The 72,089-nt window shown below is 44.3% G+C and overlaps 2 protein-coding genes across 2 annotated transcripts; one reads left to right on the forward strand and one right to left on the reverse strand.

The window, feature by feature from the left end:
* Positions 1–2,833: 2,833 nt before the first annotated feature.
* LOC147452315 (putative E3 ubiquitin-protein ligase LUL2) lies at positions 2,834–51,158 on the reverse strand. The gene is made up of 4 exons (XM_086518059.1): positions 51,032–51,158; positions 4,533–4,997; positions 3,937–4,456; positions 2,834–3,126 (listed from the first exon to the last, which is right to left on the reverse strand). The coding sequence occupies exons 2-4, from the start codon at positions 4,931–4,933 to the stop codon at positions 3,004–3,006; spliced, it is 1,044 nt and encodes a 347-aa protein (XP_086374185.1). The 5' UTR covers positions 4,934–4,997; positions 51,032–51,158; the 3' UTR covers positions 2,834–3,003.
* On the forward strand, positions 22,249–24,299 carry LOC147452316 (uncharacterized). The gene is made up of 5 exons (XM_086519235.1): positions 22,249–23,087; positions 23,180–23,208; positions 23,353–23,522; positions 23,857–23,940; positions 24,030–24,299. Exons 1-5 carry the CDS (start codon positions 22,249–22,251, stop codon positions 24,297–24,299), a joined length of 1,392 nt encoding a protein of 463 aa, XP_086375361.1.
* Positions 51,159–72,089: the final 20,931 nt, after the last annotated feature.

Consider the following 72,089-nt stretch of genomic DNA (forward strand, 5'->3'; position numbering starts at 1 on the left):
GTTTTCTCACCCCAACATTCTTCCACAAATTTAGAACATCCTTTGTGTCTACACACTTATTGTCATCCAAGTTCTAATACACAAAGACAATGATTGACACAAATATTGATAATCTACTCTGTTTGCTTGTAATGTTAAGTTTCAAAAAAAAAAAAGATTTCATATAAATCTTACACTTCTAGCTTTCACTTGTGCTCTAGCTTGAATGCGACCACTCTACACTCCTAATGTTAGGTAATGTAAGATTGGAATCACTTCTCTGTTCCTTGAAAGAGGCTAGTAGAACATAGAAGTGATCGTAGAAAAATATCCAATTTTCTACAAGAGACCCATGCGTTCTCCCTTTGTAGAGCACTTCTCCAATGGAACCATACTAAACATTTAAAATGTCAATAACACACTCCACCTATTACCATTCTTCTATGTTTCACATCTATCAGAAGCATAGTAGCAAAACCGAAATGCAAGAGCCAAAAAAAGTCTAAAAACAAGTTAGAACAACCAATAAACTAATGCAAATAAATTAATCATTTATTATTTTCTTTGTATAGAGAAAGATTAGAGCTCTCAGAATGGAGGTAAAGCTCTTTGTGTATATAGATATATTGCACAAAAACTTCAATGATTGTTTTCCTACCTCTTGAAGGCCTAAAATCCTTTAGCTTTTTTTCCTGCATAATAGAAATTGATTTTTGGAAGGAGCTTTTCTCTTACTCTTGATGTAGGGATATCCAGTTCTTGTTAGTGATTGATACTAAGATCCCCTACTATATTTGTTTAACATGCCATAGATGGTGATGGAATCAATACATATGATAGACCATTTCAATGGGATGGATTCCATGGATTGAGAAGATGACACACAGAAGAAAGAGAAAAGTCAAAATAGGACGAAAGAAGGGGAATTGGGAAGAGGATAGAAAAGAGGGAGGTGGAAAGAGGACAGTGAGAAGATTCAAAATCCTTTTTTGTCGGTGAAAGAGATTTTCTTGAAGTAATAGCATCACATAATTGAAACTTGCCTCAGACTATCTCTAAAACAAATTTTGTTTCAAAAATTCAAAAGCACTTTCTAAAGTGAAGGTTTTGTAACGGAAGGTTCTCTAAACGCTAAAAGGTTTTAAAAGAAAGACCTCAAACTTATATACATTATATATATATATATATATATATGTTTCCTAATGTAAAGAATAGTTTGTTATAAATGTAAGCATTATACAGATTCCTTGTCCTTGTCTAAGTTTCAAGTTTACTACACTTATACACTTTCATTGTCCTAGTGTAACTGTCTAGGTTTGTTTATAAACCTATTATATATGGATGTTTATGGGACAAAGGATTGCTCAATTATTTCCAACATTTCTCTCTATTGTCCAGAAGATTTATTGCATGCAAGAGAAGAAATTGCCTTCCAACACTCTTTGCAGTTGATGGAGATGTACCATCAGTTTAGGTTTATTTCAAAAATCAGACTCGCATACCTTTTCTTCGAATTTGTAATTTAGAGAATACAAAGACTATTGATTCACTTTTATGGTGTCGTGAAGACCATATGGCTAGGAGAGTAGAGTGGGATTATATGCTTCTCCAAAGGTTTCCATATACATGTGTATACTGATTGCATGTACATACTTGGGGATAACCCATAGTAGGCCTCTCATGCTATGCCATACTTCGACGTCATGGAGATCGGACAACTATAATTGATACATCTTCTTCAATGGCCATCAAGCAACACCTTCTGTCCTACTACCATGTGAGTTCATTGTGTGAACCACCGTTTAAAGAGGCTGACTACTTGAAAAGCCAAGTGTCATCTAAAAGAAAACTCATGCAATTACAAGATACGAGATTTCTTACCTCTTCTTGCTCATGAGATCTTTCTCCAAACACATTTACAATTAATATAACACGAGGGCAAGACCAGGTAGACATGTAAAGCATACAAACCCCTGAATAAGTGTCTTACCTTCGAATTAAAAACTCTAGATTTAAGGCAGAACCCCACACTTGCAAAACATGACATAGTTGAGGCATACTTCTTCCTAAAGGCTTGTTTTAACAAGCCGAAAAAATGTCAAATGCCAAGTGAACTGCACCAGAGCTGTGGGCCAGAGCATAAGCTCAAAACAAGGGATAATTAGAGAAGCTACCAAAATATAACTAATTTTTTTGTAATGCTGGATGCCGCAAACAATACAATAGTAAGACTTGAGACACCCCTCACAATTATTTAAGATATCATAATTTCTTGCATATGTTTGATAATAACAACAAATATTTAGCAATTAGGTGTGCACTTCCTGCATGGGTTTATGTTTGATACCATGACTAATAGCCATCATTGTACATATCTTGTTTTCTCATTGGGAGTCCTTCGACATTTTGATGTAGCCCTCTTGTGTGGGGGCAGCTTTTAGTCCGTTGCGCAGATATTTTAACTAATGGAAGGATCTTTTTCTTGCAAACAAAAACCATTTATTTCACAAATAGGTGTGCACTTCCTGCATAGGCAAAACATCAAAACCCTTGTTTCCTGATTCTTACATACACTCTTGTTTAGCATAACACCTTCACACTCTACCAAACTCAGTCCGTGGTCACGCAATGCATAGTTCTCAGATATTCCTTGAAATAACTGTGCGTAACGGTAACACGTGCAGCAATTATTTGTCTTAACTATGCAAGGCTTTTCACAACTATGCCGATTTTGGCATAGTTGCATCAGTAACATCTTCCCGATAATCATTGCACCTGTGACCACATCCTTACATGTTGTACGGTGTGCCTTCACGTGCACACTTCTGAGTGCCATCCAAAAGAGCAGCATCTATAAAGCAAAGCTGAAATGAAATAAAGGTGACAAAAATTTACAACTCGGCCAAAAGAAGGGTTACTACAGGTACCCCCTCTGCATTGTGCCAATGAGAGAATTTCATTTTTACATCAAAAGCAGATACGTTGTGAGATGGCAAGAAAAACAAAGACACAAAATAATGCACATTATGTGGAAGCTGTTTCCCGCTTCGGTATTTCAATTTCCAGAAGCTTCACGACTGGAGTTCTACAAATGGGGCAGCGATTTGTTCGTTGTTGAAGCAGCTTAGCACATGCACTGCACATGCACTGCAAGACAAATAAACAAGAAAAGAATATCTGTGATTGCTTCATAGTAGTCAACAATGCACAGAGAGAGAGAGAGAGAGAGAGAGAGAGAGGGAGAAGTTTTAACGTCGTAGCTCTAAGGCAAGAGACCTCAAAGATCTATCCTACCAGTCTTGAACTGGAGACCTGTTACTCAAGAAGAGGAGCTGAGATAACCAGCACGTGCACACAAGCATGCACACACATGAGAAGAGAAATCCTAACATCATAGAAACGATCCCAAGAGACCTCAAAGATCTATCTGATGAGTCTCGAACTCAAGACCTCTTACTCAAGACGGAACTAGGATAACCACTCTTACCATACTTGTGTGTGTGTGTGTGTGTGTGTGTGTGAGAGAGAGAGAGAGAGAGAGAGAGAGAGAGAGAGAGAAGAAGAAGAAGAAGAAGATTGTTTTAACGTCGTAGGAAACTATCCCAAGAGACCTTAAAGATCTATCTGACGAGGAGAGTTGAACTCAAGACCTGTTATTCAAGAGGGAAATGGCATAACCAATCTACCACACAGGTGATAGAAAGTTTATACCATTTTGCTCTCTCTTTTTATTAGAGAGAGAGAGAGAGAGAGAGAGAGAGAGAGAGAGAGAGAGAGAGAGAGAAGAAGAAGAAGAGTATCTTAACGTCGTAGGAAACTATCCCAAGAGACCTTAGAGATCTAACCGACGAGGAGAGTTGAACTTAAGACCTGTTATTCAAGAGGGGAAATGGCATAACCAATCCAGAGAGAGAGAGAGAGAGAGAGAGAGAGAGAGAGAGAGAGAGAGAGCTTTACCATATGCCTGCAAGGCAGAACGGTGGTGTCCCTTTGCTCGGAGAGGCATATGACACATTCTTTGCCAAAGTCACTGTTATCTATGCCGCCTCCACCATCAACTGTTTCAATCCCATAAATCTCCTGCAGTTCATACCTCACGCCTTCCACCCAAATAATCTGCTTAATTACCCTGACGCAGTACTCGCTGTCCTTTATCTCTAGCACACAACTGGTTGTTTGTGCACCGACACTCTTCATCAAAGGGGCACCCACTTTTTGAGCATCGTTGTCTAAGGTTGTTGATGAGTCTCCTCCACAACTCTCCGCTCTTACCACCAAAGGATAGATCTCACCATCTTGCACTTGTAACAAATCAGAAGACTCACAAGCTGACAAACTCACACCTGTGCCAGAAGTTTGCCTGAACTTTTGGCTCAAACCTTTCTCAAAAGGTATCCTGACAGGCTCAAACAGATCTCTGTTCATTGGAATCAAGCTAAAATCTGGCCCTTCCTTGGCATGGAAGAAGATACAGATACTGGAAAAGAGAACATAACCATACAAAATAAGCTCCCAAGGAGATTCATTAAGCTTTTAATGCAAGAATACCTTACCTCCCAGGAACGATTGCGTCAAATGTGAATGCAACCAAATAGTATCCTGGATTCTCTTCATCTCTTTCCAGACGCAATGTGGACTTGTTCACATTGACCTCATTCCTTATGGGGACAACCTTTTGCTCTGCAACAGGAGGGCTCAAAGGCACAACAGCTTCTTGAGAGAGAGCATGGTTGATTACCCCGGGACGCATGTTCATAAAGTATTGTCCATTGCTTGGCCATAAACCTTGTGGATAAGGCCGCCTTCTGGCTTCAAGTGGAATGCTGCTATTCTCACCATCATGATAAAACTGGGGGATCTGGCCAACTGGAGCCACTTGTGCATTAGGATATCCAGGAGGTGGAGAATGAGCAGGATTTTGCTGCATTCGCCTACTGCATGAAGCATTTCCCATCGAGTCAGGTCCCCCTTGTTAATACAGAACTCAAAAACGCACCTCGGTCAAACCATCGATGACACTGCATTGAACCACGTCACCTCATGAATATCAAAATCGAATCACCAAAGCAATGATACATAAAAAGAATAGCAACTCTTTTAAGGACAATTTTAAAGGACATAATTAGCAGAGTTAATGAGCATATACAAGGTACAGTAGTGTCATGAGCAGTATACACTCACGCCATCTGCTCTTTCTTTGGACAATTACTCTAGCACAATTTTTAAAGACATAATTAAAAGAGTTAATGAACATATATAAGGTAAGGTACAGTAAATGTCATGAACAGTATGCACTCACACTATCTGCTTTTTCTTTGCAACTGTGGGCATCTTCCCAAGTGAAAGACAAGGCAATTCTCTGAATCAACACAGAGGGGATCTAACTGCAAATCAAACGTCTATAACACAGATTGCTTGACAACAGTGATAGTCCAGCTCATAATCTGCAACTTTGCGTAGACCTTTATTGTGTAAGCTGAATAAAGTATTCAAATAGAAATATAACGTTTGAAGACATCAAGTGTGTAGCCTATCAAAGGCCAATGTGTATATAACATTTTGTCCCAACCCGGCTCTTCAGACATTTGCATTCATATGTTACCAATCCATTTGCATGGTGTTTATACAGGGCCAAATAGTGAAGGGGCTATACACTTAAGTTGCTTAACACAAGGGTTTATCAGTGACATACCCAATTTATTGGATTAGCATAAAGGGATAATCCTCCCCAAAGAGAAGCATACAGCCAGGGGTAGGAAATCATCAAGTGCATTGTGCTTGTTTGCTCTTTTGCACGAGGCATGGTTATGTCTAACCGGGACTACTCACTCTCGAGTGTTTATGAGAGTAGGATCAATTTGAAACATTGTTTTCTGAGATGAATTGGTTTGCTCAACTAGTCGGAAGGTCAACTATTGATCTGGTATCCGGTAGTTCTCCAACAAATTACCTACTATTGCAGGCAGGACAGCAAAAAGGAAGGAACCTTTCCGAGATTTCAAGCAGAGTAAAAGCTTTCGCTAAGCTTGAAGCCTAAACCAATTAATGGAAGCTATGGTAGTCCTTTTCACACAAGTGAATGAACACTCTTTACGAGGAAAAGAACAAGCAACGGCTACGGCCTGTGCTCGAGGAATCCAAGGATTGAAATCCTAGTTTATTTGATGAGCGGGTTTTGCTCTAAGATCGAGCCAAATAATCGTCAGGTTGAGCGTCTTCGCTCTAGGGATCTTACAAAGGGAAGGTAATTTCCCAGGTTCACGAAACTCTAACATAGCTTAAGAATTATATACACCTTTGGATACATGGATAACACACGAAGATGCAAACCTATGCCAAGGTGGGTCATCTACCAATCGCATTTTTTCTGTTGAACAGAATGAGATGAACCAACTTCCTTTTCAGGAACTGGATGGGAGTTTGTTATACTCTCTTGAGCGCCTTTTTGCATGCAAGGATATTCCGACACGAGAATCTCTATTTGAGACATGTTCGGTAGAAGGAATTTGAGTTTCTCTACAGAGAACGAGTTTTTTTGATGGTTGCTATGCGCTGTCGTTCGTAACAATAGGTACTTGATGCGACTCATGTTGTGTATTGACGAGGTACTCAAGGGTACTGTGTAAATGCTTGATACTGCGAGGCTAAGGACTAGGTTCTGCCGGTGCTTGGTACTGCGGGTACTTGGGTACTGAAAGTACTTGGGAGTTGAGGACACGGAGGTCCTGATGATCCCTACGCTAAGCCAAGCACGAGCCAAGCCAAAACGCAAGGGGTGCTAGATGTTGGGGTATTACGACGACGATGAGGGATACTTGTACTGCGATGCTGCTAATGTCACGTGACACATCCAACCCTATGTGTCCGTGGACAAGCTACAGCATGATCAGGGTTCAGTCAATCCAGTCTACATTAGAAGTGATCTGGCACTTTTGTGAGTCTATTCGTAGACCGTGCATGCACAGTCACTTAGAGTAGATGCATATCCTCTGGTTGCACACAGCATGATCATAAGCATTCCCATCAGAATCCATCAGAATCCTTCAGGGGAATTTTCCATTGCTTTTAGCCTATTTTACCTATTTTTGACATTTTTCACTTATTATTTTTAAGTGACTTTTGTTGGAAAGTAGGTAGGGCAAATTGAGTAAGTTTGTATATAAGCAAACCTAGACTAGCACTAAATGGCAGAAGAGGCAGCAAGAGCACACGCTCAACAGGCACCTTCTCAGCAGAACACCCCCCCCCCCCCCGCAAGAGCCTAGCGTTTTTGGAGCACAGCCAAGACCTAGCGTTTTCATCACCATATCAGCCAGCGATTTGCTTTTGCAGATTCCGGCGGCAGCAAAACCTCAAATCAGCCTAGCGTTTTGCATTTTGCAGAGCAACCGGCGACAACAGCAGAATTTCAGCCCTAGCGTTTTTGGTTTGCAGATCAGCCCCGACGTTTTGCAGATTCACCACGACGGAACATCAAGGAACATCAGCGTTTTCAGTTTTCAGCAATTAGCACCCGTAGATAAAGTCCCGAACCAGATCTCACCTTCCCGCAACAGTTCCTCGCCGGAAAACGCAGATTTCAGCATCTGCCTTTTCAGCGCGTTGTCGTCGCATCGTCGTCGTCGACATAAAGTCAGAATTCAGCAGATAAAAGATTGCAGATTTCAGCCCTTAGGTCGGTCTCGCCATCACCGTCGTCGACACCCACATAGCCTAGACTTGCATCAGTCACATGCATTCAGTTTGTACCAGTTTGTGCAATCTTAAGTAGACCGCTCTCGCCATAGAGAGTGGGGCCTTCGGAGGAGGGTTTTACAACGTCTCTGGTGTCGTATCTCTCTTCTCTCTCTATCTCTCAGTCTCATGCACTTCCATTCACTCTGTCGATTCACTTTGTTTGTGTCCATTGCACTCTCTCACTAAAGGAGCGGAAGGCTCTCCCTTCCGTAAGGAAAAGGAACCCTTGAACATAGTTCGGAGCACTCATCTTGAGCAAAGTTCAAACATTCATTCCGCTGCACCTAACATTGGTATCAGAGCTTTGGCAGTGTTCTGTATCACTCAAGGAAAGAACAACAAGAATCACAAGATTTTTTTTTTTGCTTGTTGGGGTCGCACGAACCCAAGTTGGGCATGTCGATTCCTAATCGGGTTTTTGAAGAGTGACAAGAATCCCAAGAAAGAAGGGCTTGTCCAGCCTCCCCTTGTGTCTCTTTTCACTCATTGAGAGCGGACCGTGCACTTAGCAGCCGGCCAATCGACGTGAGGTGGGAAAAAGCAACCTTGGTGTGAGCGCAAGGCTGCCAAGGGGTGCGCATGCGGAAAGGAGTAGAACTCGGGTGAAGAGAAGATCCTTCTCAAACACGCTTTGCAAGCGAAAGAAAACCTCAAGAATCTCAAGAACCTTCAAACCCTCAAGAACCCAAGAATTCAAGACCCTCAAGAACCCAAGAACCCAAGATCCTCAAGAACCCAAGTTCCTCGTGAACTTAAGAGCCAAGGATCATAGTGCATGGTCGTCACCCAAAACGGAATGGATACTTCGCTTGGAGGTGATGACTCATGAGCATGAGAGAGACGAAGAAGAATTTTCCCCACCAGGAGGTTTTTCCGACCCTCCCCCTTCCCCATCTACGTCAAGGATTGGACTAACTCCTATGGAGGCTTTGCACCAGATGTTTATGGAAAGGAAGTTAGAACGCGAAGCAAGAAATGCAGAAAGAATGGCAAAAATGGAACGCAGACACGCAGAAAGAAAAGCAGAAATGGAGCGCTAACACCAAGAAAGAATGGCAGCCGCCGTCAAAGAAAAGAGCGACCAACACATGAAAGAGTTCTTGCGACTCTTTTCTCAAGTGCAGGCACAAATGCAAGAAATTCGGGAAAAGGAGACTCTCTCAATCTCTTCTTCTCCCAAGCATGACACACAGGATTTGAATGATTATGAGAAGCATGATGAATTGAATGATAATGATGAGCATGATGATTTGAATGCCAATAATTTGCATGATGATTTGGTTGACAATGACAAGCATGATGATTTCCATGATGATCAAGATGTGATTTCTCACAAGCATGATGATTTGCATGATCAAGATGTGATTTCTCACAAGCATGATGATTTGCATGAAGATGATGTGATTGTTCACAAGGATAATGAGTTAGTTGATGCTTTTCTAGTGAAGCTAACCTCGTTGCAGATTCAATCAATCATGAAGGACCGATCTTGGTTCTCGAGCCTAGGTCCAAAGAACCCTTACAGGAAGTACTATGTGTTCGAATGATTCGTCAGCACGCATTGTACGAGTGTTTCATTCATGATCGTTTCCTGTATTTAAATCAACGTCTTTATGTGATCCCTTTTCCTAGGCATCACATATTGTACGTTGAGCACGTTTCACTCATGAATGAGCACGGATGTATGCGGATTTTTCATGAAAAGCTGAAAGGTATGCATTCATGGAAGTCACATTCCATGTCTCTTCCTTGGCATCACACAGACGTAGAAAGAGCACAAGAAAGTATGAGCACCAAGCATGGGTATTTCCGTTGAGAATTGCCACACTTGATTGCTTTAGATCAAAAGAGAAAGATTCGATCTCATTGTTTGCGTGTGTGTGGTGAACGGTTTGACACTCCGTCTATTTCTTCATCTACATTGCATGCACAATCTTTGAGGAAGACACGATTTTTTCCACTCACTTTACATGGAATGGGTATGTTCATGGTTTTGTGTTGGAAATGGTTTCAGGAATTTTCAGCCATGGAGATTCTTGAAGAAGAAAGAAGCATGACTAAAGACGAAGTTGAAGCATTGAAGGAGCCACAGAAGACTTTGTCGCTTTTGGCGCGGCCCAAAGAAGCAAGCGTTGCAGACCTTTATGAAGTTCAAGTATCGCACGACCCACACCTCAGAGTGGTCCGGCGAAGAGTCCCTTCCAGGATTCCGGATGCTATTGGCGATCTCCCTCGACGCCATACAATTCAGTACCAGTACCTCACTTTAAAAAGGAGGGGATGTCACGTGACACATCCAACCATATGTATCCGTGGACAAGCTACAACATGATCAGGGTTCAGTCAGTCCAATCAGTCTAGATTAGAAGTGATCTGGCACTTTTGTGAGTCTATTTGTAGACCGTGCATGCCCATTTACTTAGTGTAGATGCATATCCTCTGGTTGCACACAGCATGATCATAAGCATTCCCATCAGAATCCATCAAAATCCTTCAAGGGAATTTTTCAGTGCTTTTAGCCTATTTTACCAATTTTTGACATTTTTCACTTATTATTTTTAAGTGACTTTTGTTGGAAAGTAGGTAGGGCAAATTGAGTAAGTTTGTATATAAGCAAACCTAAACTAGCACTAAATCGCAGAAGAGGCAGCAGGAGCACACGCTCAACAGGCACCTTCTCAGTAGAACCCCCCCCAAGAGACCTAGCGTTTTTGGAGCAGAGCGAAGACCTAGCGTTTTCATCACCAAGTCAGCCAGCGATTTGCTTTTGCAGATTCCGGCGACAGCAGAACCTCAGATCAGCCTAGCGTTTTGCATTTTGCAAAGCAACCGGGGACAACAGCAGAATTTCAGCCCTAGCGTTTTTGGTTTGCAGATCAGCCCCGGCGTTTTGCAGATTCACCGCGATGGAACATAAATGAACATCAGCGTTTTCAGTTTTCAGTTTTCAGCAGTTAGCACCTGCAGATAAAGTCCCAAACCTAGCAGATCTCACCTTCTCGCAGCAGTTCCTCGCCGCACGGTCAGTTTTCGCAAGGTTTACAGTTTCAGCCCGGAAAACGCAGATTTCAGCATCTGCGTTTTCAGCGCGTCGTCGTTGACATAAAGTCAGAATTCAGCAGATAAAAGATTGCAGATTTCAGCCCTTAGGTCGGTCTCGCCATCACCGTCGTCGACACCGACATAGCCTAGACTTGCATCAATCACATGCATTCAGTTTGTACCAGTTTGTGTAATCATAAGTAGACCGCTCTCGCCATAGAGAGTGGGGCCTTCGGAGGAGGGTTTTACAACGTCTCTGGTGTCGTATCTATCTTCTCTCTCTATCTCTCAGTCTCATGCACTTCCATTCACTCTGTCCATTCACTTTGTTTGTGTCCATTGCACTCTCTCACTAAAGGAACGGAAGGCTCTCCCTTCCGTAAGGAAAAGGAACCCTTGAGCACAGTTCGGAGCACTCATCTTGAGCAAAGTTCAAACATTCATTCCGCTGCACCTTACAGCTAAGGTGCTAATGGAGATACTTTGCGACAACAACGACGATGACAACGAGGCTAGGGGTTGATCTACTATCGTCAGGGACAACCATGGACTGAAAACTGAAAGCGCTTGTCTTGTTGGCTAATCTAAAAACGCTGCTGATCCACAAGGGCTGATCGCTGAATTCAGGGTGCTTAGGGCTGAAAAACACTGGTGGGAGAGGTTGAGGGAAAATGCCAAGGCTGGCTGAAAACGCTGATAGCTGCTGGGTACTACTGCGAAGAGGTGCTGCAGATACTACTTCTTCTGTCTCTTCTGCCTTCTCTAGCGTCCAAAGGGCTTCTTTTATAGGTCGTTTAGCCATTTTCCCTACCTACTTTTAATAAATGTCATGTTAATGTCACTTACTGATGTCACGTGACACATCCAACCCTATGTGTCCGTGGACAAGCTACAGCACAACAAGGGTTCAATCAATCCAGTCAGACTAGAATTTGAAGTGATCTGGCACTTTTGTGAGTCTATTCGTAGACCGTGCATGCCCAGTCACTTAGTGTAGATGCATATCCTTTGGTTGCACACAACATGATCATCAGTATTCCCATCAGAATCCATTAGAATCAATTAGGGGAATTTTCCAATGCATTTAGCCTATTTTCCCTATTTTTGACATTTTTCACTTTTATTTTTAAGTGACTTTCCAACAAAAGTAGGTAGGGCAATTTTGCTAAGTTTGTATATAAGCAAACCCAAGTTAGCACTAAATGGCAAAAGAGGCAGCAGAAGCTTCCCGCTCAACAGGCATCTTCTCAGCAAGAACCACTCAGCACCCACAAGCACCTTGCGTTTTTCAGCTTTGCCGTCTTCGCCAACATCCCTTCAGCCCTAGCGTTTTTGCATAGCGCTAGCTTCTCCAATAGCCTGGCGTTTTCAGTTCCTGCATCGTCATCATCCCCAGATTGGTCAGCGTTTTCACTAAGCTATCAGATCAGCCTGGCGTTTCCATTTTCAGCCCCATATGCAGCAAATGTTCAGTGTTTTCAGCATGCATAAACAACAGCAAATTCAGCCCTAGTCATTGCAAGAGATCCACCATTTTCAGCCCTCAAAAACGCAGCCAAAACAGTCATTTTCAGCCACCGAAAAAAGTCCCAGATTTTCAGCCATAGCGTTTTTATGGACAGCAGACAGAAGACCGCAGATTTCAGCCCTAAAGTCATCGTCGTCGTCACCGGCATAGTCCCAAGTTGCATCAGTCCATTGCATCGTCATTGTACCACTTTGTGCAATCAATAGTAGACCACTCTCGCTGACGAGAGTGGGGCCTTCGGAGGAGGGTTTTACAAATGTCTCTGGTGTCGTATCTCTCTTCTCTCTCTATCTCTCAGTCTCATTCACTTGCACGCACAGTGTCCATACACTTTGTTTGTGATCATAGCATTCTCTCATTAAGAACGGAAGGCTCTCCCTTCCATAAGAACTAAAAGGAACCTTGAGCACAGTTCGGAGCACTCATCTTGAGCAAAGCGCAAACAATCATTCCGCTGCACCTAACATTGGTATCAGAGCTTTGGCAGTGTTTTGTATCACTCAAGGAAAGAACCACAAGAATCACAGGATTTTTTTTGTTTGTTGCGGTCGCACGAACCCAAGTTCGCTTGGGCGTGTCAATTCCTAATCGTGTTTTTTGAAGAGTGACAGGAATCCCAAGAAAGAAGGGCTTGTCCAACCTCCCCTTGTGTCTCTTTTCACTCATTGAGAGCGGACCGTGCACTTAGCGGGGCCGGCCAATCGACGTGAGGTGGGAAAAAGCAACCTTGGTGTGAGCGCAAGGCCGCCAAGGGGTGCGCCCGCAGAAAGGAGTAGAACTCGGGTGAAGAGAAGATCCTTCTCAAACAGGGTTTACAAGCAAAAGAAAACCTCAAGAACCTCAAGATCCTCAAGAACTCAAGAACCTTAAGAACCTCAAGACACTCAAGAACCAAGACCCACAAGAACCCAAGTTCCTCGTGAACTTAAGAACCCAAGACCCAAAGAACCACAAGAACCCACGACTTCAGAATGGTCATCACTCGAAGCGGAATGGATACTTCGCTTGGAGGTGATGAGCATGAGAGAGGCGAAGAAGAATTTTCCCCACCAGGAGGTTTTTCCGACCCTCCCCTTCCCCATCTACATCAAGGATTGCACTAACTCCTATGGAGGAGTTGAAGCAGTTGTTTAAGGAAAGACAGTTAGAACGCGAAGAAAGAAAAGCAAAAAGAGAAGCAGAAAGAAAGGCTTACGAAGAACGAAGGGCGGCCATTGTGCGTGAGCACGAGCAAGCACGCTTGGAAGCCAAAGAAATACAAGCCAAATTTGATCGCGAGAACAAAGCCCTCAAAGACAAGAGCGACCAACACATGAAAGAATTCTTGCGACTCTTTTCTCAAGTTCAAGCACAGATGCAAGAGATTCGAGAAAAGGAGACTCTCTCAGTCTCTTCTTCTCCAACGCATGATACACAGGATTTGCATGATTATGTGAAGCATGATGATGATTTGATTGACAATGATAAGCACAATGATTTGCATGATGATTTGAATGACAAGCATGATGATTTGGATGACAAAGATAAGCATGATGATTTGAATGATATTGCTAAGCATGATGATTTGGATGCAAATGACAAGCATGATGTTTTGCATGATCAAGATGTGATTTCTCACAAGCATGATGAGTTGCATGAAAAGGATGTGATTGTTCACAAGGATGATGTGTTAGTGGATGCTTTTTCTAGCGAAGCTAACCTCGTTGTAGATTCGATCGATCACGACGAACCGATCTTGGCTTTCGAGTCGAGGTCCAAAGAACCCCCACCGGACGATTCGACCATTCAGGAAGAACAGATCTTGGCTCTCGAGCCTAGGTCCAAAGAACCCTCACAGGAAGTATTATGTGTTCGCATGATTAGTACGCACGCATTGTTCGAGTGTTTCATTCGTGACCGTTTCCTGTATTTTAGTCAGCATCGTTATGTGATCCCTTTTATTAGGCATGACATACTGTATGTTGAGCACGTTTTACTCATGGATGAGCATGAATGTATTTTTTCATGAAAAACTGAAAAGTATGTATGTCAAGAAGTCACATTCCATGTCTCTTCCTTGGCATGACACCGTTTCCGAACGAGCACATGAAAGTATGAGCACCAAGCATGGACATTTCCATTGTGAATTGCCACAGTTGATTGCTCTAGATCAAAAGAGAAAGATTCGATCTCTTTGTTTGCATGTGTTTGATGAATGGGTTGTCACTCCGTCTCTATGTTCATCTACATTGCATACACAGTCTTTAGCGAAGACAAGATTTTTTCCACTCACTGTCTTGGAAATGGTTTCAAGAATTTTCAGCCATGGAGATTCTTGAAGATGGAAGAAGCAAGACTCTAGACGAAGTTGAAGCATTGAAGAAGCCACAGAAGACTTTGTGTCGCTTTCGGCGCGGCCCAAAGAAGCAAGCGTTGCAGACCTTTATGAAGTTCAAGTGCCGCACAACCCACACATCAGAGTGGGCCGGCGAAGAGTCCCTTCCAGGATTCCGGATGCTATTGGCGATCTCCCTCAACGCCATACAGTTCGGTACCAGTACCTCACTTTGAAAAGGATGTCACGTGACACATCCAACCCTATGTGTCCGTGGACAAGCTACAGCACGACAAGGGTTCAGTCAGTCCAATCAGTCTAGAATTAGAAGTGATCTGGCACTTTTGTGAGTCTATTCGTAGGCCGTGCATGCCCAGTCACTTAGTGTAGATGCATATCCTCTGGTTGCACACAGCATGATCATCAGTATTCCCATCAGAATCCATTAGAATCAGTTAAGGGAATTTTCCAGTGCATTTAGCCTATTTTCCCTATTTTTGACATTTTTCACTTATTATTTTTGTGTGACTTTCCAACAAAAGTAGGTAGGGCAATTTTGCGAAGTTTGTATATAAGAAAACCAAGTTAGCACTAAATGGCAGAAGAGGCAGCAGGAGCTTCCCGCTCAACAGGCATCTTCTCAGCAAGAACCACTCAGCATCCACAAGCACCTGGCGTTTTTCAGCTTTGCCATCTTCGCCAACATCCCTTCAGCCCTAGCGTTTTTGCATAGCTTCTCCAATAGCCTAGCATTTTCAGTTCCTGCATCGCCATCATCCCCAGATTGGCCAACGTTTTCACTAACGCTATGAGATCAGCCTGGCGTTTCCATTTTCAGCCCCATATGCAGCAGATGGTCAGTGTTTTCATCATGCATAAACAACATCAGATTCAGCCCTAGTCATTACAAGAGATCCACCATTTTCAGCCCTCAAAAACGCAGCCAAAACAGTCATTTTCAGCCACCGAAAACAGTCCCAGATTTTCAGCCATAGCGTTTTTATGGACAGCAGATAGAAGACCGCAGATTTCAGCCCTAAAGTCGTCGTCGTCTTCCCCGTCGTCGTCGCCAGCATAGTCCCAAGTTGCATCAGTCCATTGCATCGTCATTGTACCACTTTGTGCAATCAATAGTAGACCACTCTCGCCGACGAGTGGGGCCTTCGGAGGAGGGTTTTACAACGTCTCTGGTGTCGTATCTCTCTTCTCTCTCTATCTCTCAGTCTCATTCACTTGCACGCATAGTGTCCATACACTTTGTTTGTGATCATAGCATTCTCTCATTAAGAACGGAAGGCTCTCCCTTCCATAAGAACTAAAAGGAACCTTAAGCACAGTTCGGAGCACTCATCTTGAGCAAAGCACAAACAATCATTCCGCTGCACCTAACAACTGATAAAGGACTTAAGTGACTATTCATATGCCTATCTGCTTGAATGACTTAACTGTGCAAGTGAGGGTATGCCACCATGACCGGGCTGGACATGCACGTCCTGCTAGAGGCTCACAAGGATGCCAGGCTAGGTCCTAAGCTAAGACTGACGCTAGACTGTAGCAAAAGCTTGTCACGTGGCGCAAGTGCACTGCGCACGTGACATCCCCATGTTAAAGGTGAACACTTGCGCCACGTGACATCCCCCCTGTTAAAGGTGAGGCACAACTGCCGCACTTCTATCTATACTTCTCATGTTGAAAGCTTCTGATACTTGTGGATGCATAAACCAATGAAAACTCCTCCAAACTTGTGGATATTGTAGATGTAGGCACTGCTGCGATTAACCACCAATCAACCAAGTTACTAGGTAGCCTTACTACTGTCGCAGAATACCAGCCCTGGTGTTGACTCTGCCTTGCGAGCAAGTACTACCACTCTAATAGTCCTTTCTTGAAAACATTGCAGGTGAAGCTGAAAGGTAAGGGTGCTCAGAGGTATTCCCAATAATTGCTTGTTGACGGAAGTAGATGCATGCGAATGCGAATGAGGAGAGGGATCTTTCTCCAACTCCTTTCATATCCGCATACAAGGCAAGAAAATCTTGGTATTCAAGATCTGGATTTTCGTATATCCGATGTCGAGACATAGCGATGAAGACAGGAGCGCACCCGATGTCGATGGACTAAGGCTGGAGTGGCTAATCAGTCCGAAATCAAGACACAAAGATTCTTTGACGAGGAAAAAACTGGGAGAGGTTCTTTGGGTTCTTGGGGTTCTTGGTACTTGGGTACTTGATTCTTCCCTTCAGTTCACGATGCCGAAGCATGCACAGAGCTTTGATACCAATGTCAGGTGCAGCAGAAGGGTTTAAGGGTTTCGCTCGGATCTAGTACTCAACACACAAGCACAAGGTTACTTGAAAGAGAAACAGAACTAAATGAAATAGAAAGGCCCAAAAAGAGACAAAAGAGAGACGACCATCGACACCACATGTCGGGTCCCAACCACCCTCAAGGGCCCCCTTGCTCTGTTGCCAGAGTAAGTACTTGCTTTATTTCTTGCACAAAATGCAGATACATCATACAATGATGCTAAATGTTGGGATGTTGAGATGCTAATGGGTACTTGATGCGACTCATGTTGGGTACTGACGAGGTACTTAAGGGTACTGCATAAATGCTTGATACTACGAGGCTACGGACTGGGTACTATGGCTTGGTACTGCGGGTTGTGAGAGTGAAAGCCACGCGTGCCGTAAACGTTGGAGAGAGAGAGAGAGAGAGAGAGAGAGAGAGATGCACAAATGCTCTCAATAACACAATGAATGACTACAAGACCCCAAGCATTGCTTTAATAGAATGTTGGCTTGAGGTAGGGCAAAATTGTGTCACTGGTGCAAAAAACATAAAAGCCCAAAAATGGCTAAAAATGTGTGTGCACCCAGCCAACTCAAAAAATGACAGGCAGGACACGTGCTAAAGTGTCTGCCTGTGCAACCTACGTGGTCTGCAACAAGTGGCCCACCAGGGACAATCACTAGCCGTACAAAATGGCGAAGCAACGGTGGTGTAACTCTAACACGGGTACTTGGGTACTAAGGACACAGAGGTCTTGATGATCCCTACGTTGAGCTAGGCAGGAGCCAAGCCAAAACGCAAGGGGTGCTAGATGCTGGGGTACTACGTCGATGACAACAACAATGATAACGACGATGATGATGAGGGGTACTTGTACAACGGTGTTGCTGAGGTGCTAATGGATACTGCTGGAGATAGTTGGTACTACGACGAAGATGACGAGGCTAGGGGTTGATCTACTATTGCAGGGGACGGCGATGGGCTGAAAATTGAAAACGTTGGTCCTGCTAGTTGATCTAAAAACGTTGTTGATCCGCAAGGGCTCAACACTAGATTCAAGGAACTTAGGGCTGAAAAACGCTGGTGGGAGAGGCTGAGCGAAAACGCCAAGGCTGGTTGCAAACGCTGATGGCTGCTGGGTACTGCTGAGAAGAGGTGTTGCAGATACTTCTTCGTATATTGCCTCTTCTGCCTTCTCTAGCGCCCCAAGGGCTTCCATTTTCCCTACCTACTTTTAATAATGTCATGTCAAAGTCACTTATTAATAAATGACTTAAGTGACTATCCATATGCCTATATGCGTAAGTAACTTAACTATGCAAGTGAGGGTATGCAACTATGACCGGCCTGGACATGCACGTCCTGCTAGAGGCTCACAAGGGTGCCAGGCCAGGTCCTAAGCTAAGACTAACACTAGACTCTAGCAGAAGCTTGTCCACGTGGCGCAAGTGCAATGCACACGTGACATCCCTCCCTACCTAGATTCAAGAGACGATAAATGATGTATCCTTCAGACTGAACTTACCCGATACTTGGAAGATTCACAATGCATTTCATGTGAGTCTATTGAGACCTTTCAAAGGTGAGGTGCTAGTGCAAAGGGAGTTGAGGAGCAACCCAAAGTGGAAGAGATAGGGAAAATTCTCATTCCAAAACAGGTCCTGGCTCATAAGGAAAGGAAAGTGAAAGGGATCAGATGATAGTGCGTCTCACAATCCCAACAATTGAGACCGACCTGCCAAGGACAGGGAGGCCAGTAGGGCTACCAACAAGTCAATGGACACAAGAAAAGAACAAAAAGGTAAGCTACGTCCACCGCATGATTTGGTCAAGGGTACTTTTTGGCCCTCGATGCAAATTGGATGGAGGAGTAGAACCTCGCAAATTCTCCTTAGAGAGTTGTACCTTGAATCTTTTGGGCTTTTGGCAGTGTCTATGCCAAAAGTTATTGATGAGTCAGCAACCGATGAATCAACAGGTTGAATCTGGTGCGGTGCAAAATGCACAAGAGGGGAGCCACTCCACTCCTTCGTCACACATTGCCTAGATTTAATAGTCATTCATTTCTCTTTGACATTTTAGGGTACTAACGAGCTGACAATATTTTGAGAAATGACTTCACGAACTGTGTGCACTGAATTGGAAATTTCCTTGATTGTGACGGGAGCAAAGCGAGACACAGACCCCGACGGCCTCTAAAACGCCGGGAGCCGATAGCACGCCTCGAACCGGTCACGATAAAGCGAACAGGGGGCACCACCTAGCTTTGAGCGGCTAGGACGCAGACCACGGTGATGTGAACACCGCAAACTTACACACACACACACACACAGCATTGACAAATGATGAAAAAACCCTCGGGGGTGTGAGGGAGAATTATTCCTTTGCAGTATTTACAATGACCTTCCTTCCGGCGAGGTGGCACACCATGGTGATAGAGAGGTAGGGAGAAGAGATGGTGAATCTACTTTGGTGCGTTCTCTAAAGACGACTCGATGATGTGAAACTTGCTACCAAGAATGTGTATGTGTGTGTGCATCGACCATTGGAGTCGAGAGGTGGACGTAGCTCCCTTCACATGGTGCATTTCCCAAAACAAACCATCACACAAGTCCCCTCCCCGTGATGCCAATAGTGTCAATTCCTCCCACTAAAACTCTACCAAGTGCTGACCTCTCATGAATTGCCCCCCCCTCCCCCCCCCCCCCCCCCCCCCCCCCCCGATAGTGACCTCTCAGTGCCCTTTTATAGGTGTTGGCTGCTTGGATTAGGATAATCCCGGTTTGATTAGGGTAAGCTAATCGGGGAGACAAAGCAAGGCGGTGGGCCCGGTGTGGTTGACCCTTGCTTTGTCTTGGGAGTTATTAAAATTGAAACTCTAGGTGGGCCGTTGTGACCGTCACCTAGAGAGAGGGAAATTACAATTTGGGAATTTACAAGGCTTGGGGGAAAACTGAAAAATGATGATGATAACCAACGGTTTACTGAAAATGGTGTCGTGGTTGCGTGATGCCGGTGAATGGCAGCTTGCGGGTGCGTTGGTGTAGCGTGTACGTCTCTTCGGGGTCGGCCGGGGCATGCCTTCGGCGCCTTTGTTCTTTTCGTTGTCATTGTCACGTGATTCGGATCGTTCTCCTTTGTTGATGTCGTCGTAGTCGTAGAATTCTTCGTTTTTTGTATTTTCTTTGTGTGTGTGTGTTATGCGTGTGTGTATGTATAGGTGTGTGAGTATATGTGTACATATGTGTAGTTATATGTATATGTGTGTGAGCGTATGCGTGCATGGGAATGGGGGGGGAGGGGGGTGATTATAATGTATATATATATATCTTTCTTTTTTCTTTTTTCTTTTTTCTTTTTTCTTTTTTTTTTTTCGGCGATGTTGTGGGCGACGCAGAGATGGATGGGGTGAGAGAGAGGGGTGTGTGTGCGCTCGGGTGTGGGTGTGCATGTGTGTGTATGAGTGTATGTGTGTGCGTTATGGGCTGCGGAGGGGAGAGTGCGACAGAGAGCGGGGGGGGGGGGGGGGGGCCTGCCTGCGGTATGCGCGCACAGAGCGCGAGGGAGAGAGAGGGGGTGAGTGGTGGAGAGGGGGAAGGGGGTATGAGAGGATTGGGGGGGGGGGGGGGGGGGTGGATGGTGTTCACAGCGCCCGCGAGGGCCGGGGATAGAGAGTGCAAGAGAGAGCGGAGCCGCCAGGAACGGAGGGGGGGGGGATAGTCAACGAGAGAGAGAGAGAGAGAGAGAGAGAGAGAGAGAGAGAGAGAGAGAGAGAGAGAGAGAGAGTTCGCCTAAGGCGGGTTCCCACCATGGGAGTAAGAGAGAGGGAGAGCAAGGGGTGAGGTGGTGAGGGGATAAGGGAGGGAGGGTGTGGCTTCCCCTTAAGGCTCGCAGGGCTGCTCCTAAGGGGGGGGGAGAGAGAGAGAGAGAGAGAGAGAGAGAGAGAGAGAGAGAGAGAGAGAAACTTAGAGCTAGGTAAAGGTGGGTGGGTGGGGGGGGGGGGGGGGGGGGGGGGTGGAGTATGAGGTGGTCCGCCATGGTTAGGAAGAAACAAGGGGGGGGATATAAGGCCAGTGGAATGTGGACAAGGGGGGGGGGAATTGGGGATAGGCGGCCCACCGGGGCTGGGGTGTGGACGAGCAGAGAGAGAGAGAGGGAGAATATTTGAAAGAGAGAGAGGGAAAATGTATAACATCTGTGGCGGCCCGCCGGAGGGTGTGGCAGAGGCACCAATGTCTTATGCGCCTACCAGGCTGGGTAATGCAGCGGCAAAGTAGGAGAGAGAATATTGGCGGAGCCGAGCAATCGGAGAGAGAGGGGTTCGTCTTCTGGCGATAATGGAGAGATGTGTGGCCAAACTGGCGGCGCCCCGCTAGTGGTCTTTGTTGTACCAACACGTACATATTGATCCCTATTGTACGGTACGTCCGTACTGATCCGTACAGTACGCGTACGGATCGTACAGCACGGTGCTTTTTTTTTTTTTTTTAATTAAGCCCTTTTAGGCTATCAAGGATTCGTTTTGCGTGTCATTTTCGTTGCACACTGCCGCTGCAGAGCGTTACAGAGAAAGTGCAAAACACTGTGCAGAACCAGGTACCCCCCCCCCTCTCTCTCTCTCTCTCTCTCTCTCTGTGCGAGAGAATACACCAGTCTCGACTCTCACCTGTGACCCATTATTTGCATGTTTTCAGCAAGCTGTTTTCATCATGCCGAAACCTACGAACCCTTTGTGGAAAGAGCACACCAATGTAATTGAAGTTGTGAATACTCCTAGGCAAGCTGGATCAGGTTGTCGCAAGTGGTCATGCAAGTACTATGGTTTCACGCTATCGAGTACAATCACTTGAGTTGTGATGCATCTAACTGGCATCAATTGCACAAATAATTGTGGCAAGTGCAAGAAGGTACCTCCAGGTGTGCGGGAAGCATTGATTGCTGAGAAATTCCCTGCATTTGCAACAACAGACAAAGGAAAAGTGGCACAACAAACAGAAGACCGTTTGCAAGACGCTCTTCTTGGACAGCTTGGTGACTCTTCTACACAGGTGGAGGAGAGCTCAGGGTGTCAACAAATTGGAAACAGGAAGAGGGCTCGTATCATACAGGAAGAGGAGAATGAGGAGGTTGGTGATGTGCATGTGCGTAGGCAGACCACCTTGCCATCACGTGTGCATTCTGTGTTTGGGTAAAAGAGCGTCAGAAAGTGGCTGAGATGGAGATTGCTCGCACTCTCATTGAGTGCAACATCAGTTTCAATGTCTTGAAGACTGAACAATGGAAGAGGATGGTGAGGTCCATTGCCCAAGTAGGTGCTCGTGCCATAGATACATGGTAAGGCCTCGATTACAAAAAGATGCGCACCGCAGCACTGGAGGAGCAGAAGGCCTTGATAGATAAGGCGTTGGTGCCTGTTAAGGCTAGATGGCAGCAATTTGGATGCACCATCATCTCTGATGGATGGAGTGATGTACGCGGGCGACACATCATTAACATACTTGTGTCTTCTTGTCTTGGTACATATTTCTTGCGTGCTGCGGATGCAGGAAAGGCAGGAGATAAGATCACAAGTGAATTCATTTTTGAGCATATTTCAAGGGCCATCAATGACGTTGGTAAAGAGAATGTGGTTCAAGTTGTCACAGATAATGCATCCAACTGCAAAGCTATGGGAGAAATGGTAATGGCACAGTTTCCTCACATTTTTTGGACTCCATGTGCAGCCCATTGTTTAGATTTGTTGATGGAGGACATAGGCAAATTGCCTTGGGTACAGCCAACAATTTCAGAGGCTACCAGATTGACCACATTCTTCCGAAAGAAGCATCAGGCCTTAGCCATCTTTCGTAGCCATAGTACCCTTGATATGGTGCGGCCCTCCAAGACCAGGTTTGCATATATGTATTTGGTGTTGCAGAGACTCTCCAAGGTGAGGGATCCACTGTTGCAGACAATTGTGGACCCAAAGTGGAGAAACATGGCTTGTGCAAACAGTGAGAACACCAAAGCCATTCAGAGGCGTGTGTTGGATGAGTCTTTTTGGACAGAGGTCCATACCTTGATAGTGGCTTTGCAGCCAATGTATGTCTTGCTACGAGTCACGGACATGGAGGGCTCGACATTAGGCCTTGTCTACCATCTCTTCATGCAGATGAAGAGCCACATCACGGCATGCCAAGCCTTGACTCAGGAGCGGTGAGTGTCAGATTTTTCAATGACATTCTTTTAACATCTAGGCCATGAATCCATTGCTAATTTGAGTGTGATCATTGCTGATTTTTTTGCAGGCGAGATGATAACCTATTCTTTATAGATAGTAGGTGGAAGTTATGAGCCGTCCTATTCATGGGATGGCTGCTTTACTCCATCCTTTTTACAAGACCCCAGAGTTGTTTCATGAGAGTGATCTCCTCACACTAAGGACGAGTACATTAATGATTCGTTTGAGGAGCACGAGCAGCTGGCAATAGATGCAGAGATGTGCAAGTACATGAACAACTTGGGGCCATCGTTTCACGTCAGGTAGCATTGCGTCCAGAGGCCACCGGTTGTCCTCTCACTTGGTGGCAGAGTTATGGTCGCCAAGGTCTTCCATGCCTGACTACTATGGCTCTACGTTTGCTCTCGCAGGTATCTTTTAAATCTCACTTCATTTCTCTATCTTGGCTCTTGCACAATGCGTTCAAATCCTGCCAACGACACCGACAATTGCTTTAATGCAGGATTGCTCAGCGGGTGCTTGTGAGCGCAACTGGAGCGCTTACTCTTTGATCCATACCAAGATCTGACATCACCTTAGCACTTCTCAGTTGGAGAAGCTAGTGTATTGCAGGGCCAACATGAGGCTTGTGCGCTCTTCACGCTTTGGGGACACCCAAGCAGGTAGTATGACGATGTAGTAGGACATCCTATGTATATGTTTCTTATTTACACTATTGTTAACAAAATGTACATTGTACAACAGGTTGATCCCTCACGTATCACGCTGGTAGTTGATCCTACAATGGAGGAGGTAGACCAGTATATCAGAGATGAGCAGGAGGAGATAGTACGCATGCTTCATATAGAGCTAGAGGATGTCGATTGGCGTGTGACAAGATCTCGTGTACGCGCTTACAACATTCCATTCTGCTCCAGGATACAGGTGAGGGGATTGCACGACGGAAGAGCATTCGCAAAGGCAAGCTACCCATACGTACTCCTCAGCAACGTGCGAATGAGGCAGTCCGTCTCATTCACACTCCAGAGGGAGAGGAGGATAGTGATCTAGACCCAGTTGGTGCACACGAGGCCACATATGCTATGGTGATAGAGCCAGAGTTTGATGACGAGGGCAATGTCGTGGCAGATGGCGACATGCTCTTTTCAGCATCATCTTCTTCTTCTTCTAACGATGAGTTTCAGTAGGCACTAGTGACTGGTTACTAGTTTAGAGTCTAGACATTTTCACATATTTCAGAAGGATGCTTTTTATGTACGCTCTAGCAGGAGCCATTTTGGCTTGACATTTGTCATTATTTTGGTTCCATCCTTATTAGCAGTTTGTGCCATGTGGGCTACTTGAGTCTTGAACCAATGTTTGTACAGTTCAGAGTTTATTGTCAACAACTTACCTTTTGTTCAATTACTTGAAGCTTCATGCTTGAAGGTTTGTCATTGTTCTGAGTTCTCTTGTCAGCAGGTAGAAATGTTTTTACGTTGTTCAATGTATATTGTTTCTTGAAGGTTCGTACTTGTTTTGAAGTTAAGTGAATCTCTAGTGGATAATGTGTGTAGTAATGTGTCCCCAAGTACTTTGCAGGGTATAGATTGGTTAACCCTCTAACGAGGAAAATAAAATTTTCTTAAATTTCCTCTCATTTATTGTTTTTTTACAAAGGTACATATTTTTACGTACCTAAAAAATTTATCCATACAGCACGACGTACAGTACGTACAGTCACGACCCGTACAATACGTATGGTACAACCTTGCTAGTGGTTAACTTTAGAGGAGGGTATGGTGAATGGTAAAGAGCTTTTTTTTGTTTTTTTTTTTTTCTTTGGTAATAAGCCTTCCCTTCCTTAGGGTGTGGTTCTCACGGTCACGGTTTCGAAAACCGACAGTCATTAGCCCTCCAATATAGCTAGAGGCATTCATGCTTCTAGCCCTTCCTCTGCATCTTTAGTTGTGGAGTTAGAGGGTTCTCCCTCTTCTGGAATGTCTAGCATGAACTCTGGATCAAACCTAAGAAAATATATTTTCAACCTCCATCCATTGACTCTAGTCTTGTGAATTCTCCCATCTGCTTCCATCAACTTATAGTTGCCGTTGTCATAGCGCCTTTTGACAATGAATCGTCCTTCCCATCTGGGTTGAAATTTCTTGTCCTTCCTGGTGTCAAATCTGTTGTCGTATCTCAGCACTAACATACCCTTTTCCAGGCCCTTTTCTTTAAGCCCTTGATTTAAGGTGAGCCGGCGTCGTTCTGCCTGCACTGCATAGTGATTGATTGCTTCTTCCCTATCTAGTTGGAGCCTCTTCAGATCCAGGCTGTGGTTTCGGAGATTTACAATTGGACGTTATATTTGGCTAGCCAAGACTCGTAAGCTGGCTATCTATACCTCAATGGATAGAATTGCCTCCTTCCCATAAACTAGATGGAAAGGGGTGAAACCTAGTGATGTTCGGAACGTTGTTCGATAGGCCCATAGAGCTGCCATGAGAAGTTTATCCCAGTCTCCTTTGTGATTGTTCACCTGTTTTGTGATGATTTTGCAAATCATTCCGTTTACCTTTTCTACTAGGCCATTACACTGTGGATAGTATGGTGTGGAATGTCGGCGCGATGCCTAACTTTTTCATCAGTTCTCCCACCAGATCGCCTCTGAAACCTAGTCCCCTATCTGATATTATCTCTAGAAGAGTGCCAAAACGGCAACAGATGTGCTCAAAAATGAACTTTGCTACCTCTTAGGCTGTAATACGGGTGGTGGCTGTTGCTTCTGCCGATCGAGTCATGTAGTCTACACCCACTATAATGTACAGTTTACCTGATTGGGCCCTTGGTAAAGGACCGATTGTATCTATTCCCCATTTCTCAAATGGACCATATGAGATGATAGGAGTTTGTGGCTCATAGGTTAATGTGCGATCACTGGCCACTTGACAAGCCTTGCATGTTTTACATCAATGGTGTACATCCCTGTTCAAGCTAGGCCAAGAGTATTCTGCTTGTAGAATCTTCCTACTGGTGATATCTAGAGCAAAATGACCGCCGCAGACGCCATCATGGCAACTTGAAATTACCTCTGTGATCTCACTAGAGGTTGGCACTCGCCTGAGAATCTGATCCTTGCCCTTACAATACAAATGGTCGTTTACAAGGCGGTATCTGGTGGCCTTCCTTACCAGCCACTGTTTCTGGCCTTTGGTGTACCCTTCCGAACATTCTCCTGTATCTAGAAAGTTAATGATATCAGGCATAGCATCACTACCTTGAAAGAGGGGTAGTTTCAGTTTGATTGCTCCTACGAGAACGTCCTATATTCTTTCTTTGGCTAGTGCATCTGCCTCCTGATTTTCTGCTCTGGGGACATGAAATAGTTTCACTGCTTCAAACTTCCTTAGAAGATCCTTAACTTGGCGTAGTTGACCAAGTAAAACCTGATTTTTACAAACCCAAGTGCCGTTTATCTGCCTTATCAAAAGCAAAGCATCGCCAAACACATTTAGGCGTTGAATTCCTTGTGAGATACACTGTTCCAACCCAAGAAATAGAGCTGCATACTCTGCTTCGTTGTTGGAGTGGGAGTGTAATAACTGCCCGAATACTCTTTCTTGTTACTCATTGAAAATGACTATGCCAGCTGCAGACTGGTCCACTGTTCTTTTGTATGCTCCGTCAAAGAATAGAGAGTGAGCTCTTTCTAGCTTAGGACTTTCTACCATTGGTGTTTCTTCTTTTGCTTCCGTATTGACCTTCAGCTTCTTCTCATAATGGCGATGAGTAAGAATTCCCACTAACCTAGCCCTGGTGGAGTTTCCTACTTGCATGGTGTAGTCGAACTCTTGTAATCTAACCAGCCATTTAGAGATCCTAGATGAGACATCCATGTGTCGCATTACATATGGGAAAACCTCCTCCATTGTCAGAATTACAAAGGGTCTAGGCAAAAGATAGGAGCGGAACTTTGTGGTAGCAAACATTAGTGCAAGAACCATGTGTTCTACTTCGGTAAATCCTTTTTCTGACGGGGTCATGACATGACTAGAGAAGTAAATAGGACGCATGAAAGAAGTTTGGGGGTCCTTTTACATTATTACGGCTCCGAGTGTATCACTTCCTTCACTAGGGTTCACATAAAATGGCTCATCCCACTTAGGGGGTGAAATGGTGGGAAGCTTAGCTAGGATTTGCTTCACCTCGGTAAATTGCTGCTCATTTTCTTCACTCCATGAGAAGACATCCCTCTGGGTGATTTGTTGTAGAGGGAGGACCACTTGAGATAGCAAGTGAATGAACCTGCTTAAGTATCTTACCTTCTCAAGGAAAGCAACCAACTGCTTAGCGGTGGTGGGTGACGACAAAGATACCAGGGCTTGAATCTTGCTAGGGTCAGCCTCAATCCCTTTTGCTGAAATTACATGGCCAAGGAGAGTGACTTTGCTTTCACCAATGTGACACTTATCCACGTTGAGCTGGCCACCCAAGGTTTGCAGCCTGGTTAAGCTATCGTAGACTTTGCTTAAATGAAGGGCTCGTGAACTATAAATGCAAAAATCATCTATGAAAACCCGTATTGACGTTCCAATGTAGGGTTGGAAAACAAAGGTCACATAGCGCTGAAATGTGGCCGGAGCGTTAGTGAGGCCAAAAGGCATCACCCTGTAAGCAAAGCATCCCCAAGGTGTCATGAAGGTTATCTTCTTCTAGTCTTCTTCCGCAATGCTAATCTGGAAGTATCCTGAGTAGCCATTGCACACTGTGTATCGCTCGTGACCCGCCACTTCATTGAGAATTTCATCCTGGAATGAGAGGGGAAAGTGATCCCTCTTCGTGGCTGCATTGAGAGGTTTATAGTCTACACAGACTCTCCACTTGCCATTCTTCTTTGGTGTGACTACTACTCGGGAGACCCATTATGAGTCTTCAACAGGGTAGATGAAACCTGCCTGTAGCAAACTCCTCACTTCTTTAAGTAGTGTCTCTTGTTGGATTACTCCAAGTCTTCTGAGCCTTTGCACCATGGGTTTACTGCCTTCCTTGAGTTTTATGTGGTATGGTACTACTGTGATTCCTGTGATCTTGTCATAGCCATCAATGAATAGTGTAGTGAAATTACCTAGCATGGAGACATATTCCTTCCTTTCATCGGTTAACTCATTTGAGAGCATCCTTTATAATTTAACTGCATTCTCTAAGGATTGCGTACCTGATGGCTCCTCTTGGTTTGTCGGGGGTGTTTCAAATTGTGTCAATCTTTTCGGGTCTCTAAGAATGACCCCCATCACTTCAATGCTACTGTCACTCCCGTCAGTGGTGGTTGTCTCTTCTCCTGAGGTAGACGAATAGTCGCTGGTGGACTCATCTTCTGAAGCCTCCAAGATCATGTTGCGTTGCTTCCCAGTCCTCATATCGTAGAATATGGACTTCCCTTTAGCGTCCTTCATCTGAATCATCCCGGTGCTCCAGTCTTGCTTAGCTTCCATAGCCATGAGCCAGGGTCTCCCAAGAATGATAGGGTAGCCCTCCCCTTTGTGTGGCATGACAAAGATGTCTACCTCCACTTCTGTATTGAATGCTTTTACTTTGACCGCATTCACAATGCCCAAGCATTTCACTCTTACATTGTTTGCCATTTTTGCTCGGCAGGGTGCCGGCCTACTTTACCTCTAGACCTAGATGGTGCATCATTTTTTCACTCATGACGCATATTTGCGCGCCACCATCTATGTAGACGTTTGAGATTCGTTGCCCCTTGATGTGGGCATCCATAGTTGGTAGGATGTCATTGAGATCCCTTCCAAGGATAGCCCCAGCTATCCTTGGTCTTGATTTCCTGGTACTCACCATTTTTGTCCATTGCCTCCTCATTCTTGGTGCAAGGTGGAGTAATTGGGACCAAGTTATCTTCGGGCCCTGCATCAACACATCCTGAACTAAGTCATAGGGTTTTGCATACTCACCTAGTGAGAAATCCACGATGTCTATCTTCCGTCGCGGTTTAGCTGCTTGCTTGCTAGACTCGGCCTTCCCTTTCATTTTCTCTTCTCTTTGAGAGGCTTCCTCGTGCCTGGCACGCTTCACTCCCATAGCATCCACTTCTTCTACTTTTGCTTTCCCTTTGTGCTTCTCTCGAACTGACTCTTCTACCTTTGCCTTCCCTTTAGCCTCCAAGCTAATAACACTCACCGCTTGGTTTACAGCAGGTGGTGGGGGTAGTGGTGGAATAAGAGGTTGTGGTGGTGGTGGTGGTTGTACAGGTGGTCGAAGGATCTGGACCGATGGGATCGGCCCTGGTTGCCTGGGTGGTGGTGGTCTTGCCCTTGGCGGAGAGATTTGATTCTGTCTCTCCCCTCTATTGAAATTCTGCCTCCTTGGATGTGGGCAGTAGTACATACCATGGCCGTCTTCCCCGCAATCGTAGCAGTGGTACTCTTGGTTCTGCCTTCGTTGTCCTCTTCCTTGTTCTGGATTTCTGACAGGTGCATGCCCTTGCTGCACCAGATGCACGGATAAACTCTCTAGTTGGGTAGTGATGCGACTCAACAGGTCTTGCTGCTCTTCTGATGCCTCTTGTGGTTGGGCTCTATGACTGGCTGTTGCAGCCACTGGGATTGGTCGGGCCAAGCTTGTTTCCTCTGACTCGTTTACTCTTGCTTGCATGCGTAGCTTCTTGTCTTTAAGACGGGCTACTTCTACTACCAACTCATATGTTGCAGGAAACCTTCCCTTCACCTTCTCTCTAAGCAGCGATCACAGGCCAGCAATGAAACGATCCTTCTTCAGGAAATTAGGCGCTCCTTCGCCTTCCTCCAGTGAGGCAACCCATCTCTCCCATAAGTCCACAAACTTGGACTCGCAAGTGGCATACTCTAGCAAACTTCCCTGCTTCAATTCCGTCGGTAGCTGCCATAGCTTCTCCGAGGTTGTGCCTCCACCAAACCTCTTAACAAAGGCAGCCCGTAACACATCCCATGCATTCTTGGTAGCCTGGGGCAATGCATTGTACCAGGACTTGACCTCTACTTTCATCAGTAGAGGAAAAATTCGAAGTCGTGAAGCGTCGTCATCTTTGTTGGAAACCACACAAGCAATGTTGAAATCGTCCAAAAAGTCGATGGTGAGATCTTCTCCCTTCTTTCCACTGAACGTGGGGAAAGAAACACTTGTCATGGTAGTGACTCGGGAAATTACAAACTTTTTCCTTCTTTTTTTTTTTATATTATACTAACAACAGTAGCGGCTCATAGCGGCTTTTTACAGAGTTGGGTGGATAGATTAAAACAAAATAAAGATAGAAACATTAAAGGAATGGTGGTAATCCAATATGAGGAGAATGATAGGGTTTGGGGAATTAAGGATTTCTCTTAGCACCGCAGCACCAAATAGGTACACGATCTTCTGTTGGTAGAAGATTTTCCTATCTACATAGATATTCACATGCATATGCTGCAGGAATTTGAACGGGAATGCTATCGGCCCGTTTTCCATCATGCACAGAGAGTGGAGTACTTACACTCTTACCGTGCCAGTGTTGATGAGTCGGCACATCCACAGGAGATCGTCGCCTTTCATGGGCTCTACCTTCCCTTCGTCGCTCAGCACGTACGGGGTGATGGTGACGCGTCTGACCACTCCCAGCCTTTTGGCTAGCAGCAACTGCAGATAATTACCGTAGTCGGCGTGTTGCATGAATTCCACTCCATTCGGCTGCAACTCGTCTCCAGCCCACTGGGTTTCACCCGTGGTGGAGAGCTTCTTCAGGATAAGTTGTACAGGGAGAGGAGGAAGACCCTCTACCGTCTTCCAAAACAACGAGAGCAGTAGCCGAACCACTCTTCCTTAGGACATGGGAACCTTCTTACCACTTCTTCGGGATTGTCGAAGTGGACTGGTAGTACTCGCATGCGTCGTGCGAATCGGTAGCGACCTTCCGCTGCTTAGCTTCGGATGACTTCCTCTTTAGCAAGTTGGGTACGACCCGGCTCTCTGAGCTTGAAGCACTTGCTTGGCCAGATGCTTCTCCCTTTGGGGTCATGCGTTTCCAGACTGGCTTAACCTTTCTTTACCTTTGGCTCGAGCAGCCCCTTTAGGCCATTTTGGAATAGAGGTTATAACCATAGTTACAGGGGACGGGAGGGACGGGCCCTAGGGCCGGGGGATGGCTGTAACCGGGCCGGGAATGGTTGGGAACGCCGAGGGACGGACAGAAAACGGGCCGGACGGGCGGGTCGCAGGGGGGACGGACCCGGGTCGGACGGACAGGACGGGGTCGGACAAGAACAGATTCAAAAATATGCCCGTTTTTTACTGTTTGCAACGACTTTGTGCAGCCCCAACTGCCATATTTTTGGAGCCTTGGCCCTTGGGAGGCTATAAAAGGCTCCCTTGGGCCTCTTAATACTCATAGTCTCAATGCTCAATGCTCATTTCATTTCCCTCAAGCTCAAGGCTCAAGGCTCAAGGCTCAAGCTCATTCCATTTCCCTCAAGGCTCAAGGCTCAAGTTTGAACTTTGAAGCTCTCCTCTCCCTCTTCTACCCACTTTGAAGCTCTCCTCTACTCTCTCTCCACACAAGCTCTCCTCTAACTCTTCTAACTTCTAAGCTCTACTCTCTCGAGTCTCTAATCATCATGTCATCTCAAGCCAACTCCACTTCTCAAGCCGCTTCTTCTCGAAGGAGGCCCGCCGTGCAAACATGGTCGTGGTGGGATGAAGTCGACTTTAGCTCGCGTGGCAAAGGTGGCGGTGCAAGACCATGGACGTGCAAGCTATGTCCATACAAGAGATCGGGTGGTTCAAACAAAGTGCGAGCCCATCTTCTTCATGAACCCGGTCACGAGGTGAAGTTTTGCCCTCATGTAGCTCCCGAGAAGAGGTTGGATCTTCTTGAGAAGCTCACGGTGTATTAGGTTGAGGAAGCGGCCAAGAGGGGCCGTTTTGTTGCCGTTGATCCCTCCGCCACGGCGACACCGCGAGAGCAAAGGGAAGCCAACCTTGATGACATCGCTCGAACCTTCAAGAGCCATGGATCTACACCGTCCTCTTCCGTTCCACATCGCCAAATCACTCTCAACGAAAATTGGAATCCTAAATTGAAGGAAGAGGTGGATAGATCGGTTGTCCGATTCTTCTTCCACGACCACATTGCCTTCCATGCTTCGCGGTGAGTTTCCCTTGGCATATGCACATTGCAATCTTCCATTTTGTATTCATAATGGGTTATAACTTCTCGACTCTCGACTCTCCATACTAACACAACATGCTCTATTTTGTGTGGATAGGTCTCCATACTTTCGAACCATGGTTACGAAAATAGGGGAATATGGCTCCTCTTATGTGCCACCTTCATCGGAGAGGCTTCGCACCACCCTCCTTGACAAAGAGAAGCTTGCCGTGGAGCAAGCGGCCCAAGCAACAAAGGATTTGTGGGAGACCAATGGCGTCTCTCTTCTTGTAGATAGATGGAGCAACACCCGCAAGCGGTCCATCCACGGGGTGGTGGACTACTCTCGGGGGGAGATGTACTTTGTGGAGTCACATGATGCATCCGATAGTGGCAAGGCCGCCGAGATGCTTGCTGCGGAGTGGACAAGCACCATAGAGATCACCGGCCCGGAGAATGTCCTTTGTATGGTTGCAGATGGAGAGGCGTCAAATAGGGCAGCCGGAGCTATCATTGAGGGCATGTATCCTAGCATCCATGTCACATTTTGCATGACGCATTGCCTCAACAATCTCCTCAAGGACATAGGGAACTTGTCATGGATTTCACCCACTATTGGTGACGCCTCTCGAATTGTCTCCTTTGTGCTCAACCATCAAAAAGTGCGCCATGAATTCTCAAAGAGGAGCCACTTGTCCTTGCTCAAATATTCAGAGACAAGATTTGCAATTAATTGGCTTATGCTAGGCCGCTTGTCTACATGTGGCGGAGCCTTAAGGGGCCTCTTTCTTAGTGATGAGTTCCAGGCCATGCCGGAGTCTACATCAGCAATAGGATTGAAATGCCGAGAATGGGCCGACAACGCCGCTTGGTGGGAGGAGGTGAAGACTCTTGACGCCATGGTCAAGCCTATTCTACACCTACTTCGAGTGGTGGATGGCTTGCAGCCATGCATTGGCAAAGTCTATGAAGCCATGGATCGGATGATAGAGGCACTTGAGAAGCTTGTGCCTGACCCTGTTCAGTATGCGGAGATTCATGGCTTGTGTGAGTCGAGGTGGAATGGATACTACTCTCCACTTCATGCGACAGCTTATGTGCTTGACCCTGAGTTTCAAGGAAGGCGTCAAGAGACCGACAAGGAGGTGAGCAAAGGATGGCGGCTTGCATTGGAGCGCCTTGAGCCTAGCAGTGACATTAGGCACAAGATTAGAGACAAGCTACTCAACTACAGGCAAAAGAAGGGCTCCTATGGATGTGTAGATGCACAGCTTGATCGCAACAAGATTGGCTCGGTTTTGTGGTGGGAGGACTATGGAGGAAATGGCCCACATTTGCAACGCTTGGCTGTTCGTGTCCTTAACCAAGCATGTACCACTAGTTGCTTGGAGCAACTATGGAGTGTGTACAGCCACATTGCCTCTAAGAAGAGGAATCGCCTTGGGGTTCAGAGGGCCAATGATTTGGTGTTTGTGAGCGCTAACTTGCGCGTGCTTGCCAAGAGCGTCACACACAAGGCAGATCCTTTCACTGAGTGGGAGATGGCACAAGGGGTAGCTAACTGCTGCTCCAAAGCAGGCACTGGTGAGGGTCATAACCTCACCGTACAGGTGCAAAATCAGCGCTGTGTATGCGCTGTAATTTGACTGTTTTTCAGCCATACAGACGCCAGGATCATTGGGAATCGTGCCCCACTGGCAAAGGACAGTTAGGGGACTGTTTGGGGCTGAAAACAGGGCAAAAACCAGTAAATACAGCGTGCTGAATTTACTGTTTTTGGACAGGAATCAGAGGGTATACGACAGTGCAAGCGAGTTCCAGCAGGGGAATTGGTTTCGCGCAAGTTTTGGGGCTGTTATGCTGCCGAAATTTGGCCAAATCAAATGGTATCTAGGTGGATACACGTGAAGGATTCCCAGGACCTTACCTTGTAATTTACCCTCCTAAAGAATAAAGAAATACCGAAAGGGGCGCCAATTTTGGGGCCTACAGGTTGTCGGCGTCTGCTCGGAGCATTCTAGCTTCTGAGCCGTGTGTGTATTCAAGTGTTAACTCCTGTCGCAGGTTTTCTTTGCAAAGTGCTCTGTGTGTGTGCATAAGTAAAGAATTTCGGGTGAAAGCCAACGCCTACCGCCCTACGGGCCGGTTACATGGTTCCATTGCCGGGATATCAATCACTTTTTCCTCAAAGAGTGAGCCTGGATTGTTCAGGGTAAAGACACACATTGCAAGAACGCGGGGATTACACTATGACCGACAAGGGGAAGGGAATTATGGAAGAGGGTTCCTCTCCAAAGGACAGGCAGGAGATTCCTATGGTTTTTGAGATTGGCGAGAGCTCACGGCCACGTCAGTCTGTACCTCCTGTCAACGTGAATGTCCCTCCAGTAGTACAGGGCTTTATGACAGGGCAACTCGAGGATGATGCGTTTAAGACTCAGTTAGTTGCCGCGGTGAATGTCTTTTCGCAGCTGGTGCAGAATCCGAGGTTTATGGAATTCTTGCAAGCGCCACCAGTGCAACATCAAAATAGGCAACCTACGCCGCGTACAGAGCTTGTTGAAGCTCAAGCCCAGGTACTTCATGAGGCGCAGGAGGAAAGGGAACACTCGCATGTTGCGGAGTCGGGGGCTCCAAAGCAGGTTCCTCCCGTGCTTGAACAGGTGGCTAGAACGCCTATTCCACAGGTTATGCCAGTTCAGCCCGCCACCTTTCAGAGCCAGCATGCTGTCTTGAATGGACAGGGAGCTGGATACCAGGCTATGCACTCAGTTTTTCCACCACCCACGGTACATCCTGGGTATTTCGGGAGTGGATCAGTGTTCCAAAGTATGGCTGGTTATGCGTCTGGAAGTCAGCCGTACATGCCAGGAACAGTGTTCGGGGGTATGCAAGGCATCATGCCAAACCCCATGTATGGTACTATCGGCATGCAGCAAGGTTTCCACGGCAACCAGGGCCAGTTTGGGGTGCCACAGGGTCATTTTGACATGGCTGGTTTTTCTGGACAGCAGCCAGATATCGCACCTCTGATGCAAAATGTGAATGGCCAACACGTGCCGATCATGCCTAGTACACTGCCCATGTTGCAGACCATTCCGTATGACAACTTGGGGGCACTAGAGAAGCCGAAGGCTTACAAAGAGGGTGGTGCAGCAGTAAAGTTCAGTACCTTCAGTGGTTTCGAGGACAAGACAAAGGCACTCACTTTCCTCCAGCAGTTTGATACAGCTTATGCGGGAGGGAATTTTACAGAGGCCTCGAAGGTTAGGAAAGCTGCCACTTTCTTAAAGGACAATGCGCTTACATGGTGGACGACATTGTTAATGCAAGGACAAGCACCCGCCACTTGGGTTTACTTCAAGCAAATGTTTGCATCTGCTTGGCTATCAAATGAATTTGAAGCCGATGTCTTGACAGATTGGCACCAGCTTACGGCAGCTTCGTGCAAGAGTTTGCTGGAGTACAATAGGAGGTTTTGTAAAGCATTACTCTCAGTGACCTCCTACAGATTTGTGCCATTGACAGAGCAGATAGAGAAGTATTGTTGTGGGCTGCCTAAAGGGCTTCGCGATTACTGTACAAAGAATAGAGTGGCTACCCTTACTCAGCTTATGGAAGTTGCGAACACTGGTCTTGCCCTGTTGAAAGGAGAGGACAGTGGATTTCCGAGCAATGATAAAGAAGGGCAGCAAAAGAAAAATTCAGCGAAGAAGCCCTTTGTGAAGACGGCTCCTGATGCGTCACAGGCGTCAGAACAGGCCACCAAAGACAAGGATTCAGCTGGGACTTCTGGAGCGCAGGCAAAGAAACAGAAAAGGAAGCCTTTTGTGCGCAAGTCGCTCGAGGAAAAGAAGGTCCTAATGGCTGAGAACAAATGCTTTATATGCGAGCAGCCTGCTCACTTTTCTATCAATTGTCCGCAAAGGAAAAGGCCAGCTGACTCAGAGGATAAAGAAGACCAGAAAGGCAAGAAGCCAAAACCCACGGCAGGTTTAGTGCCAGACATGGTGGGTGACAGGCCCAGCACAGATGCCAGTGAGTTATGCAGGGCATGGGGTAAAGTTAGAGATCAGACGGCACTCATCTTCTTTGATCCAGGTGCCAAAGCCAACTTTATCTCACCAGAGTTAGCTATGAAGCTCGGCATCAAAGCTGAAGAGATGGGGTACACCGTAGAGGCAGGGTTGGCATGTCCTGGCCACTCAGAGTGTGTTACTCCCATCATTGGAAAACTGCGTCTGCATATTCAGTCGTATGTGGACACTGAAGAGTTTTACATCATGCCGCTGGAAGGTTGTGACGCCTTGTTGGGGATCCCGTGGATGTCCCGAGTGCATGGAGTCTTGGATGCCTACAACAAAAAGATCACTGTACAGCATAGGGGCAAAACTCACATCTTGGATGTAAAGCTTAAAGGAGAGTCAGTCCCTATTGTATCTGCTTCTGCTATCACTTCTGTAATAAAGAATCATCTTTCTGTGTACTTGATTTTTGCACGTGATGTCTCAGATAGGGATCAGTCAAATTTATCTGTGTTAGATAAAGAAAGGTCAGCATTTTTGCAAAAGTTTAGTGACTGTTTTTCTGATTCATTACCGTCGCAATTACCGCCAGAGAGACCTGAGGACCATCGGATAGATTTGGTGCCAGGGTGTAGCCCACCAAATAGACCTCCCTACAAGGTTAGTGCGGCGCAGCAGAAAGAGATTATGGGCCAGGTTGAGGAGTTATTAGAGAAGGGGCTGATTCAGCCTAGTTCTTCACCCTTTTGCTCCCTAGTGCTCCTAGTGCAGAAGAAGGATGGCTCATGGCGCATGTGTATTGATTACCGTGCGTTGAATAAGAATACCATCAAGAATAGGTTCCCTATTCCTCGCATTGATGATATTCTCGATCGTTTAGAGGGTGCTGCAATTTTCAGCAGGATAGACCTGAAGAGTGGGTACCATCAGATTCGTATAAGCCCAGAGGATGTGCACAAGACTGCGTTTAGAACGACATTTGGTCTTTATGAGTTTCTAGTGATGCCGTTTGGGCTAACAAATGCTCCAGCCACGTTCAACAGAATGATGGACCGGATTTTCCTCTCGCATCAACAGTTTGTTGGAACATTCTTTAATGACATGATTGTGTATTCGAAGAATGAAGAGGAGCATAGGCGTCACTTGACCATTGTGTTCGAAGAGCTGCGCAGTCACAGGTTACTTGTCAATCCTAAGAAAAGTGAATTCTTCCTTGAAGAGATCCACTTTCTGGGCCACATAGTCTCAAAGGATGGTGTTAGAATGGATCCCGCAAAGGTCGAAGCTATCAAGACATGGCCAGACTTGAAGACTGTGCACGATGTCAGAAGCTTCTTGGGATTGTGTTCCTACTATAGAAGGTTTATCAGAAATTTTGTAGAGATAGCATCGCCTCTTCACGCATTGCAAAAGAAAGAGGTCACTTTCAGATGGACCCAAAAAGAGATTTTAGCTTTTAGTCTCTTAAAGGAAAAGTTGACTTCAGATCCAGTTATTGTTTTGCCAGATCTCAGGAAGTCATTTGTGGTCCAGTGTGACGCGTGTGGCAGTAGCATCGGAGCAGTGCTAATGCAAGATGGACGGGTAGTAGCTTATGAAAGCCGAATTTTGCAAGGGCCAGAGAGGACTATGCAAGTCTATGAGAAAGAGCTCTTGGCCGTGATTCATGCGCTTTCTAGCTGGAAGCACTACCTCTTAGGTGTTGATTTTGTTGTCCAAACAGATCATCAGACCTTGCGATACTTCTTGACACAGTCAAAGTTATCCGAAAAGCATATGCGATGGGCGAACATTCTTTCCATGTTCCACTTCCAGATTATGCATGTGGAAGGCAAGAAGAATGTTGTGGCTGATGCGTTATCAAGAAAGCCACAAATTTCAGCTGTCAATTCCTTATCATCATGAGTTAGATGACATGAAGGAACATTATACTGCTGATGAAGATTTTGCAAGGATCTTTGAACAGTTACAAGAGGGGCAACATCACGAGCACTACCTCCTCAGAGATGGTTTTATGATGATGCATGGCAGACTTTGTGTCACTAGGCCACTGCGACATAAGGTCATGGAAGAGAGTCATGTCCCACCGTATGCAGGGCATCGTGGCATTGATGCAACAGTTACAGCTGTAGAGACGTTCTTCTATTGGCCTACCTTGAGGAGAGATGTGGATGCCTTTGTGCGAGCATGCATAGTTTGCCAAAAGGTCAAGTTTGACAGACAAAAGGCACCAGGGTTGTTACAACCACTGCCGATTCCGGATAAGCCATGGGAAAGCATTGCTATGGACTTTATCTTCGATCTTCCAAGAACGCCAACAGGGAATGATGGTATATGGACCATTATCTGCAGGTTCAGCAAGCAGGCCCATTTTATCCCTGTCAGGAAGAAGATAAAATCTGATCAGATGGCACGCTTGTTCATGTACAATGTGTTTAAGTACCATGGTATGCCACAATCGATTATCAGTGATCGTGATCCTCGCATGACCAGTTTGTTCTGGAGAGGATTGTTTGAGAACATGGGTACTACGCTCAAGTTCTCGTCTTCGTTTCATCCACAAACTGATGGACATTCAGAAGAGGCCAATTCTACTGTCTTAGATCTGCTGAAATGCTATGTGTCAGATAATAAGGGCAAGTGGGAATAGTATTTGCCTATGCTTGAGTATGCGTACAATAATACGGTGCATTCGTCTACTGGCAAAGCACCTTTTGAAATTGTTGAAGGCGGCAAAAAGGTTCCTCCCATTTTGCACACAAAGGACAAGATCTTTGAGGCAGATCGATATGTTGAGAACATGGATGAGATGTATAAGAAGATTAAAGTTGCCTTGGAGAAATCTCAGGCAAAACAAAAAAAGGCTGCTGATCGTCACCGTCGTGAATTGTTACTATCACCTGGTGATTGGGTTCTCTTAAGGTTCGAAAAGGCAAGGTTAAAGAAGATGAAGGGCAAGGAACGGCTGTTTCCTAAGCTCAGCATGCGTTACTATGGGCCTTTTCAAGTGCTTGAGAAGATCAGCGATGTGGCTTACAGGCTGAAATTGCCTGATGCGTGGAAGATTCATAATGCGTTTCACGTGAGTCTTCTAAGACCCTTCGTGGGTGATGTGCCAGAAGATATGCCAGTTGAGGATCAGCCAGAAGTTGAGGAACTTGATGAGATCTTGGTACCTGAGCAAGTTTTGGCACATAAGGACAGAAAAGTTAAAGGACAAGTTGCAAGACGCTATTTGGTGAAGTTCAAGAACTATCCCCCTATGGATGCAAAGTGGATGGAAGAGCATGAACTGTCAGAGTCACCAAATGTATTGCAGCTTTACCTTGAAGCCTTTGGGTTACAGCCTACTTATGCCCCAACCCAACGTGTGTAAAGGAGGGGTAATGATAGAGCTAGTACATCAAATGTACATATGAGTTCAGTGCCATAGATGGAAATGGCAAAAGTATGAAGGCCTCATTAAGTCATTTGTATCTATGTATGTTACGACCTTTCTTGCGGATACATGCGATGATAAAAGAGTGTTAATAGCACAAGATCATCAGTGGCGTGTATTTATGGTATGCAATCGAGGACGTTTGCGATTTCAAGAGGGGGGTATGTCACGAGGACGTGGCAGTTATTAACCATGTCACAGAGATGTGGCAACTGCTAACCTTGGTTGTTGGTTTCTTTCCAATGGGGTTTATTTTATTTGTTTAAGACCCTCTTTTTGAAGTAGCAAACGGTCGGACATTGTATGGCCAATGTGAACGGTAGATTCACCCGCAGACGGGAAGTGGTCGGCACTGGAATTCGTATGGTAAGAGGATGTCTAGGCTCAGAGCAAGATCATATAGGTCCCCCCGTCGCACTTAGCAAGTTGGTGGATACTAGGAAGTGAACTCAATTAAGGCGTAAAGTCAAGGTGGGACTACCAACCAAAAGTATCCGACAGTTGGGCCACATTGCATTTTTGGATGCGGTCCCAATGAGGATAGATGGTCAGAAGACCAGTGGGAGCCCAACGGAAGCATCTCCTAAAATTTAGGGAACTGCTATTTTGGGCCACGAAATGTGTTCGCGTCATTACTTTCGGTATGACTAGGGGAACACTTTACAACTCTGCCGCGAAGTCAACTGACGCACCAGTTGAGATATTTTTAGCAGGGAAAGTCCAAACTCGGAAACTGGGCGACGTGTCAGCTTGTGAGCGATTCTGCCACACTGGGAGGCAAAAACGAGCTGCATATCATCAAAGGGGGCGCCATTTTCAGCCACAGGCGGATTGCAACAGGTACAGAAGCTATGGAATGCTTACCTTGCCCTCTATGCACAGTATGGTGACGGGAGTGATGCCCCGCACGCTACATACTGCTCTCTTTCTCCCCTACGTGCAGTTATGTGATGCCCCACAAGAGGGCTACTCATTTGACTGATGTACAGTTGTGTGGGTTCATGCTTTTGTGCTGAGGCAAGAGCCTCCTTGAGCAGGAACAGGGGTAGCTAACTGCTACTCCAAAGCAGGCACTGGTGAGGGTCATAACCTCACCGTACAGGTGCAAAATCAACGCTGTGTATGCGCTGTAATTTGACTGTTTTTCAGCCATACGGACGCCAAGATCATTGGAAATCGTGCCCCACTGGCAAAGGACAGTTAGGGGACTGTTTGGGGCTGAAAACAGGGCAAAAACCAGTAAATACAGCGTGCTGAATTTACTGTTTTTGGACAGGAATCAGAGGGTATACGACAGTGCAAGCGAGTTCCAGCAGGGGAATTGGTTTCGCGCAAGTTTTGGGGCTGTTATGCTGCCGAAATTTGGCCAAATCAAATGGTATCTAGGTGGATACACGTGAAGAATTCCCAGGACCTTACCTTGTAATTTACCCTCCTAAAGAATAAAGAAATACCGAAAGGGGCGCCAATTTTGGGGCCTACAGGTTGTCGGCGTCTGCTCGGAGCATTCTAGCTTCTGAGCCGTGTGTGTATTCAAGTGTTAACTCCTGTCGCAGGTTTTCTTTGCAAAGTGCTCTGTGTGTGTGCATAAGTAAAGAATTTCGGGTGAAAGCCAACGCCTACCGCCCTACGGGCCGGTTACACATGGTTGCAATAGGGGTTAGACAATCAGACATCGTTGAGGTCCCGATTGGACCTAGATGTGATTGCTAGCTACATTGCCGATAAATCATGGTCTAAGATCCGAATGAATGTTGAATGTCATGTGATGTCCTGTGATGTCGTGTGATGTGACTGTCGATTTTGTGCATGTGCTAAATGTGTTCCTAGTACGTAGGTACTAACAGTCAGTGTCTGCTAAGACGGTTTATGGCTTTTGTCGGTTTTGCAGGCGTAATCGCGGTCGATTACAATGCTTTCAAGAGAGGGATATGTCACAAAGTGATGACGTGGCGGACAGCAAAAACCCTAAAATTCCTGCAAACCCTAATTTCTGCCAAAAACCCTAATTTCTGGATATCGCGGAGGCGGAATATTAAAATTTTTATAATTAAAAAAACGCAAATCTCAGCTTTTCGATTTGATTTGGGAGAAAGAAAGAGAAAAAGAGAACTTGCTTTTTACTGATTCTCATTGAGAGAGAGAGAGAATCTGCTTTTGCTTTCAAGCTTTTGGGGCTCTGCTTTTGGGCATCCCTTGTAACCTTTAAATTAGTGGTGAGGGCCTCACTTCTCAGAGCATTTGGACGCAGAGTCTGAGAGTGAAACCCTAACCGCTCTCGTACTTTAATGACTGATTAATACAAAAAGAAATACCGAAAGGGGCGCCAGTCTTTGGGGCCAATATCTCTAGGCACGGAACTCCGCCAGGCCAGTGCAAATCTATTGTGATCTGTGAATTGTTTTGAAGTGGTTATTTGGTGCTGTCGCGGTTGATTCTTGACTTGGAGTGTCCAAGTCTGTTACATCATCAAACCTTGCAATACTTTTTCAAGAACTAGAAGGATCAAGAGGGTTCTAGAAGATTCTAACCTCCTCAAGAAGAACCTAGAAAGTTCTAACCTCCTCAAGCACTAGTATAAATAAGGGTCTTGGGCTACAAGCCCTTCAATCTTGCCAACACCAGTTGTGAGACTCATGCGAGGTACGTCCTCTCCTAGTTCTTGTCTTGTGTTCGAGTCTTGTCCTTGCAATCAAGCCTTGTCTTGTACTCCAGTCTTGTAAATCCAAGTCTTGTATCAAGTTTCCTTAATCAAGTATCAAGTCTTGTATCAAGTTTTCTTTATAAAGTATCAAGTCTTGTAATCAATTAGATTAAGTCTATAATCAAGTCCCAAGTTCTTGTACATTGTGAGCGCCTCCTCTCGCTCCCTTCTAGCTCGAGACGCGCTCATAATACCTCTTTTTGAGAAGTTACTGCAGTGATTTGTCGCCATCGAGTCAATAGAGTCTGCATTGAGGTATTACATTGTGATACATTCCATTTACGCAATCTAAAGCAAATACCACATCGGTAACAATGTGGGTTAGGGTTGGTTGGGACCCCATCGGGTGTCGCTCTTCTCTTCTCTCTTTTCCTCTCTCCCTCTACCCATCTGTTAGGTGCAGCGGAATGAATGTTGTATTTTCTCAAGATTAGTGATCTTTATTGCTCAAGGTTCCTTTTAGTTCTTAGGGAAAGAGAGAGCTTTCCGTCTGTAGAGTGTTGTGGTCACGAACAAAGTGAGTGGATTGTGCGTGCAAGTGAATGAGACTGAGAGAAGGAGAGAGAAGAGATACGACACCGAGAGGTTTGTAAAACCCTCCTCCGAAGGCCCCACTCTCGTCGGCGAGAGCGGTCTACTTTGATTGCACAAAGGTTAACAATGCGAATGCAATGGACTGATGCAATGGGACTATGCCGATGACGACGATGGTGATGACGACGGCGACGATGTCAACGACGACGATGACGACGACGACGACGACTAAGGCTGAAATCTGTGATCTTCTAAGGCTGAATTCGGTGGTCTTCTTGGTGGCTGGAAATGGCTGTTTTCATGCGGGTTTCATGGCTGAAAATGACTGTTTGTTCGGGGGATCCTGCTGAGAGTAAAAGCCAGAGTCTTGCACCTGCTAGGATGCGTTTTTAGGGCAGATTTGCATCTGTAAAAAAAGCTACCAAGGCTGAGAAACGCCTGTTGAAAAACGCTGGCAGCAGCACTCAAAAACGTTGGGCAGCAGTTCACAAAAACGCTGATTTGCTGAGGGGTCCTAGCGTTAGTAAAACGCTGCAGGGCTGTGACAAAACGCCAGCAAGTGGCTGATCTGCAGGGGAGAACGCCGAGGGAAGGGAGATGGCGAGGCTAAGTGCTGAGGGTACTGACAGGGGGTACTGCTGAGAAGTTGCTTGTTGAGCGGGAAGCTCCTGCTGCCTCTTCTGCCAGAAAGTGTGAACTTTGGTTTGCTTATATATTAACTTACCCAATTTTCCCTACCGACTACCTAACAAAAGTCACTTAATAAATAAGTGAAAAATGTCAAAAATAGGAAAAATGGGATAAAGTCACTTGAAAAATCCCCTAACTGACGCTAATGGATTCTGATGGGAATTTTGATGGTCATGCTGTGTGCAACCGAAGGATATGCATCTATGCTAAGTGACTGGACATGCACGGTCTACGAATAGACTCACAAAAGTGCCAGATCACTGCTAATCTAAACTTGACTAAACTGACGGGAACCCTGCTATGGTGTAGCTTGTCCACGGACACATAGGGTTGGGATGTGTCACGTGACATCCCCTCCTTTTCAAAGTGAGGTACTGATACCGAACTGTATGGCGTCGAGGGAGATCGCCAACAGCATCCAGAATCCTGGAAGGGACTCTTCGCCGGCCCACTCCGATGTGTGGGTCGTGCAGTACTTGAACTTCATAAAGGTTTGCAACGCTTGCTTCTTTGGGCCGCGCCGAAAGCGACACAAAGTCTTCTCCTTTCTTGCTTCAACTTCGTCTAGAGTCCTGCTTCTGTCGTCTTCAAGAATCTTCATGGGTGAAAATTCCTGAAACAATCTCCAACACAAAACCATGAACATACCCATTCCATGTATAGTAAAGGAAAAAAATCTTGTCTTCTCTAAAGACTGTGTATGCAATGTAGATGAACATAGAGACGGAGTTACAACCCTTTCATCAAACACATGCAAACAATGCGGTCGAATCTTTTCTGTTTGATCAAAATCAATCAACTGTGGCAAATCACAATGGAAATGCCCATGCTTAGTACTCATATAATCATGTGCTCGTTCAGAAACTGTGTCATGCCACGGAAGAAACATGGAATGTGACTTCCTGACATACAAACTTTTTAACTTTCCATGAACAATCCGCATACATTCGTGCCCATCCATGAGAGAAACGTGCTCAACATACAATATGTCATGCCTAGGAAAAGGGATCACATAACGATGCTGACTAAAATACAGGAAACCTTTATGAATGAAACACTCGAACAATGCGTGCGTATCAATCATGCGAACACATAATACTTCCTGTGATGGTTCTTTGGACCAAGGCTCAAGAGCCAAGATTGGTTCGTCCTGAATGATCGAATCGTCCTGTGGGGGTTCTTTGCACCTCGACTCGAAAGCCAAGATCGATTCTTGGTGATTGATCGATTCTACAACGAGGTTAGCTTCGCTAGAAAAAGCATCCACTAACACATCATCCTTGTGAACAATCACATCTTCTTCATGCAACTCATCATGCTTGTGAGAAATCACATCTTGATCATGCAAATCATCATGCTTGTCATTGTCATCCAAATCATTATGCAAATCATTGGCATCCAAATCATCATGCTTATCATTGTGCTTCAAATCATCATGCAAATCCTGTGTATCATGCGATGGAGAAGAAGAGACTGAGAGAGTCTCCTTTTCCCGATCCTATTGCATTTGTGCCTGTATTCGAGAAAAGAGTCGCAACATCTCTTGCCTTATTGCGTTGTTCTCGCGATCAAACTTGGCTTGCATTTCTTTGTTCTCTCGATCAAATTCTGCTTCTCTTGCTTTGGCTTCCAAGCGTGCTTGCTCGCTCTCACGCGCTATGGCTGCCATTCCTTCTTGGTACTTACGCTCGATGGCTACCATGTCTTCTTCGTAGGCTTTTCTTTCTGCTTCTCTTTCTTGGTCCAACTCCTCCATAGGAGTTAGTGCAATCTTTGTCGTACATGGGGAAGGGTCGGAAAAACCTCCTGGTGAGGAAAATTCTTCTTCGCCTCTCTCATGCTCATCACCTCCAAGCGAAGTATCCATTCCGCTTCGAGTGATGACCATTCTGCAATCGTGGGTTCTTGTGGGTTCTTGTGTTCTTAAGTCCACGAGGAACTTGGGTTCTTGGGGGTCTTGGGTTCTTGAGGTCCTTGATTCGTGAGAATCTAGGGTTCTTGAGTTTCTTGAGGTCCTTAATTCGTGAGAATCTTGGGTTCTTGAGGTTTTCTTTTGCTTGCAAATCGCGTTGGAGAAGGATCTTCTCTTCACCCGAGTTCTACCCTTTTCTGCGGGCACACCCCTTGGCGGCCTTGCACTCACACCAAGGTTGCTTTTTCCCACCTCACGTCGATTGGCCGGCCGCTAAGTGCACGGTCCGCTCTCAATGAGTAAAAAGAGACACAAGGGGAGACTGGACAAGCCCTTCTTTCTTGGGATTCATGTCACTCTTCAACAAAACACGGTTAGGAATTGCCACGCCCAAGTAAACTTGGGATCGTGCGATCACAAGAAGCAAAAAATTCTTGTGGTTCTTCCCTTGAGTAATGCAGAACGCTTCCAAAGCTCTGATACCAATGTTAGGTGCAGCGGAATGAATGTTGTATTTTCTCAAGATTAGTGATCTTTATTGCTCAAGGTTCCTTTTAGTTCTTAGGGAAAGAGAGAGCTTTCCGTCTGTAGAGTGTTGTGGCCACGAACAAAGTGAGTGGATTGTGCGTGCAAGTGAATGAGACTGAGAGAAGGAGAGAGGAGATACGACACCGAGAGGTTGTAAAACCCTCCTCCGAAAGCCCCACTCTCGTCGGCGAGAGTGGTCTATTCTTTGATTGCACAAAGGCGTACAATGCGAATGCAATGGACTGATGCAATGGGACTATCCCGATGACGACGACGATGATGACGACGACGACTTGATGGCTGAAATCTAGGATCTTCTAATCACTGAATTCGGGGGCTGTTTCGGTGGCTGAAAATGACTGTTTTGGCTGCGTTTTCTTGGCTGAAAAATGAGGTTTCTTAGGGCTGAAAACTGATGGTCTTTACGGGCTGAATCTGCTACACTTTATGTGAATGATGCCGGTCTTAATTTGCTGCTGAAATCCAAAAACGCCGGGGGCTGAAATTGGTCCTTCTGTCGCCGGGGTTCTGCAAATGCAAAAACGCTAGGCTGATCTGCTGTGTCGTGATGACGCAGGGGCTGATGTGCTGTGCACAAATCGCCAAGGCTGATCTGATGCAAAAACGCTAGGTCTTTTGTGGAGAAAACGCCAGAGTAGTCGCGGGGGTTGGTCTTGCTGAGAAGTTGCCTGTTGAGCAAGGTGCTTCTGTTGCCTCTTCTGCCATTTAGTGCTAACTTGGGTTTGCTTATATATTAACTTACCCAATTTGCCCTACCGACTACCCAACAAAAGTCACTTAATAAATAAGTGAAAAATGTCAAAAACAGGGAAAATGGGATAAAGTCACTTGAAAAATCCCCTAACTGATGCTAATGGATTCTGATGGGAATTCTGATGGTCATGCTATGTGCAACCGGAGGATATGCATCTATGCTAAGTGACTGGGCATGCACGGTCTACGAATAGACTCACAAAAGTGCCAGATCACTGCTAATCTAAACTTGACTGAACTGACGGGAACCCTGCTATGGTGTAGCTTGTCCACGGACACATAGGGTTGGGATGTGTCACGTGACACCATCTTTATTGCATTCTCTCAGCCCCTCTCTTCCGGGGAAAGTAACACGAATATTCATTGACGCATAAAGCATTCACTAACGCAAGGAAAGAAGTTGAAGGATTTGTGAAAGTGTAAAACTAGATCTTCACCATTTCAATTCCGCTGCACTTGACACAGTTACGGCCAAAGGTTTTGATGGAAAGTCATGCTCCACCATATGATGGGCATCGTGGAATTGATCCAACACTGAAAGGGGTTGAGGCATTCTTCTATTGGCCAGCTTTACGTCAAGATGTTGACACATTTGTAAAATCATGCTTAGTATGCCAAAAAGTCAAAATTGACAGGCAAAAGCAACAGGATTGTTGCAGCCATTGCCGATCCCTGATAGGCCATGGGAAAGCATAGTGATGGACTTTATCTTTGATCTTCCAAGAGCAAATTCAAGCAATGATGAGATTTGGACTATCACTTGTGGTTTCAATAAGCAGACTCATTTCTTTCCTGTTAGCAAGAAGATATAGCAAGAGCACATGGTCAAGCTATTCATGAACAATATCTTTAAGTATCATGGGATGCCTCAAATCAATTGTTAGTGACAGGGATCCACGTATGACGAGTCTTCTCTGGAAGGCATTGTTTGAGAACATAGGCAATACGCTAAAATTCTCATCTTCGTTTCATCCACAAACTAATGGACAGTCAGAAGAGGTAAATTCTACTGTCCTAGATCTACTCAAATGTTATGTATCAGAGCACAAAGAAACTCGGAAACACCATCTCCCATTGGTTGAATATGCTTACAATAACACTATGCATACATCAACAGGCAAGGCACCATTTGAGATAGTGGAAGGAGGGAAGAAAGTCCCACCCATTCTGCAAACGAAGGACAAGATATTTGAGGCAGACCAGTATGTGCAAGACATAGATGAAACATACAGAAAGATAAAGATTGCTCTTAAGAACACTCACGCTAAACAAAAGAAAGTTGTTGATCGTCACCGTCGTGAACTTGTATTTTCACTTGGGGATTGGGTACTTTTGCGCTTTGAAAAGGCCAGGTTAAGGAAAAGGAAAGACGTGGAATGTTTGTTTCCAAAGCTCAGTATGTGATATTATGGTCCTTTTGTGATTTCTAAAAAGATCAACAATGTAGCTTACAGGTTGAAGCTATCTGAAGGTTGGAAAATACATAATGCTTTTCATGTCAACCTTCTAAGGCTCTTTGTTGGTGATGTGCCACAGAATATGCTTGATGAGGAACATCCCGAAATGGAAGAATTGGATGAGATCCTTGTTCCTGAACAGATATTGGCACATAAGGAAAGAAAGGTTACAGGAAAGGTTGCAAGACGCTATTTGGTAAAGTTCGAGAACTATCCATCTTTGGATGCTAAATGGATGGAAGAGTCTGAATTGGTTGTTTCACCTCAACTATTGCAACTATATCTTGAAGCCTTTCAAATGGAACCCACAATGACTTGATGTAGCTCTATGGAGCAAGGTGAGAGCATGATATCTCTTGATATCACATTTATTCTATGATGGGATCCAAAGATATACATGCTTCGAAAATGTAGCGTTGGACGATTAAACAATCCCACCAACCTGGCTACCACACATACATCAAGCATACAAGTTTTCTGGTGTACTCTCAAGTACAAACTTCTCTAGCCAAATTCTGTATGGAAAGAGTAGATACAATTGCTTAACTGCTCCTTTGAGCATAATGAACCATTATTGGCATGCAACCAAGGTCACTTGCAGTATTTCAAGGATGGGTTATGTCACTAGGAGGTGTATTTTTCCTGTTGCCTTCTTTAAATATGTACTACATATTTTTATTTATTTTATTTTTACTTGTTTTCCCCGAAACCCTTGAAAAAGTGAAAGTGGACATTGCATGGCCAGTGTGAAACAGCATGGCCAAACAGGTTTCTCACATTGGGAATCTAGTTTGGTCAGTCAAGAACCGATCGGGCCAGTTAGCACTTAATTCGGAAGCCTCTCTGCGCCAAAATGGAATTTGGGCCACTTGGCAAGTCACAACTTTATAAGTTGGTGGGTATTAGGAAATTAAACCAAAGGGGCGGGCAAATTGGACACACGGCAGTAGAAGAGCAACCTGCAAGCCAACACACTCCAGAAGCTCTTCCCAAGAGGGGGCGCCCAAAATCAAGAGTGGAGGCTGATTTTACTCAATTGTGAACTACAGTGTGTGTGAGTAGTGGGTGGAAGTGATCACAGCTTTAATGGAAAGCTTGCCTATTCCCTTGTCTCATGTAGCGCGACGATTTGCTCTTGCACATCTCTCTCTCCCCTTTGCACATATGATAATGCCCCACTAGTTGGGCTTCTCAGCTGACCATAAATAGTTCTGAGGTTTTAAGCGCGTTTGCCAAGGCAAGAGCCTTCTGAACAGGTACCAAATTAGCTAATTGCTAATCCCCCACAAGTACGCACAATTCCATCGTGAAGGATTGTGAAAATAGAGTTTTCTTGCATAAAAACTCGTCCGATTTAAAGGGGAACTATCCTAATGCGTGTGGGAGAATCTGAGAACACACATAGGCGAGTTTGCTCCGCTCAGAACGACTCCAAACAGAAAATTACAGCTTGCTATGTTTTTCTTCAGGTTTAGGGTTTCGCACCTAAACTGCAAGAAATCAACAGGGGGGACTCTGAGTAAGCCTCGGGATGCGGATACAAGGTTTTGGGCACCCAACAGTGGCAAAACAGAGAATTTCAGGACGCTGAAATTGACCTGCAGCTCACCGGAAAGCTTCCACGATGCAAGGGAAAGTGTCCTTGACGTGTACTTTTGACCTACACGTGTTTTGGCGCCGTTACGCTGCCGAAATCAGGTTGGAAACCTGCAATTTCAGCCCTTGACAGGTTTGGACAGCTTGGTGAGAGTTTGATCTAAGTATTCGGATCATCTATTAATTGAATAAAGAAATACCGAAAGGGGCGCCAGTCTTTGGGCCAGAGGCAACACAGTTCAAAATATACCAAACACTGGTTATAGAGAGTTGAATGAGAAAAACTTGAGAGGACAGTCACCTCTGCCCATAGCATTTCTCCACATATCTAGGCCTATCTACAAACGACAAGAAAAATTGACCATATGACTGCTATGCAGCTATTTGACAAGAAAAAGATGGGACGCCCAGTTTTAAAATGATGAAACATGCAACTATGCCTGTCATTGGCCAAGATTACAAAAACGGTCAGTGCCTTCTTAATCTTAAACAGCCTTGCAGTAGATCTATCAATGAAACTACTAGGTTGCAAATGGGTAGCTTAATGAAACAATTAGGTTGCAAATGGGCATAAAGAGCAAAAGCTTTGTAAGCTCAAACATGACTGACCAACTCTCTCTCTCTCTCTCTCTCTCTCTCTCTCTCTCTCTCTCTCTCTCTCTCTCTCTCTCTCTCTCTCTCGTCAGATAGATCTTTTTGGACTCTTGGAATTGCTCCCACTCCGTTAAAAGCTTCTCTTCTCTTCTCCTCGCCTTACCCCCCCCCCCCCCCCCCCGCCCCTCTCCACAATTGTCGAATAGATCTTTTCCGACTCTTGGAATTGCTCCCACTACATTAAAAGCTTCTCTTCTCCTCTGCTCCCTCCCTCCCCCCTCTCTCTCTCTCTCTCTCTCTCTCTCTCTCTCTCTCTCTCTCTCTCTCTCTCTCTCTCTCTCTCTGTGTGTGTGTGTGTGTGTGTGTGTGTGTGTGTGTGTGTGTGTGTGTGTGTCAAAACTCTTCATATAATACAGAGCAAGGGAAAACGCCATGCAGTCAGACCCTGATGGCGCAAATGTTTGCAACAAAATGCGTCGAAGGTGAGAGAGTGATAGGAAGAAGCAGAAACTGACCTGCTCTCGTTGCTCGCTTGCTTGCTTGAGGAACAGCAGAAAGGTGGAAAAGATGCGCCCGCCCTCTCTGCGATGTTTTGTCTCGCATTCCCAATTTCTCCTCTCAATTAATTATACCACGTTCCAGCTTGTACACGCGTCCTACTTTAAAAGCCATTTTTTCGCAGTGGTCCGAAAAGTTAAGTGTAAAAATTTAACTCTAAATTTTAACATTTGAAGATGATAAAGCCTACTGAAGTTAGAGATTGAGTGTCTAAACCTTCAAATAAAGTCAACTTACCTCTGAAATTTCTCATTTTGTAGGTATTTTCCGAAGACAAATGAAACCCTCATTTTAAATGATAAAATCCATCCAAAATTCATTCAATGGAAACTCATATGCTTAAAAATGAAGAGTGCTAATAGATGTTTTGTATACCAAGAGCGCCTCTGTGTGTGTGTTTTTTTTTTTTTTTTTTGGGTTCAAGGGGGGGGGGGGGAGGGGGGTGGTCCGTCCCAATACATATGTGGAATGTCTGACTATTGATGTGGCTTGTGTCTTTCAAGCAGAAGATGGAATCTCACTTTGTGGGTTTCACAGTGATAGTAGTGACCATGTGACAACCAAGTTAACCACCACTAAGCAAAAAAGACAACCTCCATCTACTCCAATCTTTTTTACTACCACCGAGCATTGTAGTTGTTATTAATCAAACGAGCTTTTTCTGGTGAAAATATTTTATTATAATCGTCCTCCATTTGGAAAGTTCAAGAGTTCTTCTAGCCGCACTACCCTTCAACATCCCAGCATCCCTTTTGCTTGAAAGCCTTGCAAACCTAGTGTTTCTTGCTCCAACAAGAGTAACGAAGCAAAATTTGAACGAAGAACAACTTAATTCACAAGAGGTATAGCTACAATGGCTATGAGCCTACTGTAACTTTGTGTTCAGATGTCAAGAAAATCATACATATATTGTAACAAACGGGATCCTTCTTCTATTGTGGTAGTACCAAAGAAAAACAAGAAAATTCAAATTTATGTGGATTATAGGAAGCTGAATGCAGCTACTGTTCCAGACCCTTTTCTTTGACAACTGAAAATTTATTGCAGTCTTGGCTAATCTTTGAGATAGGCCATTTCTCCCTTCCTTGCTCACACTAGTAGGTCTCTCAAGTTTTCGATGTTGGTCTATTTAGGGAGAATCTCATGAGATACTCATGTTAATAAAGAAAAAGTTTTTCCCCATGCATACCTTTGAACGTAGTTGTTAACTTTATAAGTTCTCTTCATGTATTTGTAACCTCAAATCTCCAAGTTCTTAGGCCACATGAATGAGAACTTGACCACATGAATGAAGCAACGCCTCTGAAAATTTTCTTCTTAATTATTCTCATTCTTCTTAATGGTTTATTGCCCTCTTCTAGGCACAAATGATATTCTTCTCAATGTCGAGAGAAGCTTTCCACATCGTTTTCTTGCCTCCCTCCAGGCTATGAAGATGAACACATGTAGTCCTTATCCTCCTCGTACTTCTAATTAAAAAACTGAACATGATTATAGAAGATCATTTTCAAAGAGCTTATCAATACATCAAGATGCTAAGTTTTATGCTTATGTTTATGCCCACATGACATGCATGACTCTATCAATTTAAACACATTAAACATTTTTTTATATTCTTGATAATGTAAGTTGATCATGACTGAATTGTCAAGCTAATTGACACCTTGGTGGCTTCTCATTTAAGAAGTTGTTTGTTGTAGCAATCATGCTTTTTCTAATGACAAATAATTGAAGAATGACACTGTAGCAGTTGTATTTTTGATATGTTGAGCCTCACACATTTTGTTAATCTACTTTGACTGAGTTATCCAATTCATACCTAGTCTTTCTTCTCCACAATGGTGTGGTATATGCAAGGGTGTATGAAGCTAGGCTAGCATGCATAGCATTCAAAAGCTCTCACACCTTATTGAAATAGTAGAGCATTATCACAAACACACAAAAGATTGCAAAGAAATCACAATTGTGAGTAGTTGTATTAGATAACCACAAGAAAAATACAAATCAGTCTCAAGCTCATGCTGAGCCTTGAGGGGCAGAAGGTTACATGAGAACCTAGTTTCAAACTATTACCGACCCTTTACCCGTTAAGGCTCGATCAAATGGCAAGAGTCGCCCAAAGCCAGTCATCCGAGTTTTGCCCTTTGCCTAACACATAAATTATATCCTTACTTTCTTGTACAATCTCTAAGAAGCTAGCCGTAGAGAGTTCGTTGCCAAATACATGGTTGTTCTTGGCCTTCTAGATACTACTGAAGAAACAATATCTGATAGTTTGAGTGCAGATTAGAAGCGCAGGACTTCAAAAATGTTTCCCACCAAGGCACAGATCCTTCTTAAAGAACCCTACCTTCCACGTCCTTTCTACCCATTTTCAAATCTTCCCTGCCAGCAGGCCTCTGATTGCCGAGCATTCTATGACTAGGTGGGCGAGGTCAGACCCGCTACCACGTGCCTGAATCTTGAACCTGTCCGTCGGCAAAGCCCCCCACAACACCTTCCACAGGAAGACCTTCATAAACTGAGGCCACTTGGGATTCCAAATGTTCTTCGTGAACTCAAGCCATCAAGCTTCCCACCATTGTACCTTCCACTGTTTGTTCAAGGGGCTGAACCAATCAGCCTCGTTCATTAACGCTTGGTAGATGCCCTTGGTATATGGTTTAAAGAAATGACTATTCTTGGGCCATTTTCAGGCTTTCCACTCAAAGGTAGAATCCCAAACCAGTGTCAGAATATTGCCCAGAACTTCTACAACTCTGCTAACAAGTAGCTTCTCAGTGCCATTGAGTTGAAATTGGGAAGTCAGCTAGCCAGAGGATTTCCAACACTTGTTGTTTCCATCCCAGAAGTTGACCAACCGCTGGAGTCCTTTATCGTTCATCCTTCTTGCAATTTCTCTCCAATAAGGGTTCATGATTATACCAGCAACTTTACATAGCCAAGGGGACCAGTGTGATATGGAGTTCTAAAAATATCTGGTTAATTCACCCCATTCCAGTACCCATGCTGCTCCATTACACTTTCACACCAGCTCTCCCGTGATGCCGCCCAGTTTCAAGCGAGACCACCATGGGGCAAATAGTTTATTGTGAACCTCGATCCCTTTCCACTGACCACCTTTAGAGCCAAGTTTTGTCTTGTCTATCATATCCTTGGCCAAGATAGCCCATGACTGAGCTTGTTTTGCGAATGAGACCACAAGTTTGGCACACACACACGCAGGGCCTCAACATGTACATCAGGGTTAAGAATCTTGAGGCCACCTTGTAGCATCAATCGAGCGATAACGTCCCACTTAGCCCATTGACATGGCAACGAGGCTTTAGTGTTGTTCCTCCATAAGAATCTTTTAACAGGTTGCAGAAACTCCTTCCAGTTACATTTGGCTATTTTGAGGAGCGGGTTGGTGAAAGAAATATAAGAAATCATACATGAATTGATCACTTTAACCCGACTCGGGAAGGGAAACAACACATACTCCCACCTTCTTATTTTTCTCTAGAACTTCCTCCGACCTGCTGAAACCTGCAAAGAAATTTAATTTTGTTGGAGCATGAACACAGCCTCTAACGATTTGAATACATTCAACAATGCACAATACACCCTATAAGGATGGGTGGTGTCAAAGAGTGGTGAGGCAACCAAGTGGGCATGGAAGGGAAAAGTTACAAAATCAACCATATTCAAGAGTAAAGTCTCAACACAAACACACAAGATAGTGCAAAGACGATGAAAATTGAAAATGTCAATAGAAGAGCTCTCTCTCTCTCTCTCTCTCTCTCTCTCACACACACACACACACACACACACACACACACACACACACACACAAAACAACAACAACAATAACAAAAGTTTGATTAAGAGAAACATTTACCCTTCAAGCTCAAGTTCCCAAGAAGAGAGAATTTCTCTGAGGCCTCCTAGTGAGGCCCCCATTGCTTCTTGTAACTTGTCAACTACCTTGTTGAAAAGTTACAAGAAGCAATGGGAAACCCTATTTTACAAGTTGAGGTTCAAAGTCAAATTCAAGCCCTTCAAGCTCAAATTTCCTCAAGTGCCCAAGAATACAAGAAGGAACTCCAAGGCAAAATGTTCAAGAAGAAGAAGTGTGCCCATTGCTTCTTGTAACTTGTCAACTCCCTTGTTGAAAAGTTACAAGAAGCAACGGGAAACCCTATTTTACAAGTTGAGGTTCAAAGTCAAATTCAAGCCCTTCAAGCTCAAATTTCCTCAAGTGCCTAAGAATACAAGAAGGAACTCCAAGGCAAAATGTTCAAGAAGAAGAAGTGTGCCCTAGACTTTCAAAGGAGAGGTATGAAAGTGACCCTCTACCTACCTCTAAAAGTGATACTGTGAAAGGGAAGGGGAACTGAACCTGCTAATCTCCACCCAGCCATGCCCTATATAGGCCCTTGGCCTTCTAAATATAGGGACCCCCTTGACTGCATGTCCGTCCTGGCCCTTGGCCCGGACTGGTCCTACCATTGTCCACATTACTCCCCCCTTGGAGAATCGTTTTCGTCCACGAAAACACAAGTGATGGTATCTTCATAAGACCACTAATGTTTTCTACCGTAACATCCCACATGGATCCAACGGTTCATTTGAGTGGAACCCGATTCAGTAGGAGGTTCAATGAAACCAAGAGTAACATCTTGGTTTTCGACATTGTTGTCCATTTGTAACCATCTGATGGTACCGGTTCCTATCCAAACATAGTGTGTAGACTCCATTTAGAACTCTCATGAGCGTGGTAAACGAGTTTATCACAACACAGGTGTACCAAAGAGAGTACCTCTTGTCACTTTCCATGAAAGTAAGTTGCTGATATAACTCATCAACCAATTTTAAGTCCTTGACTTGGTCCCAATTTTCATCATCAGTAAACAACCCCACCCTAACGAGTGTTCAAGGTTGAGAACCTGAGTGATACATGAAGAGACTACCTAGTCGCAACATGCGTTAACTGATAGTAAGTAAACTCCAAAAAGAGCAATAAATGCTTATGAATTTGATTGCTTGGTGCTAATGTACGCACTTTGCATATCCTGTAGCCCAAGATTACACTTTGTAATCTGTCAATCCCCTTGGATACTGACAGTACTGAGGTGTGTTTCCCCCACGGTTTACAGACAGCCTTCCCAGACGACTGATAAACGGGGAATCACAATAGCGTATAACATTGTTGAGGAATCAACAATGTCTAGAAGAACCATCGTGGTTAATTTGAAAAATCCACAAACACCCAAATGGAGCCATGACCTCTATCGGGGATTAGTAGACCCAAAAGTAATCTCATAGAGATAATGCTCATAGAAAGCAATAAATGCTTCATAAGCAACAATTGGATGAATATGCATGCCATTCCAAATGAGCTTTTGCTAAACACTAGGGCGCATAACACCTAGTGTGCATGCATTTAGCAAAAAACAGATCCGAACCTGTATATCCATGGTGATCCTTTCCAATACTTATGACAAATGTGATGCACCTAGCACACATTAAAAAGGAATGTAAATAGGTCTGAAAAGAAACTAAATACTTTCACTTGCAATCTTGTGCGAGCCTTGTTGAAACGTCTGAACCATAATAGAAGGTGAAACATGGATCACTTCTAGGTACAAACAATGAAACTTTTTCATCATTAACAACTTAGAGCCTTGCTATATGTATAAACAACCATCTGTAATGTTGTTTAGCAGTACTTGTACCTTAACAAGTCATTCTAAGTATCCGACAATTTCTGGCCACGAAATTGCTCCTGATACGTCGTGCTAAAAATGGTCTAGAAAACAGACACCTAGGGACTTTGTCGTGACACATAGTTGAAATAATGGCACCAGTGTCAGTCCAGAGACTCATATTCTCCACATGTGGAATATGTCTCATGTAAGGATGTGTAAAAAAAGAACATCCTTCAAGTACAAGATGTACTTGTGTGTGGAGGTAACTGCAAACACTCTACGACGGGAGTGAGAGGGACCCTCATTAGCCTTGCTCCACACTGGCTAAACCGAACTCCTTGAGTTCCTAGACCATCTTGTATCCCATGTGACAACATGTGCCAAATTGAACCCTATAATAGGTTCGTAACAGCATAAGACAGAAAGATAGATTGGACACTTGGCCCAAAATACTTTGTGCAGACATGCCCTTGGCATGGCTCTGTAACATTCAAGCGTACTTATACGTCTTGAAAAACCGAGCAAAGCATACTAAAAATGGAATAACACCAAATCAATAGATGCGTACCTAGAGATTTGAATGTAATGTTCACTTACCCATATTCAAATGGAGAGGAGCACGCCCCTACCTGAAGGAACAAACAGCCTTGCCCTGGGAACCCTGGGTGTTGCCTTTGCAGTTCAAGCCCTTGGATGAGAATCTACGTAGTCAAACCCCTTGGTCGGACTCTTTGTAGAAACTGCTCAACTAGCAGATAACGGTAATCAACATAGTCAATTGTGTACAGAATGATTGGAATCAACTTAAAAAGTGTGTTCGTTCGCTACCGCGTGGTAGATTGCGGAAGTATTTCCTTGAAAGTATAACTGGGAGAGATCAAATGTGATCCTCAATGCAGATCAAACTATGATCCTTAATGCCTATAAGGTGATGTAGCAATCACCCGTCGGGTCTTACCCCAAAACAGTATGTCCATAGACACTCCATAGTGCTATAGAGAGAGCAGGAGACCCACACAAGTGAACTGCCGAGCTCTTATGGAGAGCCATGTTGTCACAACTGATTGCTGCATCTATACTCTCTTGTAGAGATCAGCTGTTGTGAGTTGAAGATTAGCAAAAACTCAACTTGAGTGTCGCACTGAAAACATGTAGTGCAAAAATGACACCCTAACCATCCGTAATGACAAGACTCTTCCTTGTCAATTAACGTAAATGTGTACTCCACTGGGTAGAGTTGTTCTTTCTTGAGAACAATCATCCAAGGAATACCAATAGGTGGATCTTACCCTTGGCCTGACAACGGCTCTTAACTGTTTGGCTCATAGTCCTTATGCAAAATAGTGTTCAATCGACGAACCGATGAAGACTAATTTGAGTCGCATCTTGGCCACGCTCTAGCTGTGAGTTAGAGCACTTTGGCTCAAGCTGACTCACGAGCAAAACATGTATCAAAAGCTTCTTAGAATATTTTCATTTTTTCCTGAAAGAGAGAGATAGAGAACGAGAAGAAGAGCATGCTGGGCTGAGGAACTTTCCTTAAGTTTTTAGAGTGTGTGCCCAAGCTATGTGCTCTTACACATCATATGCCTGACTTGCAGCTTATCGTATAAGCATTCCTCAGTTTTCCGGTATGACTCTCTCAATGAGAGAGGTAACAAAAAAACACAAAACTCACTCCAATCCACCTACCTTGCCGATGTCATGATTGTATGAGGACGACTTAGCATTGGCACTTTGCCCATGAAGTAAGTCCTAGATTTAGGTTTCCTTTTAGTGTTGTTAACAGCCAACAGTCATGTTAAACAACCCATCACTGATTCTATCCTTGACATATTTGCGAGTGTGATAGCAAACTATTCAGAATTCTAACACGAGGAAACTCCCTATCTACGGACTTTTCAAGATACTCAGGCGAGTAGGAAATTTGGCTCACAAATGCATGGAAAGTTACGCCAAGGTTTTCTTGCATTATTTTAGTATCTTCAGAAGATCTGAAAACTGGTTATGCCTTTGGACAACTCTTAGTTGTGGTTACTCCTTTACAATACTCAAGTGAGTTATAAATGGAGTTACCATTTAGACCCAAGTGACTCTTAGTTGTGGTTACTCCTTTACAACACTCAAGTGAGTCATAAATGGAGTTACCATTTAGACCCAAGTCGTTGAAAACGGACAACAATGTTGAAAATCAAGATGTTGCTCTTGGTTTCATTGAACCTCCTCACTGCACCAATTATCGGTCATACAGACAACTGGCTCACTTATGGGACGTCAATAAAGAAAACATCAGTATTCTTAAGAAGATATTACTACTTGTGTTTTCGAGGACGAAAACTCTTCCTTAAGGGGGGAGTAATGTCGGGACAAGGGTCCTACGAGGCAAGGCCCAACCTAGGGGTCCAGGGACCTAGGCCAAGGGCCTGGACTGGACCAGTGCGGACTGGGGATCCGCTTAGGGCAAGTGCTAGGAGCTAGCCTATATAAGGGGTGGTAGGGAGGAGGATCCTATGTTCAATTACCCTAGGTCTTACATTAATGTCAGGACAAGGGTCCTACGGGGCAAGGCCCAACCTAGGGGGTCAGGGACCTAGGCCAAGGGCCTGGACTGGCCCATGAAGTAAGTCCTAGATTTAGGTTTCCTTTTAGTGTTGTTGTGTGTTAATAACATCCAAGAGTCATGCTAAACAACCCATCACTGATTTTGTCTTTGATATATTTGCGAGTGTGATAGCGGAAACGTAATCCATGAAGTGGTGGAGGTCATTCCACCTGGCTAGCATGTCTTGCATGCAGAGTGATGGCCTCAAATGTGAGAACCAAAACCATAAGTGCCTTGCACCGTTTAGATTGGTAGGGAGGCTCTTTCCAGTTTCCCAAACTTGGGTGCCAATGCCCTTGATTCCAAATCAATGGGCAGTATCTCGGCACAAGGGACAAGCCTTGCTTTGTATAACATTTGCCAAGACACTTTGCTTTGCACAATGATAGTAACTGACAAGTAAAGTGTAAAAAGGGAAAAAAACAAGAAAATATGAAACTTGGCTAACCTGGCCGTTGTTGTTGCAACCAGTTGTCATGAGATTTGGAAGGAAAAACTCATTCCAAATCGGCTCCTTTGTTGACATATGAGCCATATCAGCACAGACGCCCTCGTATATCCTATACACTTGTCTGGCACGTAATGAAATAACCTGCAAGCATATTTCCAAATCCCTCCCAAGTTTGTATGATCATAGCATATGCCGAACGTGGGAGTCTCAATGCCACATGCTTGGCTTGAAGCCTTGCTTCATATAAATAATGTTTTGGTCCTAGCCGACATAGTCGGTTGTTAAGATACAGATATCATGACGAAAAGTCGACCTTGTCGAGTGATTTCAACTGAAAGTAACTAGTACTGTGTGGCAAACATCCTCGGTCCGCTTTGAGAAATGGTGACAAGGAGTCGGCCATGCCGAGCAACCTGCCCCCTTGCATACAATCTAGCAATAGGATGCGCTAATCTCATTGAGAGTCTGAAACATGGCAAACGTGCTTTGCTTTTCCAATTATAAATATCCCCCATATGCCGAAAGTGTATACATGCAATTCTGTACATGAATGATCAATCCTGTTAGTCAGTCCTCCATGTCAAGAAATGGAAGTGACTAAAGTCAATACCAGCCATGCTATAATGATAGTCAAGCCGTGTTTGATCTAATTATGGCTGCTCTCATTGCCAACAAATGCTATTGATGACAGATTCCATAGCAAAGAGAAGTCGACCTTGTCGCTCATGCACATATAAATGACTGTAGCTAAATGTATATCTGATTAAGAAGTTAGAAAAATACTTCGAGTGGAGATATCTCTTACCTTCGAGATTGGTATGCCATTGTTCGTAACAATCACCACATAATGTGGTTGAACGATGTAGAGGGATAGAAGCCATGCTTCTCCGTAAACCCAAACTCAGGGCTCTTGCCTGTCATCCTGAAATCTACCATGCCGACCCGCAATCCAGCTATGCAGAACAACGTTTCATCCATGAGCCAAACGAGCAACATGCTTGGTTAACATGTCGATCGACCACCATGGCTTCCCCGACCTGACTTGGCCAATGCCTTTGTTAATCGGCTCCTTTGCTGATACCTGTGAGCACCGTAGTGGAGAACCATGTCCGCTACCATACCTGGGATAATCACCACACGAAACCATGTCCGCTGCTGGCTCGGATGTTCCATACTGTATGTAATGTGCCCGCAATTGATGAGACGCCGTCAACAAGTGTATCATGCCAACATGGATGCATTCTCAGCTTTCTGGAGAAAATCTGAGAGCCCAAGACAGTGCTTCCCGCGGCCCGCATGATGCCATGCAACAAGCATGGTTGTTTTGCTCATCCATGGGGTGCGACCGTGCATGCATAGCATGGGCTGTAGCCCTTAGCAAGAGTGGGTGCCCAAAATAGGGTGCCCCACCTTGGATTCCAAAAAAAAAAAAAAGGTAACATATAAATTTTTACCTGGCCATGGTGTTACACAGAGCCGGGACGAGCTGTGAGAAAGCGTTGATGGCGCCCTCCATGGGTCTTCGTTGCGGGCGAGCCTGTGACGAGATGTCCTGGCACCGCCATGGCGACTCCATCAAGCCTAGCAAGGGCCGTTTTCGTGCTGGGCAATTTTGCCCACTGTGTGTGTGCAAGCGGTGCTTCCCGCGGCCCTGCATGCTCTTCTTTCCCGGCCTCGACTGCTAAAGGATCCTACCCATGGCCTGGATCGGCCTCTTGAGCCCGCCATGGAAACTCTCATGAAAAAGAGAGAGAGAGAGAGAGAGAGAGAGAGAGAGAGAGAGAGAGAGAGAGAGAGAGAGAGAGAGAGAGAGAGAGAGAGAGAGAGAGAGAGAGAGAGAGGCCAAAGAGAGAGAGTCCTTTCCCTTCCTCCATAGCTCTCACCTCCCTCCCTGAGCTCTGATACCAATGAAAGGGTAGGGGAACTGAACCTGATAATCTCCACCCAGCCATGCCCTATATAGGCCCTTGGCCTTCTAAATATAGGGACCCCCTTGACTGCATGTCCGTCCTGGCACTTGGCTCGGACTGGTCCTACCATTGTCCTGACATACTGCCCCTAGTGTAAGAAATGTGGAATACAATAGGATTTAGTAGAAAGGGAGTAGAGAGAGATACGATGCAAAGTAGATTAGATCAAAAATTTAGATTAGCACTTATTACAAATGATGGCATCATCCACCCATGCACTCTCAAGGTAGAGCTTAGATGGCAATTTAGACAACTAGAGCAAGTAGGAATACAAGGGGCTTAGCAATCCTTCAATAAGGATGTGCGTATGTGTGCGTGCATGCGTGCGTGTGTGTGTGTGTATTGGCTCATAGAGAATGCTTCCTTATATAGATGTAAGGGAGCCTCTATATGCCCATGTGTAACCGCCCTTGTGTAGCCAAGTCCAAGTAGAACTCGTCCATGCGTCCATGTGTGGCCGCCCTTGTGTAAACAAGTGGAATTAAAACTCGTCCATGGGCCATTAAAATTAGGCCACCGGTCAAAGACTATCGACCATCGCCCAAAGACCGCGGACCAACGATCACCGGTCATTGACTTATCGATGCCATTTTTTGATTCAGCCATATATCGTTCGTCCAAGGTGAATAAAAAGTCTCGGGGACACTGTCCTCGAGGCCCTCAAAGGTGGCCTTGAATTTTCTTAGTACCATCCACGATCAGAAATAAAGATCTCATCAGCATGCAAAGATGGAACCCACCAAATATATGTGCACTATTGGCTTCTCCTCATATGGGGGCCTTACAAATTGTGCAACATACATTGTGGTGGCAAAATTGAGAGGTGGGCATTGCAAGTGTACTAACACCAAGAAGATGGCAAGCACGACGGTCACCTACTCCTTCCAAAAAGAAGAGGCCATCAAGTCTCCCATGCTAATCCAAATAAGGGAGAAATAAATCCAAGCAAGAGACAAAGAAAGCGATGACCATCTTTTCCTTCTTCCTCTTCTTCTTCTTCAACATCATCACCATCTTCTAACACGGAGGACAATGACTTGCCACCCAAGAGAGAGAAGAGAAGGGGTAAATGGAGGGGCTATGCAGCAAGAAAGAGGTCATGTAACTTGAAGACGTTCAAAGAGGGAGGAAAGAACATGATCTTTCTTACCTGTGATGGAACCTTTGAGTAACTGATAAAGTATTGGCCTTTATCCAACAATTTGATGCGGCTTTTGGAGATGAAGATTTCTTGGAATCTTCAAAGCTCCAAAATGTTTTTATGCATTTCCAAAAGTCAATCCGTCAACGGTGGGCAAGCCTACATAGTTAAAGCTCTAAAGACTTCAAAAGCTTTGAGGATTGGTATTACAAAGCAATTCCTTTCAAGTGATGCCAAAGAGAAAGTCTTCATGAAATGGTGAATCTTGAAGATGGCCCCATATGAGTCTATCCAAAAGTACGAGGCTAAGTTTTGGGAGTTGCATCTCAAAGCCATTGTCTACAAAAAGATAGACTTTGCATAACAAAAGCAACAATTTTGTGGTGGCCTATCTCATGAGATGGGTGAGTATGTCACACAAAGGCCTAAATCTATTATGGATTTCATACATCATACTATGGTCAGGGACCATGAAAGGATCAAAGCCAACAAAAGCCAAGGAATCTAGTGAGCCAAAGCGGAAGAACAATGTGATGCAGAATTCTCCCGAGGATAACAACAACAACAAAGGAAAGGCAAAAGAAAAGGACTACAAAGGTAAAAATAAAATTTCTCCTTAAGAGATCATAAGACGGCCTTTCAAAAAATAACTTTTCATCTATATGAATTCTTGGTACTCCCTTTTGTACTTACCAATGCGTCGGCTACCTTTAATCGAATGATGGAGAGGCTCATTAGACCTCATCGAAGCTTCATGGGAGTGTTCTTCAAAAATATTATCATCTATTGGAAGACTATAGAGGAACATAAGCAGCATCTTCACGTAATATTTCACGTTTTCAAAGAATAATCTTTACATTAATCAAAAGAAAAGTGAGTTTTTCTTAAAGGAGATTCAGTATTTAGGTCACATTATCTCCCAAGCAAGGATTTGAATGCACCTTGCAAAATTGGAGTTAATAAAAGAATGGCCTATACCAACGAATCTACACAAAGTGAGAAGCTTTATAGGAATGTGTGCATACTATAGATCATTCATAGCAAGCCCATTGAAAGATTTGACTAAGAAGAATGTGTGCATACTATAGATCATTCATAGCAAGCCCATTGAAAGATTTGACTAAGAAGAATGTTAAATTTGTATGGCCAAAGAAAATGAAGCTTTTGAAAATTTAAAGGCACAGCTTATCTCTCAACTTGTTCTAATATTAGTAGAATTTTCAAAGCCTTTTGAGGTCCAATGTGATGCTTGTGGACAATGCCTTGGAGCTCTTTTGCTTCAAGAAGGACATGCCATAGCATACAAAAGTAGGAGGTTGGATGAGCAAGAAAAGAATCTAGAAATATATGAAAAAGAGCTGCCAGCTATCTTACATGCCCTAGATGCTTGGAAGAATTATCTCCTAGGGACTCCATTTATTTTGTGCACATATCATTAAAGTCTTAAATACTTTTTGATGGAAACTAAATTAAGTAATAAGCAAATGAGGTGGAAAAATATATATTGCTCACATATCTCGTAATCACGACCAAGTGGCCGATGCACTTTTAAGAAGGCCAAAAATGAATGTTGTATCAATAGCTACTCACAATGATCTATCCTCTATGATAGATGAGTTGCTACAAATCCGACTAAAAAGATGTAATGTCAGCTATTGCACTAGGGAAGAAAGAGGAGCCATGCAATGTGCAAGATAGTTATCTTCTCTATGGCAATAGGCTATGCATTACACATAATTTACGTGAAAAGGTTATGTACGAATCTCATGTTTCACCTTATGTGGGACATAGAGGGATTCAAGCTACTCTCAAGGGAGTAGAGATATACTTTTATTGGCAAGCAATGAGGGCAAACATATTGAACTATGTTGCCAAATGCATTGTATGTAAAAGACAAAGTATGATATTGGGAAGTCGCCTAGCTTGCTTCCACCATTGCCTATACTTGATTCCTCATGGTAAAGTATATCCATGGATTCATCTTTGGATTACCCAAGTCCATACATGGGAAAACAAGAATATGGACAATAGTAGATAGGTTTAGCAAGCAAGCACATTTCATACCGGTCAAAAATACTATTAAAGAAAAATAATCTGGAGTTCTACCAAAGCTGGGTAATGACAGGTTGATACAATCTAGAAGCTTGTAGCCCCGACTGATTAATTACAGAGTTTATTCGAGAAAATAGAAGTTAGAATATTCTCGATTTATCAAAGTAATAAGTGTTTTACAAAGAGAACTCTGAAAAATGGTATCTGTGTTAGCTTGCTGCTAACAGTTGGCTCAAGGAGTGAATTAATTACAAGATATGTCCAACAAGGTCAGGTCACAAATAAAGAGAGCTATTTTCAGCATATGTAGAGAGAGGGCATTTCTTCACATGCAATCACTTACACTTGCACCTTGAAGGCATGCGGCACTAGAAAAGATGTTGATATGGGCAAAAAAAATCACGATGATATTGATAGTTAGGGGTTGTTGAAAGAAAACGTCGTGCTTGGCAAACCAAATGTGGTGCACTTCATAAAGCACAAATAGTGCTTGAGGAGCTTCATGTCCATTATGTTGTCTCTTGGAATGCACTGATTGCAAAATATGCCCATTGGGTAGGACCAAGGAGCTATGGGCAGTTTTCAGTGGATGCGAAGTGAGAGTGTCTCTTCATATACAATCACATACTCTATGCTCTATTTTCAGCTGATGCAAAGTGAGGGTGTCTCTCCATATGCAATGTTGTCTCAAGGAGTACAGTGATTGTAAGATATGTCCAACAGGGTCAGGTCAGGAAGAGAGAGAGTTGTTTCAATAGATGCGGATACATACACACACACACATACATATAGAAACACTTAGGTATGTACACATGCACATACTCACATGAGTGAGCTCCTGAAATTGCATAGGATTGCCCTATTGGTAAGAGCAAGCGAGACTTGCCAGAGGCGGGTCGCGTGAGCTCGTACATATAAAATGGAGCTTATATTTTCCAAGCAAGGAGAGGCCTCTTACTTGTCATCCATTGTAGCTTGCACAAATGTCCACATTTGGAGCTCCATGAAATAATTGCAGCTCGACGACCTCGGTACTTGAACATCTCAGTCCAATCTTGACCTGCATTAGCTACTGGTGTGTGTGTGTGTGTGTGTGTGTGTGTGTGTGTGTGTGAGAGAGAGAGAGAGAGAGAGAGAGAGAGAGAGAAGCAACGGGATTGGCCGTTGACTATGTGAATGTATGAGAGTAGAATCTTGACCTACAATGTGATTGGACATTTGTGGTGTGTGAGAGAGAGAGTCAAATCTAGCTGAGCAAGCCCGTGTGTGCACCCAAGGTTGTGTGTGTGTTGAAAGGACGCCCTTTCAACAGTGTGTGTGTGTGTGTGTGTGTGTGTGTGTGTGAGAGAGAGAGAGAGAGAGAGAGAGAGAGAGAGAGAGAGAGAGAGAGAGAGAGAGAGAGAGAGTTCTATTATTATCCTCGGAGGTCAAATGTGACCTATGAGACCAAATGAACATGTCACGTGGTGTGAGTGGAGGTCATAAGTGACTCTCGATGCTCAAAAATGGTTGAAATGAGCATCGCAATAGAGTCCACATCATGGTTGGGAGAGGAAGGTATGTAGGAGAGCTCATGGTTGAATATATGGGGAAAAGAGGACCTAATGTGGTAAAAAATTGAGCACTCAAGTAGTGTGTGGTACTCACTCTCTCGCATTTGACGAGGGCATAAGGTGCAAAGTCGATGAGACTCCTCGCCAATGCCCCAATGGCCTGTCTCGCAGCCTAGAGAATGGGAGCTAAGATGAATGGAAGCAATGGTGCGGATCGCACTCAACGGAATGGGCTCAAGGATGTAGGGATGAGTTCGGTTACCTCGTTTGGAGAAGAAGAGATATTTGTAGTTTGGGGCAATGTGTGTGGTGTAATGGCTGAAGCGAGAACCTCCGGATTTCTCCCAAGCCGTGATACATTGGTGTTGTAAGAAGGCCTCATTAACTTGGGAGTCGATCGACGCATCCTTGACCAAGTGACATGCATCCCATCTTTCAAACCATTTCTTGATGTCAAGCATCCACCCCGAACTTAGTATTTTGCTCTTGCATGTCTTTTGGACCTTTTGACTTGCTTCATATGCGATTCTAGGAAGTCAATACAAAGGGCTACGTTGTGTCTTAAGCATGTACTCCACAACCCTTTGCATGCCCAAGACCTCAATGGGAAGCGATCCGGACTCGAGAAGTAAGAGCATGTAGGGTGTTTGTGTCGACTTGGAGAAAGTTGGTGAGAAAACGCTTTTGGACATTCTCAAACTCTTTCCAAGTAGACTTCCTAATGCTACCACCCCACACCTCCACTCCATAAAGAAGCACCGGTGTCACCAATGTGTCAAAGAGTTACTTTTTGAGAGCCCAACACTTGATCTCTCCAGCATTGCACATGTTCTCAAATGCATAATAAGCCCTCTTACCGGCTTCCAAGCGACACATTGCACAATCCTTCAATTTATGATTGGATGGAAGAGAGAGAGAGAGAGAGAGAGAGAGAGAGAGAGAGAGAGAGAGAGAGAGAGAGAGAGAGAGACTTACTAAATGGTGAGAGAGAATGAGAGGGTATGTGGGGATTTAGTGGCATGAGAGAAAGATAGTGAGAGTATTGTGGATGAGAGAGAGAGAGAGAGAGTAGTTAGTCCCATAGCCAATAACGAACAAAGATGAGTAAGCCCAACCTGACAAATCCAAGATAGGGAGAAAATCTAGGGCGGGTGGCAAGCAACTGCAAGTTGACAACTGTGGAAGGCGGAGTAAATTGTTGACTTTGTTTAAAGGTTTTTGCACTAAAATTTCTCTGACCTTTGTTGGTGTTCTCAACTTCTAATTATAATTTAAAGGTAAATCTCAAAATTTGTGGGTGAGACTACACTAGACCTAGGTTTTTCCCGTTGATGATCCAGTCCAAAAGATTCCACTTCTCTTTGCCTGACCAGTAGGAAAGGGAAAACTTTAGTGACTTTTGGAGCCATCTCTAAAAGGGTAGAGTCACTAAGGGTGCACATATTATTTTAGAATTCTTTAACAGCTTCCAAAGTAGCATTGTCTCTACAAAATAGACCACCGGTTTGTAGAACAATAGGGTTAGTAGGGGTACTAATGAAAGCAGGATTAAGGCCACATAATTTTTTGAGAAATTGGCAAGTTCAGCACCAAAGGAAGAAAATTGAGCAAGATCTTGATTGTATGTAGGGATAATATAGGTAGTTGGGATATGTCTTGAGAAATCATAGCCACCCCATCAACATTATCTTTGTCCAAAGTAGCCAAAATTTTGACCCAATCATTGAAGAAAAGCATATGTAGGATAGATGACTTTTGTCTGCTACTAGGGAAAAATCATAAATAAGTTGTGATACATCCAAGTTTCTTATACATCAAAGGACAAGGGAGCTAGCCACAAAAAGAGATTTTGAAGCCAACTCAAGACCTTGGGAGTTGAAAGATTAGATTGTGTTTGTTTTGGATAAGAGATCACTTTGCTCTTTGCTTTTCTAGCAACAAAAGTTCTAGTTCTAGGCAGCTGGGCTTTTTAAGGGAGGTGATCCTTTAAGTATTTTGTAATTTGTTCCATTATCCTTGTGTGTTTTAGTGGTTCATGGATGACTCTCATGTGAGAAGTCATTTTGTCAATAAAGTGTACCTAAAACATCAATCAGAACCAGGGTAAGTAAGCACGAATTAACCTGCAAACCTAAAATCGGTAAAGTCCAAAGATTTTGATAGTCCTGAGCAGGAATCCACAACTACAAGCTAAGATGGATCACTTAAGACCAGTAAACCTAAACAAGAATTATAGGCAGTGGGTCCACCAAAGCCCTATATCCCTACAAATTTCTAAAGCCAACGTCCTGGTCTTCTAGCAATTTGGGAGAACCTTGTGTTTAGGACATGTGTGTTGATGTTTTTAAACTATACTTATACACAAAAGAACATAACAGTTCAAAACACAATTGGCTTTAGAAAAGGGACAAGGAAGAGCACAAAAATGGCTCAATCTTTGATTCATTTTTGCACATTACAGTGAGAATGAGGTATCATTCTAGTGTTTTTGTACAAACGATAATCAGGAATAATTGATTCTAGAGTGAAAGAGGTCAGGTACATCAATGACGGATAGTAGCTAAGCCAAAAAGATCCTAAGTAAAGATAGAGTCCTCACCTGCATCCATGTAAACCATACAAAAGATTCATTAGCCTTGAATACGTATTACAAGTGTTGATGAACCCTGTTAGTTGTTGTCCATGTCCTACTTAAAGCATTTTTAACTTATATTTACCAAACATGTAGTAATAAATAACCGCAAGTATTCATTCTCAAAACCATTGATATGAAGCTGTCATTTGTAAGCCATTGTGTGTTTCTTTTTATTCCTTTTAAATTTGTTTCAACTTGTGAGCAGAAAGGTCATCACTCCTTCAAATCCAAGTGAGATTTATAGGTTATAAATAAGGTTAATAGTTACCACAATTTTTTAAGAACCTTATACATATTTATTTTATTAGATCAAGTTATAATCAAAAGGCCATTACCCCTTCTAATCCAATTGTCTCACCCAAACGTTTGTCCCATAGATTTTATGTTATGATGCTTTTTTTCCAAGCCACATCTAGTTTTCAAAGGTACAAGATGGCTAGCTCAGCTCAGGTGGCTAATCACCACCAATATTCACAACTGGTCCTTTTCCCAAGCATAATTATTATGCTTAGCACCCAAGTTTCAAGTCATACCGTAGCTTAGGGTTTGTACCTAGTGCTTTTAAGATCCCATAACACATCTGGTTAGGTTTTGATAGTAGTTAGGTTTAGAGCTCTTCAATTAATCTTAAGATATTAGTTCAATTTTAAAAAATTTGTGTTTATTTATTACAAAGCAAAAAATTGAAAGAGAGAGAGAGAGAGAGAGAGAGAGAGAGAGAGAGAGAGAGAGAGAGAGAGAGAGAGAGAGAGAGAGAGAGAGAGAGAGAGAGAGAGAGAGAGAGAGAGAGAGAGAGAGAGAGAGAGACCCACTACATCCCAGGGAGCATCAACCACTTGGGTGGTGGGGGGCACCACCAAGTGGTGACCTCGTGGTGACCCACCCCTCCACCTAGTAGTCAGTCATCACCTCAGGCCAGCTCTTCTTCCCAAGAAAATGATTGATGGTGGTCACTAGTTCTTTCTGCAAGGACCCTTTAGCCCTGTATTTTCTTCATAAAGTGACAAATAGCCTGGAAATTAGTGAAAGAGTCAGTTGATGAGTACAGGATGAGATAGACCATCCCCTAGACAAGATTTCAGGGTGCATTTGTGAGGTCTATTGCTTTTTTTCTTCATGAATTCTGTGTGTATCAAGTTGAGTCTGTCTCTTTTCCAAGAGAACTCTGCCCAAAAGAGTCTCGTGAAAATAGAAAAGATTAAACATTCAATGTTCAAGAAGGTAGTTTTTGTTACTTTCAAACCTCCTGAGAAAATCATGCTCTCCAGCATTGTTGCTTCTATTTTGAGATTCGACCGGTAGACCTGAGAAAGACACTCAGCAAAATGAGGGTTATTCAAACTCAAGGCATCATCCATGTATATGTAGGTATGTATGAGTAGAGAGAGATCCCTAGCTGATTCATTTGTTTCCAGTTTCTTCAAAATCCACTTGTATTTAAAGAAAGCAAGGTAAATGTTACACATTACAGGAGAACATGAGAATCCCATCGGAATTCCATATACCTGCCTATAGCAATTCTTGCCCAATTGGACAAAATAGTTCTGAAGCAGCCATTCAATTAGTTCCATGATTTCCTAAATCCATAATATTCGGGAGTTTTTGCGGGTTACTTTTCACCCACCTAAGATTCTTGACAAGGGAGATTTTTTGAAATCCCAACCTTTGGCGTGGTGGAGGTTGGAATGACCCCGTAGACTCTTTGCCAATGCATGCATACATTGCCAAATGTCAAGCGAGTGAGGCAATTGTTGAAGAGAAATGTAGGCGTGAGAATGGGGATGAAGGGCCATCAAGAGTGGAGGCAAAACTGACAGAGTGCCTCCTAGAGCAGTTTCTCCACAACAAATGCCTATCTTTAAAGAAAATAAAACGGAAGCAACAAAAGCTAAAGCAAAGGGTCCGGTCTACAAACACCAATCTTGGGTGAGGTCCTTGGCATAGTGAAGCAGGAGTTCCATGAAAAGATTAATATTATATTATCAAGAGAAAGTGGCAGTCTCTGAGAGACTTTAAAGGCACAAGGAGTACAAGTGTAGGGTGAGCAAGGTGATGAAATGGATGCTACAAGTCTAAGGGAGGAGTAAAATAGGTTTGCTTCTTGGATGATGAAGATGAAGTTGAGACAACTCACAAGAGTTATTACTCCAAGAGTCATTGGCCAAGAGCGACTACTGAGACCCTAGAAGAAGTGAGAGACTTAGAAGATCCATACATTGCATTGATAGATCATGGGTCAGATATTAATCTGTCAAAGAGTTTTTATCAAAAAGGCAAATTGGCCGATTAATATAAAGCATGGATGAATGATTTGTGCAACAAACAACTCATCAGGGGAGCTATATGGAGCTTGTGCAAATGTAAGGATAACTATAGGGGATGTGAAAGATGACCAAAATTTCTTTGTCCAGGAGATGTCTACATACCCTCTTATCCTTGGGCAATCATACATCACTACTACTTGTATGGAAACAAAGGTGATGGATGACGGATGAGCATATGCTAGGATAGGAGCAGGGATGGAAGCGTGTGATCCAATTCCTTACTATTTTTGTGGACCATGAAAGTAACCATGCAAGGCTTAGAGAGCAACCCTTGCCAATGACAAAGAAATAATTCAAGGACTACAAGGATATGATAGGTTTTGGCCATGTACCATTGTAGAGCAGGATTGCAGTGGTACAAGAAGAGAAAAGTTCTTGCATGGTGTATATGCAAAGGAAACGTTTTCTACCGATTTTTTAGGATTAAGAAACTATGGATATCACTTTTACAAAGTGTGAGGACTTGAAGCAAGGTGAAAGACAACATGTAAATAGTGTATCGAAAGGTTTAAGGACCGATGGTTTGATAGTAGATGAGGAATGCATTGCAGGTGTGTTTGATGAGTGTTCATTTTTTGATACCATGCAAGACTTGGA

Source organism: Adiantum capillus-veneris, chromosome 8 (genome assembly GCF_014529385.1).
Source record: "Adiantum capillus-veneris isolate H3 chromosome 8, ASM1452938v2, whole genome shotgun sequence".
Lineage (NCBI taxonomy): Eukaryota > Viridiplantae > Streptophyta > Polypodiopsida > Polypodiales > Pteridaceae > Adiantum > Adiantum capillus-veneris.

Bases quoted from the DNA above. Each gene is read 5' to 3' on its own strand.
- LOC147452316 (XM_086519235.1), top strand. From the start codon at position 22,249: ATGCGCACCGCAGCACTGGAGGAGCAGAAGGCCTTGATAGATAAGGCG. The intron at 23,088-23,179 runs GTGAGTGTCAGA...ATTTTTTTGCAG, and splicing joins CAAGCCTTGACTCAGGAGCG to GCGAGATGATAACCTATTCT. The intron at 23,523-23,856 runs GTATCTTTTAAA...ATTGTACAACAG, and splicing joins CTCTACGTTTGCTCTCGCAG to GTTGATCCCTCACGTATCAC.
- LOC147452315 (XM_086518059.1), bottom strand. From the start codon at position 4,933: ATGGGAAATGCTTCATGCAGTAGGCGAATGCAGCAAAATCCTGCTCAT. The intron at 4,457-4,532 runs GTAAGGTATTCT...TCTCTTTTCCAG, and splicing joins GACGCAATCGTTCCTGGGAG to TATCTGTATCTTCTTCCATG. The intron at 3,127-3,936 runs GTAAAGCTCTCT...TTTGTCTTGCAG, and splicing joins TTCTGCCTTGCAGGCATATG to TGCATGTGCAGTGCATGTGC.